Source organism: Solanum stenotomum, chromosome 12 (assembly GCF_019186545.1).
Source record: "Solanum stenotomum isolate F172 chromosome 12, ASM1918654v1, whole genome shotgun sequence".
NCBI classification, from domain to species: Eukaryota; Viridiplantae; Streptophyta; class Magnoliopsida; order Solanales; family Solanaceae; genus Solanum; species Solanum stenotomum.
Window position 1 is genome coordinate 35,488,461 of NC_064293.1, and position 72,089 is coordinate 35,560,549.

At 30.0% G+C, this 72,089-nt stretch overlaps 4 protein-coding genes and 2 pseudogenes across 8 annotated transcripts; all 6 read left to right on the forward strand.

The window, feature by feature from the left end:
- The first annotated feature begins 9,278 nt into the window (after window positions 1–9,278).
- Window positions 9,279–29,743, forward strand: LOC125849257 (trans-resveratrol di-O-methyltransferase-like). Of its 3 annotated transcripts, none has more exons than XM_049529306.1 (3): window positions 9,279–10,039; window positions 26,960–27,055; window positions 29,531–29,743. In XM_049529306.1, the coding sequence occupies exons 1-3, from the start codon at window positions 9,287–9,289 to the stop codon at window positions 29,741–29,743; spliced, it is 1,062 nt and encodes a 353-aa protein (XP_049385263.1). In that variant the 5' UTR covers window positions 9,279–9,286. The 3 variants fall into 3 exon arrangements, with proteins under 3 accessions (XP_049385263.1, XP_049385262.1, XP_049385261.1); XM_049529305.1 differs by lacking the exon at window positions 9,279–10,039 and adding an exon at window positions 25,014–25,863; XM_049529304.1 differs by lacking the exons at window positions 9,279–10,039; window positions 29,531–29,743 and adding an exon at window positions 25,019–25,863 and having other exon boundaries at window positions 26,960–27,445.
- LOC125849258 (trans-resveratrol di-O-methyltransferase-like) lies at window positions 27,940–29,354 on the forward strand. The gene has a single exon (XM_049529307.1). It carries the CDS (start codon window positions 28,106–28,108, stop codon window positions 29,117–29,119), a length of 1,014 nt encoding a protein of 337 aa, XP_049385264.1. The 5' UTR covers window positions 27,940–28,105; the 3' UTR covers window positions 29,120–29,354.
- A 6,016-nt stretch (window positions 29,744–35,759) lies between the features above and the next one.
- On the forward strand, window positions 35,760–37,112 carry LOC125848095 (uncharacterized; annotated as a pseudogene).
- Window positions 37,113–37,392: 280 nt separating this feature from the next.
- Window positions 37,393–38,572, forward strand: LOC125848096 (uncharacterized). Its single transcript, XM_049527898.1, has 2 exons — window positions 37,393–37,600; window positions 37,997–38,572. Exons 1-2 carry the CDS (start codon window positions 37,433–37,435, stop codon window positions 38,528–38,530), a joined length of 702 nt encoding a protein of 233 aa, XP_049383855.1. The 5' UTR covers window positions 37,393–37,432; the 3' UTR covers window positions 38,531–38,572.
- Window positions 38,573–59,980: 21,408 nt separating this feature from the next.
- Window positions 59,981–67,198, forward strand: LOC125847700 (auxin response factor 3). Of its 3 annotated transcripts, none has more exons than XM_049527364.1 (12): window positions 59,981–60,270; window positions 60,395–60,730; window positions 60,901–60,957; window positions 61,375–61,557; window positions 61,678–61,762; window positions 61,850–61,940; window positions 62,014–62,178; window positions 62,963–63,082; window positions 63,200–63,275; window positions 64,988–65,150; window positions 65,301–66,483; window positions 66,865–67,198. In XM_049527364.1, the coding sequence occupies exons 2-11, from the start codon at window positions 60,404–60,406 to the stop codon at window positions 66,278–66,280; spliced, it is 2,247 nt and encodes a 748-aa protein (XP_049383321.1). In that variant the 5' UTR covers window positions 59,981–60,270; window positions 60,395–60,403; the 3' UTR covers window positions 66,281–66,483; window positions 66,865–67,198. The 3 variants fall into 3 exon arrangements, with proteins under 3 accessions (XP_049383321.1, XP_049383323.1, XP_049383322.1); XM_049527366.1 differs by having other exon boundaries at window positions 60,066–60,270; window positions 61,378–61,557; XM_049527365.1 differs by lacking the exon at window positions 66,865–67,198 and having other exon boundaries at window positions 60,066–60,270; window positions 65,301–66,578.
- An 824-nt stretch (window positions 67,199–68,022) lies between these two features.
- Window positions 68,023–72,089, forward strand: part of LOC125847387 (MLO-like protein 12) — a 5,306-nt pseudogene continuing 1,239 nt past the window's right edge.

Consider the following 72,089-nt stretch of genomic DNA (forward strand, 5'->3'; position numbering starts at 1 on the left):
CTATATGTTCTTTTATGTCTTTTTAGTATTGTTTAAGTTGTGTATGGGATTGGTCCCGAATTTTGTACTCTAAAGTATTAGATGGTTTTGAGACATCATGTATAAAGTCTTCCGCTTGCTATTGTTTCTTTTTTTTTTATGAAATGTTTTCTTGGTAAAGAAAGTTTTTAATTATTTATGGTTTTAGTGTCTATGCGATGAAGGAATGCTAAGAGGCTTGTATTAGACCTCTTCGAGGTCGAGTACGCCGGTTACGACTAGGGGGTGCTCTCGGGCGTGACAGAGAAGAGAGAAAACTTTCATTGAAGAAAAACTAAAACAATAAGTGTTACATTGTGATCCTTATATACAATTTCTAATTAATAAAATCTAGAAGCATCTACTCAATTCTAGAATAATGAAAAACAACTAACTAACTAACTTCACTGTCGTAACTAACTATCCAACTCTACTGTGCTAACAGACTTCACTGTACACACTATATTCTCAACACCTATAAGTGTATTACTACTATCCAAAATTAAAATCAGTTGACTTATCGGCTTTACCCTTTGTCTGGCCCTGTATCACTATCTTTGTGTAGCAATTAAAAGTTTATACTATATTTATTTAAGAAAGAAAAAGAGCAAGTAGATTCTGATAAAGAATGGATGTTTCAATGGCTAATGAAAAGTTCCGAGCTCAGGCTCATATCTACAAGCATGCCTTCAGTTTTGCAAATTCCATGGTTCTTGGTTGTGCGATTCAATTAGGCATACCAGATGTTATTCATAGTCATAAGCAGCAGCCAATGACTCTGTCTCAACTTGTTTCTGAGCTGAAACTACCTCCTGCAAAATCAGATGCAATTCATCCAATGATGACCAAATTTTTAAAAAATATTTTTTTTTATTGGTTCAATCAGTTTCTTAACAAAAAATATGATTCTTGTTATTTTTTTGGATAGTATAAGGATGTTTTTTGCTCACTTAGATAATATAAGGATGTACATCAGATTTGAGTCATAGTTGAGGGATGATTTTAGCCAAAAACTCTACTTACTCATATAGTGTTTCACTTCTATTTGATGTAGCTACTAGAAGGTAGAGAACTGAGAAAGAATGGGAAAAGCTATTCTTTGAGGCTGGCTTTATGAGATACAAAAATACATCTCTTTTTGGCCTAAGGTCTCTCATTCAAGTTTTTCCTTAAAATATTACATGCATGTATGATGTAACCATTAAAATAAATCCTGCTGCCATGTTGAGTTGATCAATCAGATGAAATTTTAGAGATAGGTAGATAAAAATAAAAGGAAATGGTCAAATTTATACGTGTACTATCTGAATACTCTCTCCGTCCAACAATAATTGTCAACTATATTATTTTGGTATATCCATTAATACTTGTCCACTTTATAAAATCAATAGATAATTTTATACTTAGTTCCTAATTTATCCTTATTATTTATTATAGTCATTTTTCTATTACATTTTTCAAGACAATATATTTATTATATTAAAAAGGTGATATAGTAAAATTACCCTTTTATTTATAGTTTCTTAAGAAATGTTCAAAGACTACGAAACATGACACTTGTTGGTGTATCCAAGTTAAATCATATGTAGATTTCCAAGAACAATTTGTGTTAGTTTGAAATTGTGTTCTCCATTTACCATACTCTACTCGAGGCACAACCTTCTAAACTAGTACTCCCTCTATCCCTAATTATTTGTCCACTTTTAAATTAATACATCTATTAAGAAAATAATTATTGGTATAATAAGTTTACCATTTTATCTCTATTAATTATCTTAAAAATTTAAGATTTTCAAGAAGTTCTACATTTTTCAAAGCAATTAATTGATGGTATAATAGGTAAAAATATTTTATCCTTTCTTGATTAGTTAAAATGGACAAATAATTAGGGACAACTAAAAAAGAAATAATGAACAAATAATTAGGGACAGAGGGAGTATAAATTATACCTTTTCATTTAGATAAGAGTCAAATGCCTAGTTTAGGATTAGATATAACAATACTAACTTTTATGCTAGTTGAACTTGCAGTTAGGCGCGGATCAAATACATCAGTCACCTAAAGTTAACTTTAAATGGAGGACTTTAATTATTTTTTTTTATAAATCTTATTATAGTCAATTCATTTTATAGATATAACTAGATAATGTTGCCCGTGCTATGCACGGGCCCAATAATATAAATGGTATGTTTTGGGGCTAATAACGGAATTTTTAAAGTGATTGTTTGCGTGAATAAAGGAATAAGTTTTTTTATTTCAAACCTGATACTTTCTTTGATGCTATTTAAGGCATAATAAGACTACCCACATATAACATTTTTGAAATATTTTATGTTGTCAATTATCATGATTTATAGTATTTTTACGATAGATTCACTTCAAGAATCAGTGAAATTTTTTGTATTTTTTTGAAAAAATATTTTATGTTGTCAATTATCATGATTTATAGTATTTTTACGCAATTTTTAAATATAAAAAATAGTAAAAAAAATAAGACAAATAAATTAAAATGGACCCAATATATGTTATTTTTGTTGTCTCAATTTATGTGACACAAATAAAATTTGGAGAGTCATCCAAATTTTCATATTTTTTTAAAAAATGTTTTAAGTTATTAATTATTGTGATTTATAATATTTTTATGTAACTTTCAAATAACCTACATTACTGGTCACTTTGTTCTAATTTATGTGATATGGATAAAATTACAAAATTAACCCTTTTAAAATGTCTTTCAGATATTTTAAGTTGTTAATTATTATTATTTATAATACTTTTTTGGTAATTTTAAAATGATATGTGTTATTTTTTCTGTCCCAATATATGTGAGCCTGATAGAATTCTGAGAGTAAACCTATTTTATTATATAACTTTTAAATATTTTAAATTGGTAATTATTGTAATTTTTAATGCTTTTTAATTCATTTGTAAATGATATATGTTGCTTCCTTTGTCCCATTTTATATAGTATAAATAAAATTCCCGAAAGCAACTCAATTTTTAATATATTTTTTTAAATATTTTAAATTATTAATTATTGCGATTTATAATATTAAAAAAAATTAAATAGAAAATGTACAAAACTTGTATCAGCCTAAAAAATGACCACGATAATTCGAATCCTATAGAAAGCAAGAAGGTTGTACGTAATTTTTAAATACTTAATATATATTACTCCGCTTGTCTCAATGTATGTAGCATAGATAAAATTTGAAGAGTCAATCAAATGTTGTTAATTGTTAAGATTTACAATACATTTTACGTAGTTTTCAATAATTTCACATTAAATAATACATATTACTACTTTTGTCTCATTTTATATGACATTTATAGATTAATTTTAAGAATCAGTCAATTTCTTTTTTTGCGTTTTTTTAATAAATATTTTAAGTTGTCAATTATCACGATTTATTGTATTTTATACATAACTTTTAACGATAGATTAATTTCAAGAATCAATCGAATTTTTTTATATGTATTTATTTTTGGAATATTTTATGTTGTCAATTATCATGATTTATAGTATTTTTACGATAGATTCACTTCAAGAATCAGTGGAATTTTTTGTATATTTTTGAAAACATATTTTATGTTGTCAATTATCATGATTTATAGTATTTTTACGCAATTTTTAAATATAAAAAGCAGTAAAAAAATAAGAAAAATAAATTAAAATGGACCCAATATATGTTATTTTTGTTGTCTCAATTTATGTGACACAAATAAAATTTGGAGAGTCATCCAAATTTTCATATTTTTTAAATAAATATTTTAAGTTATTAATTATTGTGATTTATAATATATATATATATATATATAATATTTGTCACAAATGGAAAAGTCTCAATCTTAAATATTGTATATTATACTTGGGCCTAAACTCTCTTTTATTATATAGTAGAAATAGAAAATATAAATATATGTGTGGGCTCTAGTAATTTCACATGTCAAGTTAATGGGTAGCTTCAACTCCCACTTATATAATAAGAGAAAATATATAATATATATATATATTATATAGTAGAAAAAATCATAAACTCGCTCTATATTATATTATATATTATATAAACTCCCTTATAGTAGAAAAATAAATATATATTATATTATATTATATTATATAGTAGAAAAAATGATTTATTATATTATATTATTATATTATATATTATATATGGAGTTTATGATGGGACACATAAAATGTCCATCAGAACTCCCTCTTATATAATAGTAGAATATAAAAAAATGATTTATTATATTATATATTATATAGGGAGTTTATGATGGGACACATAAAATGTCCATCAGAACTCCCTCTTATATAATAGTAGAATATTCTAGATTTGTCAAATTTTTAATAAATCTTTCCTCTTATATGAAAAGTTTTATACTTTCCTCTGTCCAACAATAGTTGTCCACTATATTATTTTGAAATGTCCAACAATATTTTTTCACTTTATAAAATTAATGGACAATTTTACACTTAGTTACTCCCTTCATTCCATATTAATTGAATTTTTGAGGTGTTTCACACCCTTTAAGAAAAGTAGATTAAGACATAAATTGAACATAGTTTTCCATTTTTAGCCTTATTAATTATTGTCAAATTTATTGAAGTCATCACATTGAAAATTCAAATGAAGGGTAAAATTGGAAGAACACTCTAAAAGTAGTCTTGAAAACTGAACAATTAAGTTAATTTGAAAAATGAAAAATGCCTCAAAAATTCAATTAATATGGAATGGAGGGAGTACTAATTTACTCTTATCATTAATTATAGTCATTTCTCTATTACATTTTTCAAGACATTGTATTTATTATATTCAAAGGGTGATATAGTAAAAATACCCTTTTATTTAGAGTTTCTTAAGAGGTGTGCCAATTCAATAGTGGATAACTATAATTGGACAAATGGAGTATTTTCTTTAAAGGGAAAATGGTCAAAAATACCCCTCAACTTTGGTTTATTAGTTGACTATGCCCTTACCCTTAAAATGAAGTTATCCTTACCCTTGCCTTTACTATACTTGTCACTTGTATCCCTCAATTGGATGGAAAAAGCCCAAATCAACTAAAATTACTCAATTTCGATTAAAATGACCCGATTTTCTCTTTTAATCCGAACCCGACCCACTAAACTAAATGAAGTCATACCAAATTAAAACCCCAAACCCATATAATCTTATTCTTGAAACAATTTTTTGGAAGAAGTTATCTTGTGTTTGGATTCGAACTTTTATTGATATAATGTTTAATTCCTATTTTTTTTTTAAAATAAATTATGCACATTCAGATATTGAAAATAAATGCACATTCAGACATTTTAATCTTATTACACATCTTAATATTCAGATGTGCATTCAGATTCAAACATCTTAATCTTAATGAATACAAATAAAACCTTACTAAGACATTTTAATCTTATTACACATCTTAATATTCAGATGTGCATTCAGATTTAAACATCTTAATCTTAATGAATACAATAAAACCTTACTAAGGTGATCAACTAATATGAGATAACTATTTTTAATAAAATAATCAACTAATATAAAATAGAAAAATATTTTCTGAAAAAATATGCACGTTTCGCAACAATAGTTAATGACTGATTAAAAACATAAAGACGAGATCTGTCCTTGGACATAACATACATTTTAATTATTACTTAAATAACAAGAAAAGACACAAACCTAATTAAATACATAAAGGTACTCATCTCAAGTCTCGAAAGCCCGTTTCACATTGATAAAAAATGTTTATTTTCAAAAGTAATTTTTTAAAATGACTTTTCAAAAATTACTTTTGAAAATAAGCAATTTGTGTTTGATTAATTCTTTTGAAAAATGCTTTTGATAAACAGATTGTGTTTGACTAATTTTTTTAAAAAGATCTTTTGAGATTCAAATTACAAAAAATGACAAGTATCAATGTGTTTTTAATATTAAGATTATTTTGATTATTTATTAATTAAATTTTTAATTAAATTTTTATTTTTATTAAATTAAAATGTACATATTCAAAATTTTAATCAATATTATACATAGATGAATAAAAAAATAAATTTAATATTCATATAATAACATAATGATTTAAATATAATTATAAAAATATCAAGAAAAATAAATTTAAAAATCATTTCACAAATTAAATCACTACATACAAAAAATTCATCACAAAAATAAATAAATATATGAGATATATTGATAAATATGTATATATGAAAGATATATTTTGGTCTTGTGATAAATAATTTTTTGCTTCTATTTTTTTCAAGAAACATAAATTTTTAGCTTCTTTTCTCAATAGCAGAAAAAATATTTTTTTAATAAAATAATCCTCTAATATAAAATGAAAAGAATATTTTCGGAATAACTACGCACGTTTCGCAACAATAGTTAATGACTGATTAAAAATTCACATGAATAAAAATATTCTCAAGATCCAGTAGACATATCACAAAAAAGATAGAAACGCATGTGAGGAAAAAAACAACTGTGGTTCAGTTTAGGCTAAAAGACAAGATCTGTTATTGGAAATGACACCTATTTTAATTTTATTAAATGCCTAATTCATCGGTGGCATGAAGTTTTACTTACACATTTCAACTGGATGATGTTTATTTTGAACTCTTTATGTAGGATCTCGTTATGTTATTTTGACATTTTTCGCTGACATGACATGGTCAATGTAATACACTCAAAGTCAGCGCGTGAAAGGTTTTTTTCAGGCCAAAAAATTATTTTTTGAAGACTATTCATCTTCTTCCCTCTTTCTTTGGGATTATCTCATCCACCACACATCATCAATCCACCACCGCTGATCATCTCCAATAATCTTATTAAAATTGAAGTAATTTTTAATTTTTTAGATCTGAAAATCACCACAACCATCATCTTCTTCTCATTTTGTTTATTCAGACCCAACAATTAAATTTCAATGCCACAAAATAATTACTCTATTTCTTGTTCACATATTTGAATCCTTTGCACTTATGATAAATGCAAAAAAAATAATCTTCCATGGTTAGTTATAACTAATTTTTTTAGAAGTTAAGAAGAGAAAAAATTGTGCTTTTGTAAATTATTTTTTTCAATATAATTAAATTCTTTTTAAAGTGTTTCTTGAAAAGATGATAGAGTGAAAAAGGGGTTGAGGTTGGGGTGGAGGAGTGGTTGGGGTTGAGATGGGTGGGGAGGAGGGAGGAGAAGACGCATGGGTTGGTTGGGTGAAGAACACAAGGGTGAGTTTCTTGAAATTTTTTTAAAAAATATTTATTATTTCAGTTTAAAATGCCACATGTAATTAAGTTAGTGATTATTTTTTTTTCTACTTAAAAGTCATTAGTTTATAATTATTTTTTATAAATATGACATGTGTCTTTGTTTAATTCGTGTGTTTGACACGTCATCAGCGAGTGTATTACACACACTTTGTATTTTTGGGTGATTGTAAAAAATGTGTCAAAATGATATAACGAAACCCTACATAATGTGTCTAAAATGAACAAAACTCAGTTAATGTGTCTAAGTGAAACTTGATGCCAACTTTAATAAGCCACCAATGGATTAGACCTTTATTAAATTAAAAGAACAGACACAAACCTAATTACACAGATGAAGGTAGCTCACCACAAGCCTTTTTCCATACATAAATAAATAATAAAATGTCTGAATAATTTGAATCAACTTCAAGAAAACAATTCAATTAGACAATATTGAATAATTTAACGATATCTCTTTCATATTAATACATAAATATGCTCTTTAACTTAGTTTTAACTTACATATATGACCTCCAATTTTGAATGTGCACAAGTAAATACTTAATAAGCGTTTGACCATGCGATATCATATCACGATATGAAATCGTGAGATGAAATCAACGTTTGGATATGAGATTTCACGTTGATTTCATCTTATGATTTCATACCATGTGATGAAATTTCATATTCTCCAAAAAAATCATGATTTGGAAATTTCAAATCATGATTTCGGATTGTTCAAATATAAAAATTGACCCACAAGTTTATATTTTGTTAAAACAACCCCACATTTATATCTACTAACCATTTATTTCATATGTAAATAAAATTTATAATCATATCATCGTTTTTTAGAAATTATTATCCTCACCAACATAAAATTTATTACTACTTTAAATCAATTCCCACTTAATCATTTATATTCACTAAATTCATTATTTTTTTTATCAAGTTTATTACTACAATTTATGTTCAATTTTTTTTATTGAATTAAAAATTGGCTAATAAATGTTTTATTTACCTAATGGGGTATATCTTTGACTATTCTGTTCAAATATGTCTCTAAATACTTCTAACCATGAGAAGTTGTGTTATCGTTTGTGTAGTTACTAAAACAACAACATACCTTGTGTGATCCTACTAGTAGGATCTGAGAAGGGTGGCTTGTGCGTAGTTTTACCCCGCCTTGTGAGGGTAGAGACTCTACTTTCTAAAACTAGATTATTATTTCAAAGAGTTTGGGAACTGATGTTCGAGTCCAAAATGGAAGATATTGCCTTGATACTCTTACTCGTACTCCACTATTGATTCGGAGACAATGAAAGTAAGTTTTATTCTTATAATTGAACCAAATACATGTTTAAGACATTCACTTCACTTCAGAGAGCAGAAGAAACCAAATTAAGATGACCTTCTCAACGAAATAATCATAGTTAGAGTAGGAAGAATCAAATGAAACAGACTTTTACTACTTTTGACAATGCTACAAAACATTTTTCTTACTTAAGTGGAGAACAAATAGTTTCGTAATAATTTAATATGAGATTTCATTTTTTTTTTTGTTTATTTGGTAAGATTGAATAAATAATTGAGATTATTTTAATAGTTTTACAACTTATGAGATTCTTATATTTATGAGAAAATATACAATACAAAAAGTCTAAATGACATGTCCAAACAAAACTTCAACTTCATCTCATATTTCATATTGTATAGCCAAATAGTCCCTTAAACTTGTATAAAATTGAACAAATAGACATACACGTCTTACGTGACATCATACATGGCTATTTATGTCCTACGTGTATTATACCATGTAGAATTCATGTCAACTTTATATAAGTTTAAGTGCCTATTTTTAAAAGCCCAAAATTAGATGGCATAAATGTGAAATGAGGTGAAGTTAAAAGTGTGCCATTTATGAATTGATTGGCTTACCGATCCATATATATGTAATGAAACTACATCCGAAGTTTATAAGAAGAAAAAGATATCAGTGAAATTCTGCAAATGGCTAGTGAAATGTTTCAAGCTCAGGCTCATATCTACAAGCATGCCTTGAGTTATGCAAATTCCATGGTTCTTAGTTGTGCAATTCAGTTAGGCATACCAGATGTAATTCATAGTCATAAGCAGCCAATGACTCTGTCTCAACTTGTTTCACAGCTCAAACTTCCTGCTGCAAAATCAGATGCAATTTATCGAGTGATGCGCCTATTGGTATACTCTGGCTTCTTTGCTACTAGAGATTTTCTTGATGAAAACTCAGAAAATCAACAAGGGTATGTTCTTACACCTTCTTCTAAGCTGCTTTTGAAGAGTGAGATACCAAACTTGTCACCTTTTGTTAGAGCAATGGTTGAACCTGCTATGGTGAATCCATGGCAATCTTTGGGGGATTGGTTTCTAGGAGATAAAACCACTCCATTTGAGACAGCAAATGGTGCACCCATATGGGAATTCTGTGACCAAAATCCAAGATTCAACAATGTTTTCAATGAAGCAATGGCTAGTGATTCCGAAATGATGTGTTTAGTTGCAAAGGACTGCAAACAAGTATTTCAAGACATGAATTCCTTGGTTGATGTTGGAGGTGGCACTGGAGTTATAGCTAAGGCTATTTTGGCTGCATTTCCTCATCTAAAATGCACTGTGTTGGACCTCCCTCAGGTTGTTGCTAACATGCCAGACACAGATAATCTGAAATATGTAGGAGGTGACATGTTTCACTCAATTCCCTCTGCTGATGCCATTTTGTTTAAGGTAACATGACTACCATTCTAGCTTTTGTTGGTAAAAATTTTCATCTCTTTGTCTGTCATGCCTAATGTCCAACAAAACAGTTAAAAAATATGACATAATTTTTGCAGCATGTTATGCATAACTGGAGTGATGAGGATTGTGTGAAGATACTAAAGAAATGTAGAGAAACTATCAAGGATAATAAAAAAAATGAAGGGAAGGTTGTTATAATTGACATGGTATTGGATAGAGATGAAGATGAAGCAAACATGACTGAAGTGAAGCTCATTTATGATGTAGCAATGATTGTGCTTCTTACTGGGAGGGAGAGAACTGAGAATGAATGGGAAAAGCTATTCCTTGAGGCTGGCTTTATGACCTATAAGATTACACCTCTCTTTGGCCTTAGGTCCCTCATTGAAATTTTCCCTTAAGGAAATTGATGAACTAGTTTAATTTCCCTTCCTTTTATTCTCTTGTACTTTTGAATTAATCATTTTCATCTACTTCTTGTCAGTCTTGGGTCTTGGGTCTTGGGTCAAATCTCATTTTCTTTGGAGGAATGTTCCTTCTTCCGGCATCTGTTGAAATTTGCTTTTGGTTACTGCAATTGTTTTTGGCAAAATAAAATTTGACTTTTGAATTTTAGTTAAGTTGTTGAGATATTTTAAATTATTTTAAATTTCAAATTATGCAAATTATTGAAAGTCATTTTAATTCATTGAAAAACATTTTCAACTGTTATTTGCCGTCCATCTTTTAAAAAAACCAACAGAAACACTGAAATAAGAGAAAATGATCAAATCTGTATGCGTACTATAGGAATATATAAATGTCACGTTTCAATTTATTCCTCGTGCGGATGCCATTTTGCTTGGTATGCACACAAATTTTTATTCTTGACATGCCCAGAAAGATAGTTATAGGTAAATCGTAAACATCAACACAAGTAAAATTAGTAACCTGAAGAATAAAATAGGTTGGATACACTAAATTGTATGCAAAATATAACTTGTTGGGGGTATACAAGTTGAATAATACTCCTTCTGTCCCTATTTACTTGTCCACTTTTGAATTGACACACTTATTAAGAAAATAATTATTGATATATTGAGTTTACCATTTTATCCCTATTAATTATGAAGTAGATGCATTAATAACTTAAGATTTTCAAGAAGTTCCATCTTTTTCAAAGTAATTAATTGAGGGTATAATAGGTAAAAAAAATTGTCCTTTTTTGATTTGTCAAAATTGACAAGTAATTAGGAATAACTAAAAAAATAAAAATGAACAAGTAATTAGGGACAAAGGGAGTACGTAGATTTCCAAGAATAATTTGTGCATTTTCTGTCAGTTTGAAATTGTTTTTCTTCCATTTGCCATACTCTACCCAGGGCACAACCTTCTAAACTAGCATAGATTGTGGCAATTGGGTGGTTGGGTTAAGTTTGGGCGGGTAATAATCATGGGTTGAGACAATAATTGGGCTAAGATCCAACTTAACCAAATTTGCGTAGGTAAAAAAAAAGGAGCAAACTACATAAATTTCACTGGTTTAGATCCTAATTACTAGAATTCACAATAGTTTCAAATATTACTTCATATACCATATTTCGTTATTTGGATACATGTATCAGTACTCGCCATATACATGTATCTTATCGTTAGAATATTCGAGATACATGTTTTATTAATTTTGAATTAAATGTGTGTAACTGATTTCCTTATTAGAGGAGTAATTGATGCTTAATTAACAACTCTAACAAATCTACTGATTTATTAGTGTATTAACTTTAACAAATCTTCCTAAACTAATGAAATCATAAAACCCAACTAATTCTTTAATTGTGAACTTCATCTTCTTGGCATCAATTTTTTTTTGTTTCTTGCGATTGTGAGTTTTTTCAACAATGGTTAATATCATCATATTACTTCCTATATCATATTTTGTCATTTGGATACATGTATCATTACTCGCTAGATACATGTATATATCGGTTTGAATATTCGAGATATATGTTCTATTAATTTTGAATGAAATGTGTGTAACTGATTTTCTTAATTAGAGGAGTAATTGGGGTTTAATATCTTAGATACATGAAAAGGAAGAACTCATACATGATAATAATGTAACAATAGTAACAAACCTCTACACATAATGTTGATTTTCAAGATTCAATTTTGATAGTTAAAGATGAAAACGTAATTTTAGAGGATGAAGGTAGAGAGAAATGGTGGATGTAAGTGGTGAAGGATGTGGGGGGTGGGGCGATGAAAATAACTGTGGGGTAGGTGACTGGCAAGGGATACGTCGGAGAGAAAGAAAAAAAATTCAAATTGTTATTTGACCATTAATTTAAGTATTTAAATGTAAAGATAATTAATCAATTCCATTTTAAAGGAATTTGTATATCTGATTGTATATTTTAAAATATATGGTATAAAATATTTAAAATGGTAATATATGTAATTATTTGAAATTAGAGATAAGATTAGTATATATGATAGTGATGTATTCTAGTTAGGTAGTTTTTCCAAAAAAGAGTTGGGTCAAACGGGTTAAGTTATGGGTTATATAACGTATCACGATCCAACCCAACCCAAATTTGCTTAGGTAAAAAACAGTTGGGTAAAAACGAGTTAAGTAATGAATTACATAACGGGTCACGACCCAATTAAATCAATTTTTTACTAAACTTAATTGTTTTATTAGAGAAGGGTCTAAAATACCCTTAAAGTATTGGAATTGGTACAAAATTACCCTTCGTTTACCTTGTGGCCTCAAAATACCCTTGGGATTAACCTTTAGGGGTCTATAATGTCATTTCACAAATGGACGAATTAGTTCATATAATTAATAATTTCATTTATTACGTGGCGTTATAAATTACTAGAATACACACACTTAGTTAACATATTCTCAATATTTCCCTACTATTTAAAAAAAAATACTAAAATCCCTATTGTTCCCACAAAACTAAACCACCGGATACATTATTCTTGAAGAAGTCTAAACCTTACTTTTCCACCCCTAAATTTACTCCAATAATTTCTCCTCAGATTTTCCCACAACCCACCATTCCCTCTCCAAAATTTTCTCACCCATTATTCTCAACAAATTCATTATTTCAATTTTGAATTTCAAACTAATTCTCTCTCCATTCAACTAATTCAGAGTTTGAAATAGGTAGTCTCTTCATCTTCAACTTTTTTTTTCTTTTTTTTTAATATTTTCTTATACTTTATGGATCATCCGTCTTTTAGTATTGGGATTACCCAAATAGTCACAGCCAACACTAATCGAATATCTGATTATGAAGATCCTAAACAGGTCTAATAGGTTGCATGATCCTATAACAATGGCTAAGCAAAGTTCTAAGAAGTCAAAACCTAAAAAGGAGGCACATGGAAAAACACCTAAGAAAAGGGGTGGAAAGGTTGCCCCGGTCATATCCAGATCTGCATTACCAACGGTATGTATTTTACTATTTTTTTTCCTGTAATTTTATGTATTCACATGTTACTATTGGATCCACAACATTCGTTTGAGGTGGAATTTGTTCAAGATATTATGCAACAAGAAAGCGACAGTCAGTAACTATTTAATCAATTTTTCTTTACTTACATATTTGATTTGTTTTTATAATATATCCTCTTCTTTTTTGTAGTAACTGCGAAATGTTTTTGGTTGTTTTTGTTGAATTTCTGAGCGGTGAAATCAACATCCCATCTAATGATTTTCGAAGTGACTATCTTCGCACAAGATATACAGCACTGTTATGAAAGTATGGTCTCAACAAGGTTAAAACGGAATATGTTAGCAAGAATGATAATCCTACAAGGCCGAAAAGTGACTACGCTCCACCAATAGAAGATGATCTTGTTAATGTAGAATATATTTATATATATCGATTCACCGATAGTTGTTGATGATATTGTTTTTAAGATACATTAATTAGTGTTTTTGAGTATTTCTTCCCTTTTGAAGATACTACTTCTAAATGTGAAGAGTTTTTATGTTGAAAATTGTTTATTTTGCTTTTCATTTTGTTTTCAACATATTTAATACCTTGTTAAATTTTGTCTCTTATAAGTATAGTACACATCACTATAGTTGATACTATATTATTTGTAGATACAAGATTTTCCAAAACTTTATTATGTATATGATACACGATTACTTTCGATATAACAAAATTTGTATGTATCACAACACCTGATACTATATTTTTATACTTAATACAAATCAATTAATTTTCAATATATTTAGTACCTTTTAACATTATCTCTAATAAATTTGGTACAAATGACTACACTTGATACTATATTATAAGCTGATACAAATTTGTCAAAAAATATATTATGTATATGATACACAATTATTATTTATCATGCTTTCAAAATCACAAATTGATGTGTATAAGCTAATACAAATTTGCCGAAAAATATATTATGTATATGATACACAATTATTATTTATCATGCTTTCAAAATCACAAATTGATGTGTCTCACAAACCTGATACTATATATTTACAATTGTTACAATCCTCTAAATTTGTAATATATTTAGTACCTTTTAACATTATGGCTCTTATCCTATACACATCACAACTCTTATCCGGTACATATCACAACACTTGATACTATATTATCCAATACAAATTTTTTCAAAGAATTAAGTATCAAATTCATTATGTTAAACAAATCAATGCAATGTAATAGTATTTTCAATACTTATTACCAGTTACATATACATTAATTACTTAACCAATATAACGTATATTTTAAAAATAACTTTGTATCAAACACAAAACAATACACAATATGTATACCAAATTCACTTTATCAAAAATTAACAATAAAAAAATATAGGCAAAACAGAAAAACGTAACAATTCAATTTATTGAATCAGAAATTAGTAAACTAAAATTACTTTTTAATGTGTTTGTAACGGTGAAAAGAAATGTTATAATTTGAAAATTATTAGATCTGAAAAAACAAAGTACTCCAAAAAAGTATTGATCGAGATTCTATCAGGAAGAAAGTACAAGTTCTTCGATTGTGGTCTTCTTGTCCACATCGCCCACAACAGTTCATGTTTGATGTTAGTTTTTCATCTGGATTTTTCTTCCTTTTTTTCGTGATCTACTGGACATTCTTTTGTATCTTGTTGGCAAGACAACTTCTTCCAAAATACAATCCGAAACTGACCAATCACTTTTGTCCGCCATTGATTCCATTGGAACTGCATCACACTAATACATAGCTACAATTGTACCAAATATAAAATAATAAACGCCCTTGACACCAAAGGTTCAAGAAGCCAAAACAACATTCCAAACCAAAAAAAAAATAAAAAGAAAAAACAGCCATAAAAACGCAACAAAAATAGAAACTTGTAGCTGCTATGTCTGAAGACCATCAATCTTGCAAGGATTTTGCATCTTCCCGCCATAGAGAGGGTGGCTCGCCAGAATGAACCAGCAATTTCTCTCTACTCCAGATTTTTTTTGGATCAAGCTTTTGCAGTTTTTTGGAAGAATAGGGAGACACAATTTGACAACTTGAAATTTTAATTTTCTAGCTATGTTACCTTTTTGTGAACGACTGATTGTTAGAAGAAAGAAACGTACGCTTAATTTGTGGGATTCAATTATATTTCTGATTTTAGTCCCTAATTTAGCGCAGTAAATTGATAAAAGAAATCTCTAAATTAAAGTATCCGCGCTTCCCAATTATGTATCTGAAAGATATTAAAATAAAGGAATTTCTGTAATTAATGAAAGAGTAAGGATAGAATGTAATTTGTATGTTATACTATGTGATTTGCATAATTTTTACTTAAAACTGTTGAGTATTGACCAATCCTTTCTAAATCAATTGCCCATCATTCTAAACCCACTTCTTAAAGAAAACCCTAAACATTTCTCGATATGTTTAGGCTCATGGCAAGAAACAAACACTCTTTATCATTATTTATTCTAGGATCTATTTTCGTAGTTATTATATTACTAGTCTCTGGGCACGTGCGTTGCACGTGTGTCCCATGTGTTTTATTTAAAAATATATAGAAAGGAAAAATGACTGAGTTTTTGAAAAACCGATTAAACTTATAGTTTAAGAGAAATCGGATTTCCAAAAGAACAGAGTCGCCACTTAATTTTTAGTAAAAATCAAGAAAAATCTTGAAGTTTTTCAAAAGATTTAAAACAAATAAAATCAATTGAAAAGGGTTCGAAGTACAATGTACATTCCGAGAAGGTGTTAAGCCCTCGGAATGTCCGCTAACTTGCGGTTGACCGACGATTTGACCAAAATGATTTTGACTAATTTTAAAATTTTAACTTGAGTAAAAGAGTTCATTTATTTTGACTAATTATTTTTAGAATTAACTAAGTAAAAAAAACCCACGACTTTGACTAAATTTTGAAAAGTTTAACAAAAAGTAAAAGAACTCATTTATTTTAACTAATTATTTTTAAAATTTTGAATTAAGTAAAAGGAGTTCATTTATTTTTAACTTATTATTATTATTTTTTTACTATTATTGTTTTTATCATTTTTTTTATTTATCTAAGGGGAAGTGAACTAAAGGGGAAATTTCTAAAGGGAATAGTTCATAAAATATCAACAAGCCTAATATTAAAATAAAAATAAAAATAAACTAAGTAATAAAATATATATATACTTTAATTCGAAAATAACATGAAATGACCATTCTTTGGGGAATTTAATTAAATTGAACCATAAGATAATCAAAGTGTTAGTCAAATACAATAAAATAAATAAGAGAGGGAAAGGAAGCACATTGAATTTGGGCCTTTAGTCTTGGACCTGCTGAAATTTTAAGGCTTTGGGCCTATTTTTCAACTTTAAGCAAACTATACACACTGAGTGTATATCAGTGTATACAGAATGATTTTTAACCCCAATCTCTACACTTTCCGTGTATATATATATCTTTAGACCTGTACGCCCGAAATTTTTGCATATTCCAGCCTGCGACTCCGACTTTTCACCTGTATATCATTGCGTTTTTTGACTGTATATCGCTGTATACGGTGAATATATCAACCCCTTTCCAATTTTTAGAACATGAAAACTTGATTTCCAGCCCATATTTACACTCCGGGACCTGTACTTCATTACGATTGACTCGATAAAAAATGGAATCAGGCCTTTCGGCCCAATAAGTAGATGCAAGGGGTGAAACTTGAATCCAAGTAACTCGAATTGGTGTCACATGTAGCACAAAATGACGAATATTAGCGATCAATAGTAGTGTCTCGAAACCAAAATATTCAATGACAATGATGATCAACCAATTCACAACTCGACAAAAGAAATAGCAAATCACTAATAATAACCATAAGCCAAGCAAAATACACGTGAATGACCAGAGGATTGAAAACAAAACAATCAAACCTTAAAACTTAATTCCAACATTTCCAACTAATTTCCACTTTTTCTTTTAACAATTTTGATAAACAAAATAAATCCATGACTAACCCATGACTAATAAATTCATGACTAATCAACAGAGAAACAAGAAAATTCCGCAAATATTCCACAAAATTAAGATCGCAAAATTCAAAATAACGGATTGGGTTCAACTAAGACAAACAAATCATGAGAAAACTAAGGATGAAAAGGAACCCACAACTCAAGAAAGTATACATGCTCTCAATATGCAAAAACATATTCTATTCAAGAATTAAGCAACAGAGGGGTTACATTACTGGACAATACAACAAAATCAAAGATTATAAAAAAAAAAAAAATATATATATATATACCGAACCGAAAATGACTACTAAAAGGACTACCCTACTGCTTTAGAAATGAAACATAAATAGAGCTATGAACCAAGCTAAAACAAGATTACCACCAACAACGATACTGACGGAAAATTTTAAAGACAAAGACAACATTTTAGTTATGCAGGAATAATGAGTCCGAACAAAATAAGACCCCCAAGACTACGAGTGATCAGCGAAGAAGCAGCGGACTGTGCAACTAACACTCAAAAATTAAACCCAATACAACAGCAAGTCATTTTAAGCAAAACTGAATAAAGATTCAGCTAGTTGTAGCATCGAGATTGAATCAGTGACTTTAAAGATCAGTACATAAGTCGCAAACAACAAATCGAGCGAGAACACAATCATTCAAACGACCCTCTCACGAGCAAAATACACGCCAAACGATTTAAAGTCATAATGAATATACCTTTTTCGGCGCAGCAGACTAGGACGAGACGAGCAAGAGGGGAGCGGGCTTCCACCACACGACCACGAACACCGACAACGAACCAAAGAAAGGCGAGCAAAGACTCTATCAAACCGAAATTTTCACTCTTTGATTTTAGTTTCTGTATGTCCTCTCAAATTCCAACAACTTCCTCTTAATATTTTCTTTACTTTCTTTAATGATTCTCTAACACAAGAATATTTTAAACTCCGAAAAAAAAATCCAAAAAATCCCCCCTCTACAGCGAACAAAAGGAGAATATATATAGGCGGAAATTAGGGTTCGGAGAATGGGGGGAAAGAGGACGAATTCCAAATTCAAAAATTGAATTCTTTCCCCAATTCAACCAAACACCCTTTCCTCTAAGATTTCAACCCATTCCGTAAGAGGAAAGGAGAGAAACGCGTGTTAGTACGGATTGAGAGAGGAGTGAATAAGGAGACAAAAAATCGCAGTGTACGTTGGACTGCTCTTACTGTTTCTCCTTGCTTTTCCGTTCATCTGCGACTTCACGCCGTGAAAAATTATTGGAGCCGTTGGAGAGGACATCGCGTGTGTAGTTGACGTCGAATTCGGCGTTGGAATCGTTACTGTTAACGCCTGAATATTGGAGAAAAAATCTGGGTTATTTCTGTGGAACTGATTTGGGTCACTGGGCATTGTATTGATAGAATGGGTTGGGCCGGGAGATTTCAATTAGTTTGGAAAGGGAAATGGCTGAAGTTTATGGGTTAAGGTGTTGGGCCACTGATTGAGAGAGTGGGAGGCCCAAAATATTCTGAAAATTGAATTAAGAATGGGGTAAACAAATGACTAAGCTTGCAATTAAATGATAGCCCACGAATTTCAATTATAACCAAATTGAATTAGCGAATGTAGCCAAATTGAGTTTGATTAACAAATTCGGCTAAGATTTAAATAAGACGAGCTATCATTAATTAATTAACGAGCTTCTTAATCTTAACGAAATAACATATCTAACTCAATTATAAACTAATTAATTTAACAATATAAGCGACTAAATAACTAAATATTTAGATAAAGCTAAAATCTTTTTGAGACAATTTTTGAACCTTCATAAAATATACTAATTAGCCACATAATTATATAATAATTAACTTAATTATAAACTAACTAATTAACTCAAAATTGCAAACTACTAAATAACTAAACAAACTAACCAAATATTTAATTAAACAAAATATTTTGAGACGATTTTTGAATATTTATAAAGTTCAAAAGTATACACATATTATTTAAAAATTATAAAAAGTGACAAACCATTTAAACTAACTTGAAAAATATTTTAAATTTTATAAAGTCAATTATTTTAAATCGTTTGAAAATTAAGAAACTCAGAAATTAATTATTGTCGGGGAGGGTCAAAATTGGGTGTCAACACCATGTAATTTTATTTTAGATTGTTAGAACAATTACAATTCTATGAAAACATGCATGTAATGAGAAATAAAATACAACAATTACAAATAATTAATCATTAAAAGTGTGACAAGAAACACCAAACAAGGGGTGCATTTTAATGTTTAAAAGCAATTCCTTATAATGTAACCAACGGTAAATCTGAACGTTGGTTAGTAGTAGCAAACTTTCACTAAAGTCAAAAATCACTAATTTGAGCCTGATAAAAATATAGAAAATTAAACTAAAGAAGTCTAATAGGGAGAAAACACACAAAAAATACAATATACACATCCTTCTTAAGATTTTAATAATAACAATGCATATGAAAAAAAGAGAGGATAAAATTACTACATAATTTTCGAAGTTCTTGTCTACACCTTCTCCCATAACCAATTAAAATTCAAGAGTCTTCTTATCGAATCAAACTAAAACATAAATCAAATAGTACAATGATGATATAAACACTCCGCCACTTGAACTATAAAAAAAATGAATAACTTTGGATTAGAGTCTCATAAAATCAGAAAGATGAATTGATATGGATAAAAATGGAAGTATCAAAAGATATCTTAAAGTTTTAAATTAATATTTAGAGGTTATGAATATGAAATGTATGAGAGTTATGGATTTAAGAGTAGCAATTGAATAGTTAATTAAATATTATTTAGGAGGAATGACCTGAAAGACCCTTGTACTTGACTCCGTTTGTCAGTTGAACCTTCATACTCATCACTTTGCCAACTAGACCCTTAAACCCATCAAAATACAACATTTTAAGCCCTTTTCTCCCCCGGTCAGTGTGCGTGTAATGGACGCGACTACACGTGGAATTCCACATCATTTTTTAGTGCCACACGCGAAATTAAGTGCTAAAAAAAATTTAAAAAAATGGATCAATTTTTTAATTTCTTAAACTTTTCAAATAGTCATCTTCTTCATATTTGGTCACAAATTGAGCACCAGATTCATACCCATTAGATCAAATTCTTCTTGATTTAACTTGTAAATTCAACTACAAGTTCACCAACACAAACTCAATGAACCCCAATCAAAAATTTTAATTAATTTTACAAATTCACAAGACCCATTTATTATTTTTTATGCTTTTTCAAACTTATCAATGGAATTTTAAAATTTTCAATAGTGACAATCATCCTTCACATTATCCACATCTCCTCGTTGAAACCATCTAATAAAAGAATGATACTAATATTTTTCAAACCTAATAACGAAAATTTTAGAAGAAGCTAAGGCTACTGATTTGTATATAAAAAAAAGAGGCGGAAAAGAGTGAATGTTGGGCTGGAGAAAGAAGAAAGTTGAGGGTTGTGGTGAGGGGTAGAGGAGAGAGGGCTGGTGGAGAAGAAGAAAGGGTGGATGTGGGTGAAGGACGGTTGAAGATGATGAATCTTATTTTTTAATTTTATTAAATTGATTAAACTGATTTTTTTTAAAGTAAAATATTATTTTAACTTACTTTCAAGCGCGTGTAATCATGCATATTTCCAACTCACCAATATTAATGTCACATAAGCTCGGTCAATGGTCAGAAGGGTTTAAAATATTGTGTTCTGGTGAGTTTAAGGGTTTGGTTGGCAAAGTGATGAATAGGAGGGTCCAACTGACAAACGGAGCCAAGTACAGGGGTCTCCCAGGTCATTCCGCCTATTATTTATGATAGTGAATATTTAAAGCAAATAAAAATAAATAAAAAATAAAGAAGGGTAAAACATCAGTACAAATTATATTTAATTAAATAATGTTATAATGTTACATATTAATAGTGAATAAAAAATAATTGCATCACATACTTCAAATAACTTTTTGATTTTCTCAATGAATTAACATACTAATTACCTCAGTGAATTTGATTTGAAATACATAAAAGTAAACGTTTTCACAAGGTTAAATAGTAGAGTAGTACTACATTAAGTTATTCAAATAATAATTAAGAGAAGTGAAAAATATTTAGTTTAATATTTGTTCAGACATACATTTCATGTGTCAAATAATATAGATACATTTGGTTTAACACCTTCTCACTTTAATATTTAGTATAATAATAATATAATATGATTTATTATTTAATATTTAATTAATTAAATAATTTATAATTTTATGATTTTAGTGTAAGGAAAAAATGATAATCCAAATTTATACTTCGGAGCTTTTCACTTTTAGTAATATATGATTAAAAATAAATTTATATATATAATGATTAACGGGTCATTTGTTACTTACTAATGAATATGATCACTTTATGATTCTTTAGCTTGCAATTAAGTTAGGAGGTGAAAAGGTTGTAAAAATATTGTGATTAATTAATATTTAACTTATGAAAGAACTTATGTAGCACACCTATAAAAAAAAAATACAAGCTTATCATTTCAAATGATACAAATAGAAGGATCTACCTACAAATGCAACATAAAATGTATTCATAGAAATAAGACCACACTAAATAAAGCATAAGTGTAATTTTGTCAATTTGAATTCCATACAATGGAGGGTACAAACCTATTTATAGTGATGTAACACCCCTACGAATTTCCTAATTACGCTCCATTCAACATGAATTTGTTGCTTCCTGGGCACCTACTCAAATAACCAGGGGTGCATGTTTAGATACTTGCAGTATGCACCGAAGATGACTTCATTATAAGTATCTCAAATCCAATGTAATAGTATAATCACTCTTACAATTTAAAATAGTCATTTTACATCTAACAATAAATTATCATATTTGAAATAGAACTATAATTATAAGTATGCAACACATTAAAAGATCATTCACAATGTATACCTATCATTTTAATTTGTTTTCAAGATTTTTGGAGGTTAATTTCTTTCTATATGACGATAACATCACCTATTAGAAAGTTAAAATTGTTAAAAATCAAACAAAATAAAGGAAATAAATTAAATAGATCAAGTCATAGTACTATGCCTAAGAATATACCTCAAAAGATTCTTACCTTTATTTTTCAATTTTTCACGGTCTTATATGATTTAGCCTCCAACTCAACTTATAAATATTTTTTTCCATTTAAAAAAACATAAAATCTTTATTTTTAAAAACAAACTTAATTAATTGGCACATCAAAAATTTAACCACATAACCAATTAGAGAAGAGAAAAAATAGAAGTAGAATAATTTTTTTTGGTAATAGAGCAGAAATACCAACAACAGTAAAAGGGAACAAAAAGAACATAAAACCCTATCAGTAAAGATTTTGGAATGAAGAGACAAAAACTAACTTTAATTCAATAGAGAGAGTAACACATTGTAATAAAGTAATATTAAATGCATTAATTGACATTATTTTTTAAAAAAATAAAATGGGATGAACTTTATATTCATGTTAATATCTATAAAAGTCACATAATTAACTACATACATACTCTTAATTATCATATTCTAGAAGATTACGTAAAGATAAAAGCTATTTCTCTACCTTTTTGCATTATTACAAGAAATAAAAAAAACAAAGAATTAGTAGCTATTCAATAAGGCGATGAACTTCCCAACTTATTTGTCTTTCTGTGATTTAATATAATTTGATTACAAATTTATAATAATTTAATGGTAATATTTTATGAAATGTTTTTTTACAATTTCGTATAACTTGAATATTGAAGAAATAGGTCATGACTAATCAGTAAAAATGTCCAACTTATAACGGACATTTTGGTAATTCATTTTTTCAACTTAAAAGGATTCCACTTTCAAAATAATGATATAATATATGCAAAAATGAAAATTTAGATATTAATATAACATAAAAATAAAAATTATGTTTTGGAGACTTAAGTACAATGAATTATGAAGTATGATATTATATTTTTATCCCAAAGATAATATTTATTATTGAAAATGATATTCATTAGTAAGTATATTTCGAGATTTTGAAATGTTAAAAACAATTGATAAATAAAAAAAATGAGAAAAATAGACTTTTGCAATGTACAAACAATTGATAAATAAAAAATGAGAAAAATAAAAAGCGAACAGGAAAAAATTAGTTTGACAGTCCATAAGAAGTGCTAAAATATTGAATAGAACAATTACCTTGAACGGAAAAGAAAGAAATTATATCTTTTCGCTGCTTCAATCGTATAAAATCTGCATAAAGCAAAATATATGTAATTAATTGGTGTTGCAAAGTTAAATTGGCATTCTATTATCCCAAAAACCTTGTATAAAACAACAATATATAATCACACATATAGATAGATATTCATGAAGAACACTAAAGAAAGAAAGAGATAATGGATCAATCCACGTTTAGAAAGATACAACCGACTTTATGAAATTTGCCATTTTAGAGCTGACCTTCCCTAAATTAAAATTCCGTTTTCATGTTGCCCAGAAGATTAAGCTGATATCTTTCTTCAGCATCGTCTCGTAATTGATTTTGTTGATAAAATATGAATGTTTGTTGCCCTTTAAAAATATAAAAAAAAATATACGTGATAAGAAAAAAGATCTTTCAATCTCAACAATAAGAAAATACAAGAGTTGAATGTGGAAGATAAAGAAATCTCTCAATTCTGAAAAATTTATAGGGGCTTATTCTTAGGAGGAAATAGTTAATATGTCAATGTGGTCATTGAATTCCCAGAAAAGAAACGGTTCTTTATTAAATAAAAGTAATGACTTTTGATCTTTTTTGTCTCCTCTAAAAATAAATTCAAATGAAGAGATTTTTTTAGAGTAGGGCAAAATGGTAATCCAATTTTGAAGTTAGAAGGTCCCCACATATAATAATATATGATTTTATTATATTATAAATTAAAATTTTAAAGATGCATGACGCCTATGCCTCAGGGCTTAGGAGCAATTTTGTGCTCTACAAGACTTTTAGTCTAAATTCGCTTTGCCGTTTGAAAAAAATCTCATTTTTATCCTTGAAATATGAATCATTTCATGTTACAATTTCGTTAACGACAAAGATATAGGATATAGCTGATATTAGAATGACGCAAATTTTAATTTTATTGTCACACACAACTAGGCATACCATATATTATACATAAATAATCAATCACTCTTCCCGATATACTTTCATACCATATTTTAAATTTGACAACTTGATATCAATACATAACCTTTGATAGCTTCAATATAGTTGTAAATTGTAAAACTTGAAACTTGAGAAAAAAAACAAAAGAATACCCAATATCTTGATTCAATATTATTCTTCAGCAATAAATTAGTAAGTTTAAATTTTAGACACTGTATTTTTATTCCGATTAAAAATCCTGGAACTGTCAACTTAAAAGTCTATTACTAGTATTCAAAATCAACGCAGTTGACCTATGAGTTTTACTCTCTAGCCGGCCCTGCAGGCTGCATCATTGTCCATTAAAAGTTTATATTTGTTTAAGAAGAAAAAGAGCAGGAAAATGGATGTTCCAATGTCTAGTGAAATGTTTCAAGGTCAGGCTCATATCTACAAGCATGCCTTCAGTTTTGCAAATTCCATGGTTCTTGGTTGTGCAATTCAATTAGGCATACCAGATGTTATTCATAGTCATAAGCAGCCAATGACTCTGTCTCAACTTGTTTCTGAGCTGAAACTTCTTCCTGAAAAATCAGATGCAATTCATCGATTGATGCGCCTATTGGTATACTCTGGCTTCTTTGCTACTACAGAATTTCTTGATGAAAACTCAGAAAGTCAACAAGGGTATGTTCTTACACCTTCTTCTAAGCTGCTTTTGAAGAGTGAGATCCCAAACTTGTCACCTTTTGCTAGAGCAATGGTTGATCCTGTTATGGTGAATCCATGGCAATCTTTGGGGGATTGGTTTCTAGGAAACGAAACCACCCCATTTGAGACAGCACATGGTGCACCCATGTGGCAATTCTGTGACCAAAATCCAAGATTCAACAATGTTTTCAATGAAGCAATGGCTAGCGATTCCCAAATGATGTGTTTGGTTGTAAAGGACTGCAAACAAGTTTTTCAAGACATGGATTCCTTGGTTGATGTTGGAGGTGGCACTGGAATTATAGCTAACACTATTTTGGTTGCATTTCCTCATCTAAAATGTACTGTGTTGGACCTACCTCATGTTGTTGCTAACATGCCAGACACAGAAAATTTGAAATATGTAGGAGGTGACATGTTTCACTCAATTCCCTCTGCTGATGCCATTTTGTTTAAGGTAACACGATTCTAGCTTTTGTTTACAAACTGCTGGTGGTACATCTCTAATTGGAAATTTGATATGCTGTGATTGATGCACCCTCGAATTTCCTCAATCTGATTAACTTGAGGGATGAAAGGTCTTGTAATTCCCTCCCTCTTGGCCTCAACTAACAAGTAAACACTCCAACTTTGAATATGCACATCTAGACACCTCAACTCGTCTCCATTGTATCAGTTAAACATTTCAATTTACAAAATGATTATCTAGACACCTCCAAATTTTATGTCACGTCAGCGTCAGGTGTGCACCAGACACAGTGAGGCCGAGTTGGAGTGTTCAGTTGCCACTTGAGATCAAGTTGAGGAGTCTAGATTTGCACTCTCAAAGTTGGAGTGCTTATTTATTACCTAAGACCAAATTTGAGTGTTTGTTTATGTATTATGCCTTCAGAAATTCCTTTGCAACTTGCTGAACATTCATATTGAACATATAGCGAAGTAAACAAAACAAAGATCATAGGTTTGAGAGCACTGCACCCTTCATAAAAAATAAATACACAAGGGGCGTGATGAAGATATAATTAAGTAAATAACTTTACCTCACATCTCAAGAGTTCGTATTGACTTATGTAGTATTTCAATTATTCCCTCCATCCCAAAAAGATTGCCTTAGTTACTATTTAGACAATCAAAGATATTTTCCTTGATCTTAATTTTTTTTCCAAATAATTTTTAAATATTTAGAATTGTTAATTTTTATGTAGTTTCTTAATATATAAATTTTATTTTAAAAAATTAAAACATTATACGTCCGAATTTACACCAAACATTAGTTACTTTGATCCTCATATTCCGTATCAAGACACTCTTTTTGGAAGACTATATAGATTATGTATTAAAGGCTATAGGTCATCATTCATCAGTTCGTGATGTTTACAATGTCTTGTTTAATTTCAGTTACGTTTTTATCTTGCTAGAAGGGGGAAAACAGGCTATTCGAATCCCTGTTCTTCTGATCTCCTCTCGTCTGTTTTGTTGCTCATGCCAATGACTAACAAAACAGTTTAAAAACTTTGTCCTATGGTTAAGAAAATGTGAGTTAATTTTTGCAGCATGTGATGCATAATTGGAGTGATGAAAATTGTGTGAAGATCCTAAAGAGATGTAGAGAAGCTATCAAGGATAAAAATGAAGGAAGAAAAGGGAAGGTCCTTATCATTGACATGGTATTGGGTAGAGATGAAGAAGCAACAAACATGACTGAAGTGAAGCTCATTTTTGATGTACTAATGATGGTTTTAGTCACTGGAAGGGAGAGAACTGAGAAAGAATGGGAAAATCTATTCCTTGAGGCTGGCTTCATGAGCTACAAGATTACACCTCTCTTTGGCCTAAGGTCCCTCATTGAAGTTTTTCCTTAAAATATTATGCAAGGATTAAAATAAATTGATGAACTACATGTATTGTCGTACCCTTGTAGTTCTTGCCTTGTGTTGTATATTGTGTTTCCATTATCACACTATTTTGTTGTTGTTATTGTTTCTTTCTTTCTTGTAGACTTTACATTGCTTTTCTTATTAACGACTATGCTTTCTTCATTGTTTCTTGTTATTTTACTTGGGTTTGATGCACTTAAGCCAAAGGTTTTTCAGAAACAACCTCTCTACCTCCTCGAGATAGTGGTAAGATCTGTGTACACTCTACCCTCCCTAAACCCCACTTAGTGTTGTTATTGTTGTGATGAACTACATGTATTGTTAAGGAAACAATCATATGAAATTATGGAGCGTGCGACTAGCTCATCGAACCTTTTTAAATATATGCTTCTTTATACTTCCTCCTGCAAACTATAGCCACAAGTCATGTACACAATAAACTAATTTTAGCAGTTAATACCAATGTGAGGCCTGCTTGGACCTTTTCCCTAAAACTGAATGTCCACAACATCAAAACTTAATCGGACCTTTTCCCTAAAACTAAGCAAAAGAGTGGTTCAGTTTCAATGCTAAAAGACAAGAGAAGTCATAGGATAAAATAAACATGAGAATATGCTCTTGGAAGGATAGAGCTATTATTGGTATGGCACACATTTTTATTTTTGGAATAACAAGAAAAAAGGGAGCTGTTACAATTCTGAGCATGCCATCACAAACCTAATTACATACATGAAGATAGATCATAACAACCTTTGTTCTATCCATAAAATATAGCTCATCACAAGCTAGTTTCAGCAACATGGTTGAAAACTTTCTGAGCTAATGGAAACACATAATAATGTTGAAAGAGCCAGTGAACTCTTCAAAGCACAGACTCATATTTACAAACATGCATTTGCTTATGCAAATTCCATGGCCCTGAATTGTGCCATTCAGTTAGGCATACCAGATATTATTCATAACCACAAAAAATCAATCACTCTTCCTGATCTACTTTCAGCACTCAAACTTCCCTCATCAAAATTAAATGGCATTCATCGACTAATGCGTCTGTTGGTGCACTCTCAATTCTTTGATATAACAAAGCTCGAAGAAAACTCAGAAACAGAAGGATATGTTTTGACAACTTCTTCAAGGCTGCTTCTTAAGAGTGAAATCCCAAATTTGTCACCTTGTGTTCGAGTAATGGTTGATCCTGTCCTTGTCACTCCTTGGCAATTATTGGGAGAATGGTTTCACAAGAATGAAGAAGCGACGCCATTTGAGACAGCACATGGGGTGCCTATGTGGGACTTTTGTGCACAAAATCCAATATTTGACAGAGTTTTTAATGAAGGAATGGCTAGTGATTCCCAAATGACGAGATTAGTTGTTAAGGACTGCAGGGAAGTTTTTGAGGGACTGAACTCATTGGTTGATGTTGGCGGTGGCACTGGCATTGTAGCTAAGACCATCTTGGAGGCAGTAACTCACTTGAAATGCACTGTCCTTGATCTTCCACATGTTGTTGCCAATATGCCACAGAGTGAGAATTTAATCTATGTAGGAGGGAATATGTTTCAGTCTATTCCCCATGCTGATGCAATTTTACTTAAGGTATGCACAAAAGTTTCATCCTTAACATGTTCTAGTTTTATTTTGCTTGATATTGGAGGGGGGCTGGAATTACAGAAAAGAAATTTGGCAGCATTTCCTCACCTAAAATGCACCATGTTAGACCTTCTTCATGTTATTGCTAAAATGCCACAGACAGAAAATTTGAAATATGTGGGAGGTGTCATCTTTCAGTTACTATACGGTTTCTGTATTAAAGGCTATAGGCCATCGGTATCATGAGCTTGCTATTGGGGTTGAGTTAGGCTCAAGTATCATATGTTTACTTTTTTTCTTGCTAGAAGAGAGAAATAGGCAATTTAAATTCCTATTCTTCAGATTTCCTCTTGTCTGCTTTTTTGCTCATGCCAATGTCTAACAAAACAGTTAAGACTGTCCTATGCTTGAGAAAATATGACATTTTGCAGACTGTTATGCATAATTGGAGTGATGAAGATTGTCACGAGTTTGTGATGTTTACAGTGTCTGTTATCCTGTCCATGTCAATGTCCAACAAAACAGTTAAGAAACTGAGAAAACATGACATAATCTTTGCAGCATGTTATGCATAATTGGAGTGATGAGGATTGTGTGAAGATACTAAAGAGATGCAGAAAAGCTATCAAAGATAAATATGAAGGAAGAAAAGGGAAGGTCCTAATCATTGACATGGTATTGGATAGAGATGAAGAAGAAGCAGACATGACTGAAGTGAAGCTCATATTTGATGTACTAGTGATGGTTGTAGCTACTGGAAGGCAGAGAACTGAGAAAGAATTGGAAAAGCTATTCCTTGAGGGTGGTTTCATGAGCTACAAGATTACACCTGTCCTTGGCCTAAGGTCCCTCATTCAAGTTTTGCCTTAAAATTTTCTGCTCTATGTCTCTTAAACTTCATTTGTTTTCATTAAGATTAAAACGTCTGAATCTGAACGATTAAGATACTGTCCCTAGATCTGAATACCAAATGATTAAGATTGTTTGTTTTTCAACATCTAAATGTGCATAATCTATTTATTTGTAAACAAAATAAATTTACAATTCAAATAAAAAATTAATTAAATATTAAAAAAATATTAATTGAATAAAATAAAATCATTATTTGATAAAAGAATGTAATATTTATGTTCACTAATGATAGTAGAGATGGGTTTTAGTGATGGTGATGGTGATGATGGTACTGATTGGCGTTAGTGGATAGTAATGATGGTGTTGATAGTTCTGATGGTGGAGGTGGTTGGCGTTGTAATGGTTGTCAATTACTAAGTCATGAGCCGCTAAAGAATGATCAAATCCTCAAGTACATAGAGCCTTCATAGCATATATTGGAATACTGAAACAATTGAATATGACATCCCCACCAAACAAATAGCAGAAGAATGTTAAATATGGATGCTGAGTCCAGATGGTGGTACCGACTTCAGCATTACTGGTATCTTCATCTAGAAAGGAAGAGTAGGCTCTCATTAACTATCTTAAATGGTGCTGCAGGACTTAGTGAGGTAAATATGAAATGCAGTAAAACATATATGACAATCTGAAACTATAACTGATACTTATATTGAAATTTGTAACTGAAACTGATAACTGGACTGAAACCGAACTGACAGTTATTCTTGAAACCTTATTTTGTCAGGAAATATTCTATTATGATAAGTTAAAAATAATGAACTTGCATGTGTGTGACTGGTGCTACGTATGGGGAGGGCCAACGTAGCTTACGAGCAAGAATGGGGTAGCTAACAACTGCCGCTTTGGCACTCATGCTCGGGGAAGTGGTAACTTCGCCCAGCTGAATGTGATCAGATTAATGTACTGAAACTGGATGCAGGAATTACACAAAATGCATACATTACGACAATCAAGTAATTTTATTCACACAGAAGTACAACATAATGCAATTATTTATCTGAAAACTGAGCTAGGATAGAATACGGAGAGTTAAGCACTCTGCTTGTCCCCTACGAACTTAACCTCAAAACTTCTTTCAAACACTTGGTAGACATGCTTTTGTCAATAATCCATTTAGGAAGGTAGCCTTAACGTACCTCAACTTTCGACTGAAACTTGCGTTTTTAACATCCCAGATATCCGTCAAATCCCGAAATCTACAACCATCAGGCCTGAACACATCAACACAAGATAGTTCAATCAAATTTTGACTAATTCCTAATTTCCTAATTCCATTCAGGGATTCTTTCAATTCCACAAGTAAACTACTACAAAAAAAAATTGAGCTTTATGATTTCATACTATCCCAATAATACCAATTTGTCAGTTCAAGATAGTGAGTTCACTTTTGGAAGCGATTCCTCCAACCATACCCTTTAACTTGAAGGGTTTGTTGAAATCTCAACATTAGAGAAATCAAAGATTGTATTGATGAAAATAATGTTGAGTTATAACCTCCTTTTATAGGAAGAATCATAGACTCCTAGGTTAACTATACTTAGAGTCCTACTACAATACATATTACTACTATAATAATAATACTAATGCAATTATAAATAATCTAATCCTAATCGTAATATAATCCTAGTCGTAATATAATCCTAATCATAATATAATTCCTGTCGTAATATAATCCCAACTTCGTTTGACCTGTTCCTTTGACATGTTTCAATCGTCAGCTTCCTTCTTCATCAACACTTGTTATAGACACGTTAGTCAGCTTCGTTGGACTTGTTCCACAGTTACTCCTAGCTTGATTCGAATATGCAGAAAAAAAACTTTGAATACCCAGCAAAAACTTGTTTTGTCAATGCTTCGGTATGAGTGTGATATCTAGTCGTTGCTTGTGATAGTTCATCTGCAGATTGATACGAGTAGTTCCACCAGTAAAAACACTTAAGAGTAGTATGATTATTCCTACCACATATTTAACATGACTCAATATTATTCCTCTCCTTATTTTCACTTTGAGAACTTTTATTGTTTAGAGAACCTGGTCCATATTGACTGTTCTTAGAACATGTTCCCTGTCCAGCAGGCTTGAAACCTGTTTCACTGAAGTTAATGTTGTTGTTTCCTCTTCCCCTGCCTTTTTGAGCAGATAATATCATGTTGTGGTTTTGTTGTGGCACATCTTCTTCATATTCCCTTATATCAAAACCTGTGAGAGCATAAACAAATTGATTAAGAGTGGAATATGGTGTCTTACCTAATATGACAAAGGTCTTGTATTTGAGACCTAAACCTCTAGCAAAATTAATTATTTTTGTTGCTTGAATATAAGCTTTTTCCAAGCATTCCCACATCTCCTTGGTCAAGGTGCTTGAGATTCAACTCCTTAGTAACACATCTTTCTCCTTCCAATCATCAATGTTGCCACTATCTTTTGCATCCTTCTTAACTTTTACAACTTTCCGAGCAGTCTGTCCAATGGAACAACTACTTTTACTTGGTTCATAGATGAGATACGTTAGTTTCATCACCTGAATCAATTGGGATATTTGTGTCCTCCATATGAGATAGTTTGTTGGCTTAGATTTAATGGAGCAAGCGGCAATGATTTGGTGAAGTGAGGAGGTTGACATGGTTTCGGTAGAAGGGGCCATTGCAACGTGTTTTTTTTTTTATCAATACTCAAAGAGCGGAAGAACTTTTATGCTCTAATACCATGTTGAAATCTCACGTCTAAGATTAGAGAAATCAAGGATTATTTTGATGAAAATAATGTTGAGTTACAACCTCCTTTTATAGGGAGAATTGTAGAGTCTTAAGTTAACTATACTTAGAGTCCTACTACAATACCTATTACTACTATAATAATAATAATAATAATAATAATAATAATAATAATAATAATAATGCAATTATAAATAATCTATTCCTAGTCGTAATATAATCCTAATCATAATATAATTCTAGTCGTAATATAATTCCAGCTTTGTTGGACCTGTTCCTTTGACATGTTCCAATCGTCAGCTTCTTTCTTCATCAACAATTGCTGCAGACACGTCAGTCAGCTTCGTTGGAACTGTTCCTTTGACATGTTCCAATCGTCAGCTTTCTTCTTCTTCAACAGGGTTCTCGTTGAATTCTTGACATTTCGGGTAATGTAACTATTCATAAGTTAAACTAGTGTTAATTGACCCAAATTAACTAAAACTCTGATGGAATTCTTACCTTGGATAATCCAACCTTATTCTCTATTTTAGACTTTAAATAAAGAGTTCTTTATGTTTTCAAATAATTAATTCCAATCCGATTCTCTATTTTACTCTTCAAAAAAGAATATTTTGTCTCTTCTTAATATTATATTATTATTTTCTTATTTCATAATATAAATCCCTTCTCTCTCTTTTTTTTTAAATAATCACTTTATATAATTTTCATGTGATATAAAATTATTTTTCAAATTCTTTTTTAATATAAAATTATATTTTATTCTAAAATTCTAAATAACATAAATTGGAAGCAAATATTAATAATATACAAGTTCATGAACAATTCAAATAAAAGTGAAATCATTAATGAATATAATTACATAAACATTACATAAATACTCAATTTTTAAGATTATTACGTTGCTTTCATAAATGTTCTATTAACACATTACTAAGTTCAAAATAAGTATTTTTGTCCTCAATTTTTTTTTTCATGTATAGCTAAAATTTGTTCAAATCGAAGATTTTCATCTATCAGCATTTTTGTTGTTGCAGTTGCGTCCCGTCTGAAAACAAGTCTGAGCTTTCACCTCATGGAGCGCCGGTTCCTGCCGCCTAGGCCAAACAAACACATATTCTAATACTTTATGGTATGTCAATTCCAAAATTATCATTCCCGTCAAATTTCCATCTCTGAGTCACATATATCTAATCAAAATTAGATTCGAATATATTTGAATACATTAACTCTCTTTCCCCTCTCTATGTATATATATTACAGAATGTAATTGGTATATATATATAGGCTTTAATTTCTTGCTTGCCTCCATCTTATCTCGCTAGTCTCTCTCCTTTCTTATTCGCCTCTCTCTTCTTAGCTCGCCTATCTTTCTATGTATATGTATTTTAGAGTGTATATGATAGCAAAAAAAATATGTATCAGGTGTATTGACTTGAAATATGATACTACTGAGATAATATGTAATTATTTCAAATAAGAAAAATTCATAAATATGGTAGGAATGTTTATGTAATTAGATAGTTTTTCCTTATGTGTTTCTATTGTCCGACCCCTTTATACTAAACGCACGTCCGAATGAGGTTATAACTTATTTTTGTGTTTGTTTAAAACATATATTATATACACATATTTTTATTTATCCAAACATGATAGAAATAAGTCTATTCAAACATATTCTAAAACCTTCAGCAACCATAGCCTAGTTTTTAAAGTCACCGGAATTATAAGATCATATATACGAGCAGAAATCTCTTGCGTGAATTCAGCCTTTTATATCTTTTTTGTATTACTCGCTGGTTTCAATTATTTATGTGAAGTTGTTTTGCTGACAGAAGTAGTCTTAGCGTAATTGATAAAGTTATTATTATATGATTAGAAGTTCATGGATCCTTATAGTAATTAAAAGAAATATATTACATAAATTGAGACAAAGGGAATACTTTTATTAATTTTAGAAATGTTATATTACCTGTGTTTCATCTGATTAACCATCTTTGAAGGGGGAATCTTATACTAAAAATTTAGTTGGTTGACTATTTAAGCTTTCACCTTGTTGATGAGAATTTGATTCACACTTTGTAAATTAAAGTTGTGCAGGGTTCAATTTTGTGGGAAAGTCAAATTCCTTAACTTGCACTGATGATGCAACTATATTTGCCTGTTCATACATTAATACATTATCGTGTGCCAACATTCAACTATGTCATTGCAGTAAATTGAAGTAACAGCTACTTAACTAGTTGATACTTGACAGCCTGTGATACTCATACAACCATACTTGATGATCAAGAGTCTCAGGGACGACTTTAATAAATCGGTGGTCTAAAGCCAAATTCAAATGGAGGCCTTAAATTTGAATATATATATTTTTATGAAGTATATTATAGTCAATTATTTAATCTTTCTTATAGTCATAATTTGTCAAACTTCTACTTCTTTGTTTTTTTATGAAAAGTTTTTATTTTCTACAAATAATACCCGATATTTTTTTTAAAAAAATACTTATAACTTATTATTTTTTTAATAAAAATGGGGCCCCTCAAATTTTGGGGCCTAAGGCAGCTGCTTTTTTTTCAAAGTTGTAGAGCCGCCCCTGAAGAGTCTAAAAGTCTATGTACAAAAAAAAAAAACTTTAACGTTTCATTTTATTTGTCTAACTTTTTCTTTTATTTGTTTAAAAAAGAATGTTTCTTTCCTATTTCGGTAACTCTGTAATTCTAAATATTCAAGTGTTTTTGACAAACAAATTGGAACGGAGGGAATAGTTAAACTTGCACAAGGAAATTATTTTAAATATTCAATTTTCAAACTGCCGAAAGTTGAAAAACAATTATATAGTGTACCACTTGATCTACTATTGGTATTTTCCCGTTTTGAGTGACCTGTATATTCAATTGAATTTAATTTCTATACACGACAGTATAAAGAAAACGGAAAAGGGTCAAAATGTTTTTAAACTATATGAAACTGAACAAAAATATCCTAGTTACTAGTTTGGTCTAAAAATGTCTTTGTCGTCCGGTTCGAAAATGCTTCTATTATTAACTTATTTTAAGTCCATTATATGTTCAGCAGAATGATGGCATTGGTAGGCATAAATTTGAAGAAATAATCACATGGAGACTAGAAGTCAAGAACATAACAACTAGCTATACGTTACTTATCAAAATTCTGTTGAGATTTCCATACAAGTTTTTAATTCTTTGCTACACATGTAAGTAAATTAGGCACAAATAATATATATATAAAAAAGATGCCACTTGGAACTCTTATTCTTGACTACTCTGGTTTCTAGGAGGAAGAGAAAAAAAATGGTTTTCCAAAAAGAGTACCTTGATTTGTTGTTGGTCCCAAGTGGGCTATTCATCATGTTCACTTATCATCTCTATTTGCTCTATAGATACCTTACTATCCCTCATACCACTATCATGGGCTTTGAAAACAATGACAAGAGAGCTTGGGTTGAAAGAATCATGCAGGTAAAGTATGTACTTATAGAAACAGATTTAAGATTTAAACTTGATGATTCTGGCCTTTAAAGCTTTTCGTGGTAAACATTATTTTATTTTTTAAAATTATGAATTCAAAATTTAATATTTGTTGAAATCAATGGCGGAGCCACCTCTTTCCTAAGAGAGTCACTACTTAAAAATCAATAGTTTTCTATTGAAAAATGTTCAATGGCGATTTCCACAAATATTTTATTGTATTGGTGGAAAAAAAACAAAAATAATAATGTTTTCATGTGGAAAAATTAGGAATTGTTTTCCACCATGCATTTTCCCAGTGAACTCGTTCGATGAGAAATGAGTGGAAAAATCATGATCTATAGCACAAAATTTCCACTAATTCGTAGTAGGAAAAACCGTTATTTCCAGTAATGAGTAATTGATCTCCTTTTGTCATAAAATTACACTTCATAGATAGGTCAATCCCCCCTAGTCGAAACTTTAGTAATTTTCCACTTGTTTAATTATGTTTGAATTCAATTGAACTCGTTAAAAATATAGGTTGCATCTAACTTATCATTTTTACTAAATCTTGCAGGCTTCAGATACCAAAATTATAGATACAGCTCTAAATGTTTTAGAATCCAATAACAGTAATGCAACATACTTGGCAACAGTTTCATTATCATTGAGTTCTCTCATTGGAGCCTGGATGGCTAACAACACTATTTTCACTAGTGTACTAATTTATGGTGACACAAGGCCAGAAACAATGTCAATCAAGCTCATAACTCTACTAATCTTCTTCTTGATGGCTTTTGCATGTTTTGTACAATCATCTAGATGCTTCATTCATGCAAATTACTTAATCACCACACCAGATACTGATATACCAATTAGTTATGTTGAATTGGCTGTTATAAGAGGAGGTGAGTTTTGGTCACTTGGGCTTAGATCACTTTATTTTGCAACAACTATACTCCTATGGTTTTTTGGTCCAATTCCCATGTTTATTACTTCAATTGGGATGATTTTCTTCCTCCATTACCTTGACAAAAACACAAAGCAATTGCACGATCATCGTTCTTCTAGAACAAGAAAACAGGTTTACAAGAGAGTTGAAGAAGCTACAAACAGGGCAACTCTGCTTTAGGCCAAATTTCCTAAATAATTGTTTGTTTAATTTGTACAAAAAAAAAAATGCCAAGAGATAATTTTGGTAATTTGTTGTAATATAGTTGGTAAATAAGTTTACTTACAATCACAGCCACCAAGTCAAGTTCAAAATGTATAAGCTACTATCATTAAGTATGAATGTTACTTGTAAGATATATCTATTCAATACCTTAAGCAATAGGTTCCTTTTAAGCAACAACATTTTTTTGCCAATTTCATATATCACAAGCAACATTCAAATTCTACCAATCTCACAAATATTCAAACAAGAACATAAGAAAGGAGAAAAAAATAATAATAAATGGTATTCCACAAAGAACACCTTGATATTTTCTTGGTGCCTAGTGGATTGTTCATCTTGTTTGTTTACCATCTCTTTCTTCTCCAAAGATATATCAAGAATCCTCATACTACTGTCTTTGGATTTGAGAACAATGATAAAATTGCTTGGATTCAAAAATTTATGCAGGTAAGTATTAATAAATCTCCTATTAGTCCATCATGATTTTAACATTTTTGCGTGTCCATGCGTCTAGACATGGTTTGGTTGAAATTTGAAGAAAAAAATACTCCAGTATTTGAAATTGTGTTTGGACATGAAACCACAGTTATGTTTTGTTACTAAAAACTAATAAAAGAAAAAACATGTTTTTCAAACTACAAATGATTTTCCTTACTTGACTTCTAAGTAATTTCATATTACTGGCTCCAACTAAATACTTTGTTACTCAAAGATTTCATTAAAATATTGTGATTTGTTAATATTATCTTTTAACGAATATCTTTCATTCACCAACCAAATACCAGAAAACATTTTCCAATTTTGTTTATTCAGGATAACATTTTGTTTTTTATTTTTTTTCAGACCGAAAACCGGGATGTTATGACAGCCTTATATGTTCTATCAGCAAATAATTCAGGAGCAACATTCTTAGCAACTGTGTGTTTAACTTTGAGCTCTCTAATTGGAGCATGGATGGCAAATACTTCAACTATTTTTAGTAGTGAATTGATATATGGTGACACAAGGGCATCTACTTTGTCAATTAAGTACATAAGTCTTCTTTTATGTTTTTTGGTTGCATTTTCATGTTTTGTTCAATCATCAAGATGTTTCATCCATGCAAATTACCTAATTAGTATACCAAATAGTGAAGTTCCTTCAAGCTATGTGGAGTTGGCTGTGATTAGGGGAGGTGATTTTTGGTCTATTGGGCTTAGAGCTCTTTATTTTGCTATAACTTTGTTGTTATGGTTTTTTGGTCCAATTCCAATGTTTGTTACTTCAATTGGGATGGTTTTTCTTCTTAATTATCTTGATACCAACAAGAGCCCATTGGTGCAACATCATTCTTCTAGCAAGTTTAGAGGAAATCATGTTATTTGTCAAGGGAATTAGTTAAAAATTGAATTTTGTAACTTTGAGATGTAATAAAAGCAAAAAAAGATCTCCTTTACCTATTACTCCCTACATTACAATTTGTTTGTCTTGTTTTGACTTGACATTGAGTTTCAGAAAGTAGAAAAGACTTTTGAATTTGGTGATCTTAAACTAAAGATATATAAAATGTATCAAAATGTCATTTAATTTTGTGGTCTAAACATGTTATGTAGAAAGTTATAATCAAAAAGTTGTCCAAAAAAAACATTCTTTTTTTGAAGGAAAGCTATTTATAATGTTTGACTAAGATAGTCCATTAACTGGTTTCTGCCCATTGTCTATAAGAAAGGGAAAGGAAAAATTAAGAAGATTAGCTTTGGGAGGGAAATTATTGAGCCCAAATTACACCCATTAGTCCTTCAGATCCATTTATATCATGTGTATATCTCTTTATATTCAGTGATACACTAGACCTATAAATAATATACACCCGAAATACAAATACAAATTACTTATTTATAAATTGGGATTCAGAAAATATTATTGTTCTTCTTTCTTTTCGAGTTTTGTTATGAAATTCTAATCAAAACTAATTCTAAAATTCACACCACTCCATCAAAATTTACATATAAGCTCTAATGAATATTACCAATCGTTTGCAATAACACTCAATTCAAACAAATAACAATTTCGCCAAACTTTTTATGATTGTCAATATAGTTTACAATTTTGTAATTGTTTCTTATAGTCATTATTAAATTATGAGTGAATTGTGATTACTTAGTTTGATAAATATCTCTTTGAATTTATTATAGGAGACTACTAGGAGTTCAATTATACTTATCATGATTCAGCGTAACTAGCTCTTTTTGTGTTGTTGAGAAAATGGAAAGAGCCTAATCCCTTACTTTTCTTAATATATGTTACTATAATCAGTAAAGTGTTATTCTCAATCCACAAACATGATGGCTCCTTCGGGGGACTCTGGCTTAGGATCACGTGAGGACAGTGGAGGAAGGGGCTTTCGATTGGACTGATTAATTTGAAAGTTATTCCCTTGCTAATCCCAAACCTATCACAACAAGTCAATGACTGGCACATGTCAAGAAGAATTCAGAGGTGTGCTACTGTGATGCTTGGTAGAGCCTCCCTACTGATGTATACAAGCGCTACAATCTCTGCCCTTCAGATGAGCACGTTGTGCGCATGGGGTAAATCTCTCACCGTGTAATAGCTAGCCTGCAAACCACACAGGGATGTATATTTTGTAATTATTGTAATTTAAGTATAAGTACCTAAGAAGTTGTAACTAAAACTTGACAATAGAATGAGTATTATCCCTATTTACTTATAGTACTCCTAAATTAACTAACCTACATGTAGCCAGTCCATGGGCTCATGGTCTGCCAAACTTGGCCGAATGGTCCACAAAAAGACATGTTTGGACCATAAGTGAGCCCAAGTAAGAGGTTTGGACAAAAACTTGGGATATTTTCCACTTTTGCCTTTATTTTGTGCTAATATTTAATTTTTATCTTTCGAGATAAATACTTATTCTTTTGCGGAGCATAAGTTTATATTTTTACATTATAATATCCTATAAATCATGTCTCGCATCCTTAAAAAAATTATGACCTATTTGGCTAAGTTCGATTGCTAACTGAAAAACTTAAAGGTTAACTCATATAAAGGACACAACTTAGAAAGTCAATTTATTTAAAATGAAACTCGTGCAATTAAATGAAAAAAATTCCCACTAAAAGATATGTAGTTGGCTCCAAATCCAATATCCACGAGGCAACTAGTGACATTTTTGAATGAGTTGCCTCTATTATTTAAAAACACATTACTTGCGCCATATTATACTATATGAAAATATAAATTTATGTAGAGCAAAAATTATTTATAATTACGGTGTCAGAAATATTTTTGATATACTTATTTTTTTACTTAACTAGTATATTGAATGATAAAAATTAAAGAAATTTGAGGGAGAAAATTATAGACCGTGCCAAAATAAAGATATTTATGTGACCCATAGGACTTTTATTCAAAGAGTTTATCTACATATGTAATTTGTAAATATAGGGAGGTCCCTATTACCCTCACTAGTAATATTTTCCATTTTCAGAATATAACAAATGTTCCTTAAAATATATAGATATCCAACAAACTTTACAAATATTAGGAAATTTGTCTTCTTGTGGAGTCCTAGCTAATGAGAAAGGAGTATTAATTTCATTAGCTTCTTACGTTTTTATTTAATAAAGAAATAGTAGTAGTAGTAATATTTGTGAATGCTTACAATAATTGCGTCTTGGCAAACCAAAAATTAAAGATTGATATGTCCCAGAAGAAACAATTAATAGAAGATGGAAAGTAAAATAAAAATGAAACTTTTTTCTAAAGGCTAAAAGAGGGCTATAAGTAGTGTAGGATAGCAGCAGCAAACAACCCAAAATGAATTATGAATATGAGTTTGGTCATAGGTGTTTTTTTTTTTTTCTGGTACCCATATTGGAGCCCGACTAAATTTGAATTCGCGCCGAAAAGTCCCATTGAGGATAAAGCGTTTTCTAACAAAGACGACTTCATAGTCAAGAAGGGATCGAACCCAAGACCTTTTTGGATAAGGATGAAAAAATACTTACTACTCTATCACGAACCCTTGTTAATTGGTCATAGGTGTATTTATTGCAAAGAAGAACATCATCAATTAAAAATGAGACAATTCAAAATGCCACTATTCAATCATAATTCTTATTGTACGAGAACAAATTAATTATTCTGGTTTTTCTTCAAATTTAGGAGTTAAAAATTACTCCATTATTTTCTTATTGAAATATGTTTAGCAGCTATTTCCATAGATATTTAAATTGAATCAGTGAGAAAAAAAATAAATAATAACATTTTCATAGGAAAAAATTAGAAAGTTTTCCATTATTTAAGTAAGAATCTCTTTTTCACTATGCATAAAAATAACTAAAAGAAATCATATTTTATAGCATAATTTTCTCATTGATTTGCAGTTAAAAAAATATTTTATTTTTAAAGTGATGTGATTTGATAAAATTAATTTGGTAATTTCTTCTTCTTTCTTCACGAAATTCCCTTGTTGGACATTTGACTAAGTTAAATTTACATTTTAAAAGGTTCAATGAAAAATGTAAAAAAAAAAAAATTACCAAAAACTTACTAATTCAACTCTCAAACCTTATACCATTTACTTAAGAGGAGGGAAAATCCGGACTATTACGTCGTAATCAAGGAAGTGTTTTAATGATCAATGAAATAAGTTCAAAATCCTGATTAAGTGATTTTGTCACACATGTTCAAATCCTAATTAACAAAGCTACCAATATATACATTGATGAGACAAAGCAAATACTCCATAAAATTAATCAGACTACACACAAGTTTATTCGAACATCACCACCATAAAAAAAAATCTTAATTATCGCACTACACTATAAGAGTGGTAATAATGCAACCTATATCTAACCTATAATTTAGAGCTTCCAAACATTTTCGTCTCATTATTAGCATTATTAATAGCTTTTTTTAATTACCAATCTAATCTAAAAGTATAGACATAGGGAAGATTCATTAATCATATCTAGGTTTCTTGTAGTGGCCCTTGCTTCACAACAAAAATGTAATTTGTACTATAAAACCAAAATTTAATAACACCTCGAAACCTACAATCAAATTTTACAGGCTAGCCCCATTTATTTTTTTCTTTTAAAGCTGGCTAGCCCTAAAGGCTTTAGACTCAGGCTAACTACTTTTGAAATATGAATTTTTTTAGTTTTTACCACTCTTAGTTATTTACTGTAAAATACAGATTTCATTAACACGTTGGATAAATTGAGGCTTCCATTTTGAAGTTATAAATAGAAGACCTAATTAATATTCTTTTTAAAAATTATGTTATTTTTTTCTGTTTATAGCTTTAGCTTTACTGCTGATGGCTGTTCCATCAACTGTTTGATGCTTAGAAAAAGGCTGTATTGAGAAAGAAATAGGTTGAATTTACTGCTTGAAGTTTTAAAATATTCGTAGTAAAGATAATGTTTGTAGTATTATTATTCGATTGTCCCTATAAAGTCGGACGTTTGTTCCAACAGCTCAAAATAATTACTAAAAGATGGTATTTTGAAAAAAAAAGTTTTTATTTTTTAATGTTTTCCTAAAATTAGAAGAGGAATAAAATTGAAGTTAGGTTGGAAACAATTTGTGTTAAACTGGGGGGGAAATTCCAAAAATAAGTTTTATGATTTTTTAGCAAATATTAATATTGATGTCATGCAATTTAAATAATTAATCTCAACTTATTTGACACTGAAACATAATAATAATAATAATATTATTGTTATATTTTTTCTATAATCATGTAAACGATATCGTTAGTTATCACGCTACATTTTTGAGAGTCAACTTAAAAAATGTGTTCCAGTTAAAAACACCATTTATAATCAAACAATGCGAGCATAATTATGAGAACAATTACAAATTTACAACATAGATATCACTCATAAAAAGTAAATAAACTCTTAATTGAGTATCCTACTTTTTTGTACGTACAAGGTTCAATTACATGGATGTAACTCAATACTCATAAAAGTAAAACAAATTTAAATGAGAACCCTACTTTTTGAAACTACCTTAGTACTACTCTACGTAGAAATAAATTATAGTATTTATTACTACCACTTATTCATGAGTGCTGCCTAACTATAGAAATTTAATGTTGCAAATTGTAAGGATTTGTCGTACAATATGTAATGTATACTTACTTGTCTAGGTGCTTTATGTGTACGTTGTTGACTTAAGTTTAAATGTTAATTTAATGTGTTAAACCTAACTCTTATAATGTGGGACCTTTAGTTAGTTTAACTAGCAAGTACACCTAATGGAAATAGAGGCGGAGCTAGGTGGGGTTCATTCGTTCAGATAAATTCACTAGTTTTTTTGTAAACCTTATATTTGTATTAAAAAATTAACTAAATATATGTATATTAACATGTGAACCCTCAAACAAAATTGATTTAGAACTCCCATAATATATCTCAAATAATTATACGAACCCAATAATTATATTAAACTATATTAACAAAGATAGTTACAATGAAGTGAAAATATATTAAACTTAAACTTAACCAGGATAATGAAGAGGCGCGTTATACGCAAACAAATATCATGCGTATAGTTTCACATATTTTGTACAAACACACCAAAATATTCAACTTCCCAATACTTAGTGTTATTTAATAAGAGTATAAATTAATATTCCAGCGGCGAAAAGTCTATATTATACAACATTACAACCATACATAATACGTTTAACCAACAGTTGTTTACAGTATTTTTTACTCCCTCCGTCCCTATTTAGTTGTCCATATTTCCTCTTTTAGTTGTCCCTATTTAGTTGTCCATTTTGACAAATCAAGAAAGGACAATAATTTTTTTCCTATTATACCCTTATTTAAATAAAGTTGTCATAAATAAAGTAAATAAACTTATGGACTTCCCATCATTGAATAGTTAGCTTGAGTGTATTTATTTTGGAATTGTAAATTGTACTATAAGGATAAAATTGTAACTTCACTATGTTAATTATTGTTGTCTTAATCTGTGTGTCATTTCTAAAGTGGACAACTAAATAGGGACGGAGGGAGTATTAAAAATTAGACAATGTAAATGTGAAATAATGCATCAACCTAACAGCATTAAGCTAAGAAAAAAATGATAGAAGAAATTGTATAGAATGATACATTAGTGATTTTTCTAATTGATCTTTCCTCATATACTTAAACGAAAATAATCTTGAAAATACGAAGAAAATGTGTTTATTGAAAATATATATGTTCTTCAACCAACAAGGGTTGCGGTGGATACTGGTGAAGCAGATTTTTCATTAAGAGTGTAAAAATATTAAGAAATAAACACAAAAACTAGCTAAAACAGGTTAGACATCTATTATATATACATAAAAAAATATTTTCATTACATAGTATAATATTCAGCTGAAAGGGGTCAAGACGAACCCCCTGACCACAAAATAGCTTCTCAACTCTAGTTATGGAGCGATAAGTACTCTTTCAATCTTACAAAAAAGTATCATGCTTGAGTCTTCTTATGTAGAGAAAATGACATAAATAGTCACTTAACTATAGTAGTAGGCCTAAAATGGTCCCTTAACTATACACTTAACGGATTTAGGGCTCGTTTGGTGTGAGGTATAATAACAAATAGTCCCGGGATTAAATTATAGTACCGCTTATTTTGTTGTTTGGTTGGCAAGTTCGGGATAACTTATCCCGGGATTAATAATTAGTACCGGGATAAGTTATCCCTCTCCTTGGGTGGTATAGTAATCCCGGGATAACTTATCCCGGGATAAAATAGGTAAATGACAAAAATGTCTCTTTCAACCCTTTTGTTATATCACTTTTTACATTAATGAAAGGCATTTTTGTAAACAAATAAATTGTTCTTAAAATTTATTATTTTGAATACAACAAACCAAACACTCAATAAAAAATAATCCCAACACAACTTATCCCATCATAACTAATCACAACATAACTTATCCCATCATAACTCATTTTCAAACCAAACGACCCCTTAGTCCTTTAACTATTCAAAAACTTATCAGTTTTGGTTCCTTAACTATACACTTAACGGATTTAGTCCTTTAACTATTCAAAAACTTATCAGTTTTGGTCCCTTAACTATACACTTACCGATTTTAGTCTCTTAACTATATACTTACCGATTTTAGTCCTTTAAGTATTCAAAAATTTATCAAGTTTGGCCTTTGTTCATTTTTTTAATACAAATAGCTTAGGTTTATATTGACGGAATCCATGCCTCGAGAAATTAAATCTTTTAGCAATTTTTTCTGTTGTTTCTCTCTCTCTGCTACTTTTTCTTCAAATTAACCTGATGTGAACAACCTTAATCTCAACTATTCAAAATAAAATTCACGAGGAAAGAAAATATAAGTCATAAATTTATTCAATAGGGGATAAAATGAAGCATATTATTGCTACTAACGACTTGAATATGCTAAACTTTATTATAAAAAGAAAAAAAGTTATTACCTATTAAATCCAAAGTTTGTACTCCAACGACTTTATTGAACGAAATATGTTTAATTTTTCAGAAATTGAAATTTATAAAATGGTAGATTTACCATTTTTTTAATTTTTTGTAAATAGATCAATTTTATTATTCTATTCATTTTATTTTACGTAAAGAAATTTGAGTAAGTTAAATAAAATCCGCATTGATTAGCATATTCAAGTGTGGATTGAAGTAATTAACAACAATTATATGCTTAATTTTATTCTCTATTGAATAAAATTGGGACTTATATCTTCTTTCCTCGTTAATTTTATTTGTTCTTTTCATAGGAGTAATTTGAAGAAAAAAAGGCGGGGATAGAGAAACAACTTAAAAATGGGTTAAAGATTTAATTTCATGAAGATTTAAGTTAATATAAACCTAAGCTATTTGTATTTAAAAAATGGACAAAGACCAAACCTGATAAGTTTTTGAATACTTAAAGGATTAAAATCGATAAATTTATAGTTAAGAGATTAAAATCGGTAAGTGTATAGTTAAGGGACTAAAGCTGATAAGTTTTTGAATAGTTAAAGGACTAAATCCGTTAATTATATAGTTAATGGATCATTTTAGACCTACTCTTATAGTTGAGAGATTATTTATGTCATTTTTCTCCCTTATGTACGAGCTAGTCACTTTTATTAGAGAGTATTTTAACACTAATATAATTTTTTTTTCCTATTGTAAATCTATGTTAAATCAAACTCTAATATAAATAACTAACGTCAAATAGAAAATGAAAGGAAAAATGGGATGATTGGAGTGAAATATTTTCACAGCCACAAGTTTACCCAGCATCAGAGCAGCAAAGTAACTGAGTCAGTAGCTCACACCGACTGCCTCAGACAAGGACCGGTCTAGTTCCTTTTGGCAAACCGTACTACCGTCCCATTATTAACCAATCATTTATTGCCACGTTGCTCCTCCCATCTAGGGATAAGAGTTGCAATATTTCACCTTTTTTGTTTTTTTTTTTTCGTCCTAATTTATGTTAGCGTTAACAAAAAAAAAATGAAATTTGTGATTTAAAATTACTCTTTGATTATTTATACGGTTATAAATTATTTAATTAAATTGATAACATTTTTTTGAAGAATAAACAAAAAAAAATGTATCACATAAATTGAGAAACACGGAAATAATTACTCACTAGTAAAACGTCCTTTCTTTGCCATTGTTGCTGCTTCTCTCGTCCTTTTGTTTGAAGGGAAAATAATGTTTGCTGGATTGACCATTCAAATTTCAAAATACCTTATAAATAACTAATTTAGTGTTTTGAGTTATAAATACTGAAATTGTTAATAAGTAATTTAGTAAAAACATGTAGACAATTTTTTATTATTAAATCACTATTATAATTTTTAAAGTATTATTTTTTAAAAATTAAATAGTATATAATATATGTATGTGAAGAATAACTTGAATAACAAAAAACAAAAATATAAAACTAAAAGAGAGTAGAGTTCTATTTTGAAAAAATGAAGTAAAATATTTCTATGAAAGTAAAAGTACTTATTAACTGGAAAGTCATACGAATTTTGAGTATTTAGCAAATGTGTAACTATATTAAAAACTAAATATAACTTCTTCTTTTAAAAAAAAAAAAAAAAGTTTACCCATGGTAAATTTCAAAAAATGGAAAGATATAGACCATAGAATCCAAGATAGTGTATAAATTGATAAAAATCAATCTAATGTGAAAATTAAAAAAAAAAGTAAATTATTCAGGACCTATTTTTGTTTCTCATTTCATACCAATTTTGTCCCAAGAAAGAAACAAAATATTTTGACCCCGTATGTTATGTTTGGGATTTTTTTAAAATCTAACTATTTTGAAAAGTCATATATTTAAGTAAGAAATAGTTGTGTTTGATTAATTTATTTTTTTAGAAAAATCATGTAATAACTATTCTTGGCCAAGTTTTTAAAAAAGTACATTTTAATTCATTTTTTCAAAAGATATTTTTTTTTTAAAAAGGGTACTTTTGATGGAAATAATTTGTGTTTTGACTAATTCATTTTTAAAAATATTTTCAAGCATTAATCTTTTTGGCCAAGTTCATAAAAGTGTTTCTAAGCTCCTTTTTGCTTTAATGTGTTTTTCGAAAAAGTATAGTTATATCTAAGCAATAATTAGTTTTTGGCCAAAATTATTATTTGATGAATATTCATTTTATTACTCTTCAAAATTGTATTTTCTCTCAAATATTTTATTAATAAACACTTTATTTTTTAAAACAATTATTTTTAACCTTCCAAAAACTCAGTCTATTAATCCCCAATACTTCTCTCTTGTACGATCCGTTTCTGTTTATTGACAAATAATTTTGTTTTTGACTTTAAAAAAAAACAATATTGAATCACTCCTCTCTCTTGTGGATAGAAATAAAAGCCAAATTCGAAACTGAAGAGTGTACCTTGTTAAAAATATGTTTTTATTAAATAGGTCCCGCAAATAGTTAACTCTAAGATAATAAATGTAACGTTTAAATTCTTTAGGACCACATCACACTTAAAATTGTACTTTCGAGAATATTACTCTCTTCATCCATATTACTTTCGTCAATTTTTAATTATCATAGTTTCATTTAAAGTCATATTATAAAATTTTAACTATCATTTTACAATGTATTTTTTTCATAATATTGATATGCAAAAAAATTACAATTTATAGTATTTTTATATAGTTTTTGAATATTTAAACAATTTTGTTTAAAATATCGAATTAATGTAATTTAATTTAATTTTAAAAATTAGTCAAATTGACTTTCGAAAAGCACAACATGATTAAAAAAAAGTGGACAGAGAGAGTATTATAGCATGTTTTTAATTTTTACATTTAGTTCAAAACTAAATGGTTTATAATAAATAAAGTATTAATTACTTTAAAAAATTGTTCATATTTACATAAGTATTTATTTTTTTTTGCATAATAAGAAAATCATATTAAATAGGCATTACTTAATTAAGGACGATTTAATGAAATACTTTCTATTTTTTAAGGGTGAGTGAATTTTTTAAAAGGTATACCGAAACAAAAAATATCAGCAACAATATCAACATTAACATGTTCAAGATAAACACACACGTTTGAAATTAAGAGAGTAGAGCATGCATTCTTTATTGTTGTCTTATGAAGATATACAAATTATATCTAAAAGCTCTAAATCCAAATGCATCAAATCAAAATATTTATGAACAAAGTAATATTGACAATGAATGAAACTTGTCAATCAGTACGAAAAATAAGTAAAACATACCAAAAGAAACAATAACACACCATATGTATCAAAAAAATAAGAAACTACATGAACAATGTTGATACTACGACACATATTGTGCTCCACATTACTACCAAGTCTAATCCCCTCAAAATATGCGACAACATTCGATTACTTAGTAACCTTTTCACAATTCACAATCTTTATACTAGCCTCTTTAATTCACGTCCTTAGTAAGTTGTAGTTGCACTATATCATATCTAATTACCTCTATCTAATATTTCTTTGATCTGCCTTTACCTCGAACCCATCATATTCAACATCTCACACCTTCTCATTGGAGTGTCAACACATCTCCCTTTTAAAATGTCTAAGGGCATCTCCAATCTTGTTGTGTATTTTACTATCCAAATATATAATTTTCTATTTTTTTCCAGATAATCAACTCCAAACCAATTCTCTATTTTAATTTCTAAAATTAAATCTTTTCCTCGCTCTTTAATATTATACTATTATTTCAATTTCACAATATAATCTTCTTCTTCCTTTTTTTTACAAATAATCACCCTATAATCTATATAATCTTCATGTAATATAAAATTTTATTTTCAAATTCTTCATTTAGTATAAAAATATATTTTATTCTAAATTTCTATATGACATAAATTGCAACAAATATTATGTATAATATATATTAACGAATAATTCAAATAAAAGTGAAATCATTGATGAAATACAATTCATAATAAATATTGCATCATCATAAAATTTATTTTAAATTTTACATGAATATTCAACTTTCAAGACTATTACGTTGTTTTCATAAATTCTCTACTAATGCATTACGGTGTTCAAAATGAGTAATTTTTTGTCCTTGTTTTTTTTATTTACGTGTAGCTAAAAATTGTTTAAATTAACAATTTCATCTTGTATCCAATTATTTCGCGTTGTAATTTACTTCCTCTATTTCATTTTGAACTATGCAATAAGTATTTTCATACTCATTAAAATATGTAGTTTAATAATTTATCACTATAACATAAAAGTAGGTTGTTTGAATTATCATGTTAATTTTGTGCATTCTTTATAGTGAAAAATAATTATAATTTTAAATTACATAATTAAAGTGACAAAAATAAAAATAAAAATTAAATTAGAAAGATCGTTAATTCAGGATAGAAGTAGTATACTTATCAGTAATATGTTTTTAGATGTTATATTACTAAGAAAATAATTACAAATATTAAAAACTTAACTAATAGTTTTATATAATATAAATAATAATAAATTACATTTTAAAGTGACAATTTTTTTTAAAAATAAAATAAAAAATCATTAATTCGAACGAAAATAGTAACTCGTCGATAATATATTTTAAATGTTATATTACATGAGAAACATATAAATACTTAATTAATAATATAATAGAAATAATATTAAATCAATCTTTTTTCTTTTTCTTTCAGACAAGTCCTTGATTTTATCTTTTCAAAAAACGTAATATGTCGGAATATGTTAACGCCATTAAACCAATAGACATTATTTGAAATTACAAAATTCAAAAATATGAAAATGAATGTGTTGTAAAATTTCTTCTATCTTTACCCCAAAAAAGAGGGGGTGGGGTTGGGGCCAGAGGGGAAGAGGAGGGAACACGTGAAGGGCAATAAGGTAGACAAGACAGATGAGCTGTCAAGCTTTGTGTGGCTCTGGATTAGTAAATAAGAGGGTATAGTACTACTGTATATGTGTATATATATACCAAACGCAAGTACCTGAGCTAGCACGGATTTAATATCTGTTATTTTTTATCTCACTTTATGTAATATAGATAAAATTTAGAGAGTCAATTAAATTTTAATATGATTTTTAAATATTTTAAGTTGTTAATTATTGTAATTTATAATACTTTTTACGTAATTTTTAAATAATATATGTTACTTCCCTTGACCTAATATAGAGTTGTCAAAAAGGACTGGACCAGCCCAAGCCTCGCGGACCAAGGAATTTAAAGGAGTAGGGCGGGATTGCCCTTCATTTAGAAGGGCCTTAAAATGCTCAACTCAATCCAACCTTAGAAGGGCCGAGGACTGGGACGGGCTATAATTTTTTTTTTCTTTTCAAACTTAAAATTTTATTACATAAAAAAATTTAGAAGATTTTCAAATCAAATATGATAAACAATGGTGTTGTTTCAATAACACTACCAAAAAGTCTAGTGTAATTAGAATGTATCTAAGATACTAGATATGCGATATGCATGTATTTGGTGTGATGCATCACAGATACGCGAGTGACAAGTGAGATGAGAGGGAGGTGAGGGCGCGGGATTTGTCTATGTATCCTAGATACATGCGAATCCACTTAGATAAAGTGTATCTAGAACAAATTAACCTAATTTTGAGTCTATGTATTGCAAGATACATGTATTTGGACGTACCAAACTCTGGTTAGACTCATAATATTACAACATAGTGTGCATTTAAGTAATTAGCTCATATCCTAGTGAAATTGTTGTAAGTTATCCTTAAATAAATAGTTTTGGCCCATGGGCCAATTCCAGCCCGGCCACGATCAAGCCTCAAGGGCCAAGGGCTTATATGAGTTAGACTTATAAGCCCTAATTTTAAATGAGCTTGAAAAATCATATCCTAACCCTACCCCAATAACGAGTTGGGTTTGGCCCCATGGGCTAAACCCATTTTGACGACTCTACCAATATGTGTAGCACAAATAGAATTTCAAGAGTTAATATGTTGTTAATAATTGAGATTTACAATACGTTTTACATAGTGTCCAAACTAAATAATACATGTTACTTCTTTGGTCTCATTTTATGTGACACAAATAGATTAATTTTATGAATTAATTGATATTTTTATAAGCAACCGATTTTTATTTTATTTTTTAATTTTTTTTATATTTAAAAATTGCGTAAAAATATTATAAATCATGATTTTAAGTTATTAATTATCATGATTCATAAGAGTGTCCAAACTAAATATTTTTTTATATGTTTTTTAAAAATATTTTAAGTTATTAATTATCATGATTTATAATATTTTTTACGTAATTTTTAAATATATATAAAAGAATTTAAAAATAAAACAAAGAGAAAAAGTAGGCAAACGTATATATAAGTGTGGAACCACACAGGTGAAGCATGTATGTTGACCGTCACCTGTGTAGTTATCCACACTTATATATAAGTAGTAGATAGTAAAACCGATCAAATTGATATCTTAAAATCAATATTTTAATAATAACGCATCTATTATCTTGAAATTTTGAATAGTACGAATACAATAATATGACTAGGTAAAAGGGTGATATAAATGTATTGATGAGGGTTAGCTACTGTTGCGGAGTCAGCGAAAACATGCATACACGAATTAAGACAAGAAGAAGAAGAGAGATACAGAAATGAATGAGTAAAAGCTAAAGCCCCGCGAAAAAGTCGAGGGTTTTGTGTCAGTGAAAAAAGAGGACAGAACCAGAACTAGATGATGCAGAACCAAAGCAATAACCACTCACCTGCCCTGCACTATTAATATTTGCTTTTTTTATGTATCTTTTGCCAGTTATCACCTTTTTTTCTTGACGTTTAAATTCATATACACCGTCCAATTTGAGAGAAGCATTCAAATCATTTCTCATCTTTAGCATAAATTATTGATTTTATTGTTAAATTATTGACGGTTTTAAAAACATTATTTTACTGAACTAAGTAAATTCAGATATATAGTGATATGTTACATGACATAGCAAGTGATCAGAAATATGAAACTTTTAATAAAAATCGAGAGAAATGTTGAAATAATCTTCACTCATGTTGCAAGATTGTAGATGTATTTAAGTCCAGTTAGTCAAGTAAATGAGTGTTTTAAAAACTATCAATAGTTGAAGATGAAACTAATAATTTACGTCAAGTTCAGATGTGTTTTCAATACTTCTTTATTGATAGACTAAAAAGTATGAGGAGTTCAATTTTTAATTTTTAAGTTTTATTTAAATTATTTTAAGTTAATTTTAACTTTGTCACACATTTTTAAAAGTTGAAAATAAATTTGACTAACTTTTAAATCAAGTTAAACAAGCTCTGTAACCCACAGAAATGACTTAATACTATAAAATAATCTTGACATTGATAACATATTCTCTCTTTGTTTAAAGAAGAATGGTCTATTTTAGTTTGACATTGAGTTTAAAAAATAAATAAAACTTCTCAATATTGTGATTCTAAATTAAAGTTAAGTCAATTATATCAAAATATTATATCAAGCAAAAAATAAAAATTATAATAATAGACTAAAAAAAAAGTGTGTCGAATCACTGCGATTGTTTGTCTTGACCCTTTTTTGCGGAGCATCTTCTCAAAACATATGCTGCTGCGCTGTCAGTCTCTCTTTTGTTTTTTTCTTCCTCCCTAAATTATCATCTTTCTTACTTTCTTCTTTTGGCTTTTACTCATCTCATCATTATCTTCTTCCTCCCTTTTGAAAGGTTATGTAGTTACCAAGTAATCTTATATATTACTAGTACTTGTACTAGATTCTTTTTGTTTTATTAGTTATTAGTTAATTCAATATCAATATGGTTGCTTGCTACAATTGACAAATGACAACAATTGATTGTATTTTATAATGTAATTAACTAAATAAGTCAATCAATTCTAGGCACGTGTTATCTTCGAATTCAAGAATCATTAATCATATTTACTCTTAAAAAATATTATATAGAGCGAGTCGCTTTCAGTCTATTTTTATAGTTGTAGTCTTTTAATTTATGTAGTTATCAATATTTCTATACGCATACATCAAGCAGAATACTTTTTTAGTTTGGGATGAAACCAAGCCAATACATACAATAGGTAAAGATAAGACTCTCATTTCATAGCGCCTTGAGAACGACCTATTGATTCTTGTCAATCATTACAAGAATTGGTTAGCCTTCATTTGCTTCATTAATGACGAAGTTATGAGTTGTGGTGAATCCATATTGCTATTATAATTGTCATCCAATTTTGAATACATATTTAATTTGCATTGTTTAGTTTCATATTGCCACTTTTATTATCCTACATAACGCCCGCGTGAAAATTAATCAATGCATACTTGCATTGGCGATTGATCTCGTAATTTTTTTCCTTTATCCATTAGTAATATTCAATATTCATTTCTTGTTACAAAGTGAAAAAAGATGACATGACTTGGGGTCATTTTAGAATTTTCGATTAATTAATTGAGAAAAGTTTAAAGAACAAACAACAATATAATGAAGTAACAAAATAATTATACAAAGTGGACTTTGCTGAGTGAAAGGAAAAGAAAAGTAAGATTTCAATAGCTTTCTTAATTAGTGCTGTACAACCAAAGCGTTGTTAATTAGTCACAGTTTCTATGATAAGTAAATAGGTAAATGTCATCAATTAAGTTTGCTTCTTTGTATTGGTGAGTTGAAATTAGTTACAACTTACAACTTTTGCCACCAAAATTGTCGAGTGATAATAATTGTATTACCATCACGCTTTTTAAATCTATTCTTTTGATTAATTTATTTTTAAAAAAAAATATTTTATTGATTTCAAATATTAGTGGTTTACTTGTTTTGAATTAAAATCATTTATATATAGATTCGTCTCAAAATATTTGACATTTTAGAAAATAATTTTTTTTTTTTAAAGTCCACCCTCAATATTATTTTTATTAGTGAAGTGTCAATTGATTGAAATGTTTACTATTTAGGATATTAAATATTTCTTAAAACGCGAAAAAAACTTATATGACAAATAATGTATGAACATAATACTCAAAAAAAAATTCTTTGTAGAAGGAATATGAAGACAATCCAAACATTCAAGATTTCAATTATCATGCCTAAAGAGATTAGTGCATTATAATAATGATTACGATTATTATATTAATCCTATATTTTTTAGGATAAGGTTTTGTGAATGGCTATTTTCCATAGAGCAAATCTTCACGGACAAAATATAATCATTAAAGTCAAAACTCCGGTCTTTATACCCTTTAAAGCAAGTTAAGGAAATTTGCTAGCTTGATTGACTCAAAAAAATATAGTATTGAACTTTATCCTTCATCTTTAATAATATTTCATTTGATCTCTCAAAATTCCTTATAAAGCTAATATTAAAAAAAAAAAAAAAAGAGGTATCAACGGATATAATCTTAATATTTGCACACGGATGAAAACCATTTATATTTTTTAATTTTACTTTAAAAATCAAAGGCCCCTTTACTGTAGTTTACTTTTATAAATACTTATTTATTCTTCCATTATTAATCTTTTTATAACTTCTTTAAAATTATGAAATTTTTTTCCATATTTATAATCAATGTAAGTAATTTTCACCCCCTCACCAAGTTCACACCCCATGGTATAGTTTTCAAAGGATAAAATAGTAATTTGACATGGGAGAATGTCATAAAAAATCATAATTAAGAATTTCAGTCAGTTTCCTCTTAATTATAAGAAGTAAATGAATTTCTTAATCCATATATCCAAGCATAAAATATTACTGTACTATATTTGGATTATTTAACAAGCAATTTGAATGGGTGCATAAGTAATGATTTTCACTTTCTTAGTAAAAAAAAGTCATCACCTCCTATAATTATTGTTAGAGAAAAATTCTTAAATAGACCATTAACATAAGCGACAAAGTTAAACAACATTATCAAAAATTGGTCAAGGGCAACATAATGATAAGATTAAGATAAGATTTACGCTAAAATATGATAATTAAGTGTAACAAAATGATGACACCACCAATTGCCATTTTTCATTTGGTTGATTTCCAAAATGGCACGCACACGTGAGCCCTACCCTTACATTATTTATCTATTGGTAAAAGGAGATCAACTTTTTGCATTCCATAATGCTTTCTTTCTATTGTTTATCTTTTGTTTCTTGAGTAAATAGGAGTATGGTTTATATTCTAATTTCAATGTTAATTCATTGTTAGATCTTTCACTTTGGATTTTCGATGATGGCGTAGTCTAAAAGATAAATTTATAAAGTTTCTTGGATCAAGATGGCTAATGTGTTATGTACTTGAATTGTAATAAGTATGATAATAAAGTCAGACTCTTCTTTAATACGATGATAAAATGAATCTAACAAGGACGACTGAATATATACCTAAAGGATGTGTTATGACGCTCAAAACAAATCTGAACAATTGATAGCGGATTAAAAAAAGGACTAACAGGCTTCTATAAATTGACAAGTTTTTGAAAAGGATGTATACAATATCTTTGTTGAATTTCACATCAGAATATAAAGCCGTCAAAATGAACTTGAATCGTGAAATCAGTCAGGTAGAAGAGATTATATTGAAAAATTCCAACCCATTTTAATTTTGAGGCTAATTACGTAATCTATTTTCACGCTCCAACTTTATGAGGCTTTGTTGACCTAGACCCTGAGGCAATAAGTAAATAAAATAATTATTAATTGATTTTAACTTTAAAAGTATATAAATAAAGAAGATTAAGGGAAACATATTTTTTTAAAATCATAAGTGCACGTAATAAGGTTAACACTTTAAGGGATCGTTTGGTTGGGAACTAGTTATCCCATGATTAATTATTCTGAGATTAGTTTTCATGAAATAATTTATCCCATTGCTATAAATGGTGGAATAAGTTATCCCAAATATGTCAACCAAACAAGACATCAAAATTTTATTTCAGGACTATTTTCTTATCGCAGACTATTTATTCTTATCTCTCACCCCAAACGAGCCCTAACCGTTAGTTATAGTAACCTAGTTGGCCAAACATTTGAAAACTAGAAACGTTTATTAATTTTTAAAAATTAAAGGGTTTGACTAATCTCTGGGAAAAAATAAGTGATTTTGAGCAATAGTAAAATAAAAGGATAAGTGTCTGAAAAATATCTTAACTTTGATCGGATTTGCTGTTGCGATACTAAATTTTCATAAGGACCTTTTACCTCCCTAGACTATTTAATACTGTATACAAATAGTTAGAGTAAACATATACAATTCTAGATTCATACAATCAGTAACCGAACTATACAAATTCTAGATTTATACAATTAAAAAATTAAAATAACAAATTTCCCATAATTATAGCACGAATTAAAAATAATCAAAACTATAACTATATTACATAATATACTCTAGACGTTTGTCATTTCGCATAATTCTCCTAATTTTAGACACGAATGTGAAGTCTAACGCGTGGGCGTGGTGTAGAAACTTTATCCAAACAAAGGATAAAAGCGGAAATAAATTTTCTACGATCAAGTTAACCCGTATTTGTCCGGGTTAGTATTTGGTGTACTAAAGTAAAGTCCAAACAGTGATTTGCTGGCTGTATCCCCCACCTACCTTTCTTTTTGGATTGCATATTCGATGTATAGAGTCGAATAAATTTAGATTCGAATCAAAAAATTTTAGAAGGAAAAATGCTTCTTAATAATGATGATTTTGTATTTAGGATATTTTAAATACAAATCTTCGGATTAAAAATAAAAAACCCTTTTTGGTGGCCCCTACTACTCTAAATAATGGAGTAATATGTGTCGAGTTCTTAGCAATTCAATTCTATGACCAGTGATGAAAGAAAAGTCATTGCCTTTTCTTTATTACTGTAAGACAACTATGTCCAGACTAGGGACAAGTTGACACAGCTACCCTTTTGGTATAAGTAATTATCAAAATTAGTACTTACAAATAAGTTACTATTATGATTCTGCTTTTCCCTTATTCTTTTGCCAAATTTTAAATTCATGTGGACCACCTTAATTTTATGCTAAGGTTAAGGTCCTTTCTATACACATATCAAACCATTAATGCAATGATAAATTCATAAATGAATTTTGAAAAAAGTAATATGCGTGTAATTTTATATCTATCTTGTTAGTTTTGAAGATAAAAAGATTGTTTTCGATAGATACTTGACTCACATAGAGTTGACAAATGAGCAGATTAGTTCAAATTTTGACAAATTAAAAATGAATTGGATTATTATCCATCTTCATGATAAATTTATATTTCAGTGCATGCACTTCCTCCAAGTAATTAATTTCCCTTTTTTGTTCTATTACAGCTTGTAAAATTCTCCAATACAAATGAAAATGAATTGCACAATTTAAAAAGGAACTAATAAATTATTATGCATGAAATGCAGGGAGTAATTCTAGTACTAAAAGTTGTGCTGGCATTGTGTTTGGTATAAGACAAAATAATTTCTTTGTAAATTAATTTCAGAGTTATTTGAAATGGGAGAAAATTAAATGATACTATAGTTATTTATAATCGCAAGTACCCATTCTCCTTCAGAAAGTATCTCAAGTTTTATATAATTTATATCACTTGCAATTTAATGTAAATATGTTGTCATACTTTAATATTAAAAATTATTTACATACCCTATATATGCCTATTGTGCACTTTCTACACTATCATATGCCATAGATAACTTTTTACCTTTTATACTCTATTAAACAATATCTAACATTTTTTTTTTCAAGGGAAAATAAATACTATATCTGCATAATAAATATCTTATATTAGGATGCAAATTAACTGAAAGAAATGTAAATAATCAAAAACTTAGTGAAGATTAATCTCTTAAATTTGCTCTTTCACAATACTTTTAATGTTTAACATATACACTCACATGGAATTAACAACCGACATAGTTTTATAGCTAAACATTAAAAACCTCGTGCTAATCTCATTTAACTACAGATTAGCGATAAACCAGTTATCTAACAAAGTTTTAGCGACGGATTATCTAGGGATTGCTGACAAATTCAATAATTCCATGTTTTCTTTGCAATGATATTGTCTAATAAAAGTTAGAAAAAAACTAACTATAAATGCTACTCTCCTAGGTAAAATGGAGTGTTTAGACACACATTTCATTCACACCTACCATAGAGGCCAACCCCAATCTGTGTTTGAGACCATACTATACACTCATTATTAATTTTAATTTATAGTAACCAAACTAGGGTCGACAAGTTGTCATTGAAATTAATAGACTTAAAATATCAATTAATCCTTTCGCCAAAATTTGCAATTTTCGACAAGGACAAATTGACAACTGATAAATGGTTCTTCTAATCTGCAATTTTATACCACATAAATCTAATACATGTATTTTTTTCTTTTTCAAGTTGTATAAAGTGGCGTACGAAGATAATTTCATTATCCAATATATTTATTTTGATTATTATCTTAACTTTATATCAATGTCTTGTAATTGTTTTCAATGAAGCGGTGTCCCGTGACGAACAAGGTATCCAACAATGTACTATCGCCCTATTTTGTTATAAGATATTTTGCAAGCCAATACTGACATAACTATAATATTTATTTCTATTTTTTTTTTACTAAGCCAACATTTTTATAAGTACAAAATTTTGGAGTGATTGATGTTACATACAACTTGCATATACATTCAATTCATGATATATAGACAAGAGACAATGTTAATTAGTAGTAGGTGAACTAATAATGTACATGTATTTATTTAAAATATCAAATCTGCTCATATGAACCAACATATATTTAAATACATAAGTTAAGAAACAAAATTGACTTATTTAATACGAGATGGACATCGAAAAATGTACATTCTGCGTGGGAAATTGCTAATTGTTGAAGAAATAAGTCATTCTATTTGTCTCAATGAATAACTTAATACTTAAAGTACCTTAAAATCAACAAAAAAATGACCCAATTATTTTTGCTTGATTTGGTTAAAACCAAAAGAGAAATGAATAAAATATTATTGTGTCTGGAAATATAGAGTCAAATTTGAACCAAAAAATTAAATAATGTTAAACGGGACATGGTAGAGATTTGTTGATTAACAAGGGGACACAATAGACATCCCCCGAAAATACAGGGAGTTTTTTTATACATTCTCCTTTACCCCCTCCCCGCACCCCACCCCCACTCAGAATGACCAGTCATTATCTGTATGATTATTATACATACAGTATCTTATATGTATATGTTACAAATCATACTGTATCTATAGGCTCTACATACATATGCATACAGCTAATTATAGACAGTCATACTATTCGTCAGTTTCCCCCCACCCCACTGCCCCCACCCTATACCCAGCAGTTGCAGCACTGCTCCAGCAGCTGCTGCAATTTGCAGGTTCATCTATACGTACAACTTTTTCTGTATCTATTTAGTATGTGTTTATTTGTATCTATATATCTCTCTATATATATGTGTATGTATATGTTGTGAGCTGAAGGACACTTACATAAAGTGTGATTTGATATGTAGAGAAAAAGCAATTCACTTTTTAGAGAGAGAAAGCAAAGAGAGAGAAAGAGAGGTCATCTTCTTTATGCAATGCGGTGAGTGCGCAGTTGAACTAGCAAAAGGTACTATCTGTGTTAATTACTCACTTTATTATTATGTCTCTGTATTTATACAGATACATCTATTTATGTGTGTGTATATATATATGTTTAGGAGTTCTGAGAATTTCTCTCTGTTTAATCTTAGGGTTTAAAGATGATGTGTGGACTTATTGATCTGAATACTGTGGATAACGATGATGCCGGAGAGGAAACGGCGGCGCCGGTGTCATTGGATTCACCGGCGTCGTCCTCGGCGGCGTCAGGAAGTTCGGATTTGACGTCGTCAACTACGCCGGCGGTGGCATCGGTGTGTATGGAGCTCTGGCATGCGTGTGCTGGACCGTTGATTTCGCTGCCGAAGAAAGGAAGTGCGGTTGTGTACCTACCTCAAGGTCACTTGGAACATTTATCTGAGTACCCGCCCATAGCTTGTAATCTCCCTCCTCATGTGTTCTGTCGCGTTGTAGATGTGAAGCTACAAGTGAGTGTAATTTTCCTCTGTTTAGTGTCAATTTTGTTGAATATTTGGGATCATTGGTTGAACTATTTGCTTGTGTAGTTTCCTCTTGTTAGTGTTAGTGTTGATTGTAGAGAATCATGAATATTTGTTTAGTTACCTGGCATTTGGTTGTCATATGTGTTCAATTACAGGCAGATGCGGCTACTGATGAGGTCTATGCACAAGTCTCACTAGTTCCTGACAATCAGGTATTATGTGCTTCCATTGTTTTCTGATTTTGATTTGCTTTTCTAGCTGCTTAAATTTAGTTCCTTTAGGTATAATTTGGTAAGTAGAAGCATTGTGAGGGTGATTTTATTTTAGTCCGATTTAACCATTGCTATTTGATAACCAAAATTGGAGCTTTATTCAAGCAGAAAAAAAGAGAGAAGAGAATCAGGCAAATATGAATTACTATGTGGTTTTGCTAGGAAGGTGCTTTTGTCATTAACTTTGATATGTTCCTCTTTTTTAAAGTTTAGGCGGATGCAAGTTCTTGTTGATAAAGTAAGGACTTGCAGAAATGCTTGTACATTATAATTTTAATCATGAACAAAATTTACTGAAACTGTTGTTTTATTGATTTCTTTTCATTGAGGTCATTGTAGTATTTTTTAAATCATTAGCAGATTGAGCAGAAATGGAAGGATGGAGACATTGATGCAGATACTGAAGAGGAGGAAATAGAAGGTGCAGGAAAATCAATAACACCACACATGTTCTGCAAAACTCTTACTGCATCGGATACCAGCACTCATGGTGGTTTCTCTGTCCCTCGTCGGGCGGCAGAAGATTGCTTTGCTCCCTTGGTAACACTTTCTTTAAGTATACTTGAATTGTAAATAGTAGATGAGAGTGTTTAGATGAAGTTGTATGAGTTTATACCATTTTAATGTCTGACTTACAGTAGCACATTGTTGTTACTGCAGGATTACAGACAACAGAGGCCCTCACAGGAGCTGGTAGCCAAAGATCTGCATGGTATAGAGTGGAAATTTCGGCATATCTATCGAGGTATGGTAAATTGCTATGCTTTTATACATATTAATTGAGAAAATGCTTGGGCTGGGTGGATGATGAATGAACTTTTTCACACTGCAGGTCAGCCACGACGGCATCTGCTCACTACAGGATGGAGTGCATTCGTAAACAAGAAGAAGCTTGTTTCTGGTGACGCTGTTCTTTTCTTGAGGTGTGAAAAGCTAAATCTGGAAAGAAGTTCACATTATGTTATTTTATTTCTCATGTTCCCAATATTTCTGTAGGACTGGTGATGGAGAGCTTAGGTTAGGAGTGAGACGAGCTGCCCAAGCAAAAACATGTTCTAGTTATCTGGCTCGTTATAGCAAACCGTTGAATGTTAGTGGCATTGAAGATGCCGTTAACGTCATATCTAGCAGAAATGTCTTCAACATTTGTTACAACCCGAGGTATTCAATGCCTGAAAGAGATCCTAGCTTATGCTATTCCAATACTATTTTATTTCAGAAGTTCTTTTAATTTCTTTTTGCATGTGATGGTGTCCTTTTCTAATACTTTCACCCGATTGTATTTTAAGTATTTACTGCAATTCAAAGCTTGATTTTCAAATGTTGAACAACTGACTAGATGTGAGTTGAAGTGCTACATGTGGATTGGATAATGAGGGGAAAATTACTAATTTTTTTTGGGAGGTTTTCCTTAAATCATTATCTTACCTTTTACTTTTCCTTTTGTACCTTGAAAATTTCTTGTTTACTAAGCTAGAGTGCAGTCTGAAAACAATTGATCTTAGGGGGGAATGATAGCGTTTTGCTTAAATAGACATGATATTGTTTTATGATGAAAGTGGAGGAATGCTGTCACTTAGACATGGGAGTTTGGGAACTACTGCATTTGAATGCGCTGGGTTCTGCTCGTTTACAAATTCCATATCATGAATGTTTCTCTAAAATTTAAATCAATGGCTTTGTCGGACAATGTACAAAGGATTTATGTCAACACAATATTTGAAATGGAGTTCTTTATACTTGTCTTATGAGATTGAGCTATTTATTGGCTTAGTTTGAGGTCCTATGAAGTCTCTGTAGCACCAATATAATTAGTAGATCGTTTTGATTTCTGAATTAAGTATATTTACTTTGGTCTATTTTGTAAGCGATTACTTTCTATCCTAGAAACTACTTGTCCATCTCAGTCCATTTTCTCTTAGTCCTGTGGATCTTTTTATTTCAGGGGTAGCTCATCGGATTTCATTGTACCTTACCACAAATTCTCTAAGACTCTTGCACATCCCTTTTCAGCTGGAATGAGGTTTAAAATGCGTGTCGAAACAGAAGATGCAGCTGAGCAAAGGTTAGTCTATACTTTACTTTTTTTTTTTGTGCGCTTTAGGCTTGGTTCAAGAAGTGGTTGTTTACACTTTCGGTGATTCAAAACATTGTACATCAATATCTGACGGGTATGTATCAGGTTCACTGGACTTGTTGTGGGATTCAGTGATGTAGATCCAGTTCGATGGCCAGGTTCGAAATGGAGGTGCCTTTTGGTATGTTTCCTGTCCTGCACTCCTTGTATTCGGATGGCATAAAGCTTAGATACTCCACTTAAGTCTTAACATCTGGTTAAGTAATCGTAAATAGAGGAGGAAGTTCTTTTCTCACTCAGGTTAAATGGTTGGAGGTATGGGGGCTGATAATCTATTTGGCACAGCGTGCCTTGGTTGTGATAAATAGAACCCTTGCTCATGTTTGTTACCTAGTTTCTGCTTTCTCATATATTGATAAAATGGAAACAAGAATAGTCTGCATATGTAGATTTAGTTTTCTAGGTAAGGGTTGTTTGCAGTTCGATTAATAATTTGTTTTTCAGATGTTGGAACCAATCCAAACCAATTAAGTTGTTTTTTCATTGCTTAGGTTACTGTTGGATTTTTCGCTCTAAAAAATGATCTTTTTCAGCTTTTTTACTTTATTTCTAAAATACTCCCTCCGTTCACTTTGACTTGTCATTTATTCCTAAAATAGATTTTCAATTTTACTCGTCACTTTTGACATATCAAGAAAAGACTAATAATTTTTTCCCATGTTTTACCCTCAACATTAAATACTTATTTCCAAATCATTTTCTAAGACATCATTTAATAAGAGATAGTTTGGTAAAATATCTATATCATTAATTATTAACTTGATGGGTGTGCCAAGTCAAACTGTGACAAGTAAAAGTGAACGAAGGATGTATAAGATAATATACTTCTAAAGACATTAGGTTGACCATATTCCAACATAACACAACCAAATCAATTAAATTGCTAGAAAAGAAGCTAGTATGTATGTATATATATATATAAAGTTATGTGTGTAGCTTTGCATTGTCAAGAATTTAGTTATTTCTAAGGAATATAATCAAATTTCTTACAATGAATTCATTATGATTACTTCATTAATACAGCAGGCAGTGTCAATACTATGTAAACACTATGTAAACAGATCTGAATGACTCAACAGTAGTCATTTATTATGTTAGGAGTTTAGTACATGAATTTCCTCTTTACAGCGAAGAATAAATGAAACGGTTGACACCATCTTGGTATATGATCAATGAATACTTTCATTTCTCCAAGTAACTTGTAATAATAAATGAAGAAAAGATCTTTCTATAACTCTAGTATTTGTTATCACATTGTGAATGTCTGAAGACTAGGTCTAGATATGCTAATATAGCTGCAAAAATTGTATAATGTTTTCACTAGTGTTTTGCAACTTTTTTCAACTTAGATATTTCCTTTATAAAGTGTGGGTGGAATGATTACAAATAGATGAGAAACCTTTTTTAAAACTGCCAAGTTTATTTTATACTTGCAAACGGTAAGCCACAAGATTTGTTGTTTCAGAGTTTTGCTATTCATTTGGTAATATAATTACAACTACGGAAAATTCATGCAGAAGTATCTCAACATTGAAATTACTTCTGATACTTTTTAGGACTGTTTTTGATCACTTCTAGGTAAGTTCACTTTAATTTATTGAGGTCACTTACATGTGTATATTTCTCCCCTTGGAATGTAATATAATGGTTAGTTCTAGCTTTCTTCATCCTTCTTTTGTTAGCTAATGAAATCTCCTTCTGCTTTTCGACCAAACAAAGTGTTGAATTAGTTGGACATCTTAAATAGTGGTTCCAATGTGCACAGTTGTTTTTCTCATGTCTGTAGAAACTTTTTTTTGGCTCTCTTAATGTGTTACTGAATGGATATTTCAGGTCAGATGGGATGATCTTGATGTGTCTAGACATAATCGGGTTTCACCATGGGAGATTGAGCCATCTGGTTCAGCTCCTGTGCCCAGCAGCTTGGTGATGCCTTCTGCAAAGAGGACCAGGGTTGGCTTTCCTATTTCAAAGGCAGATTTTCCAATTCCTAGAGGTTTCCCTTCATCCCTCTCTCTCTCTCGAGCGCACACACAGCACAACACGTGCTTATAGAGACACACACTCACATCTCATTCCTGCTTGAATTCAGTAGTATGATTCTTCTGCAATGGTAATAACTAGTCTGTGCCTTTATTTCTTACAGAAGGAATTGCAGTATCAGACTTTGGGGAATCTTCTAGGTTCCAGAAGGTCTTGCAAGGTCAAGAAATTTTGAGGATGCATGCTCCTTATGGTGGACTTGATGCTCGGAGTCCTCGTCCAGCGGGCATAAGATGCTTTCCTGGTTTTCCTAGTTCTGGGATATCTAGAATGGGAAACAGCATCAGACCCCTGCTTGGTGACACTGACAAGTCCCATGAAAGCATTGGCTTTAGTGAATCTCTTCGATTCAATAAGGTCTTGCAAGGTCAAGAAATTTTTACAAGCCCTCCTTATGGGAGAGCTCAAGCCGGTATCCAAATGCAGGAGAAAGGTAGGACTGGTATTTTTGTCGATATTCAGGTTCCAAACCATGGAAATAGGTGGCCTGCTCCAAATCAGGATAATAATACTCGTTGCAAGCCAATTAATCCTGTCTCAGCATCATCACCACCTTCTGCACTCACTTTTCAGCATCCAAGCCCTCCAGCTTCAAAGTTCCAGCCTATGTTCAATCATAAACATGGGAAACATGATCTTGGCAACCAGGCTTCTTTAGATATGTCTGAGAACTGTTGTAGGTATCTCGCATCTGGTTCACATACTGAGGACATCAGTAGGAAGGAAGGTACTCAAGGAATCAGTTCTTTTGGTTTCTTAAAGGAGCAAAAGCAAACAGGAATTTCATATCTTTCTCTTGGGACACAGTCGTCATTCAAAGGCAATCAAAACTTAGTTTCCACATGTAAAACCAGTTGCAGGATCTTTGGATTCCCCTTGACTGAGAGTAAAATAAGTGCAACTAGAGCGGAAATTCCCTCTGAAGCCGTATACTCACATGGTCTAGAAACTACATTTCTCCCTTCCAGTGATGGAAAGTTGCAGCCAGGGCCACCATTGGTGACTAATGTTGTGGGAACAAATTTTACCAAAGTAAATGACCTCTATGCAGCAAGAGATGTGCTTCTTGATATTGCTCTGTAGCAGGAGTTTGTTGTGAGGTTGTGCTAGAATATGTAGACTGAAGGATGTGTGTGCAACATTATTGATTATTAGATTTTAGTAGGCTCTGTAATCTTCTGGCTGTTAAGTGCGCAAGCATTTGGTATGCCAGTAGAATGCCTATCCAGAGATGAAAATTGAGAGTTTTTAATGAAGATTGATACCGTTGAGGAGCGTATGTGCTTGTAAGTACCTGCACTACATATTTCACTGATCTACTTTCATATATTATCAATGCATAATTTCATGAAAGTTTCAATAAATAATTACTTTTTGTCTATTGGGGGGAGCATAGCTGTAGATGGTCTGAAGTTTAAATTTTGGTTGAATAATTAAAGTTCACTCTATAAGAAGGAATTCCAACTGTGGGTGTTTTCAATGAGAGATTCTGTTTGGATATTCTCTCAGTTACTGGTTCAATGTACCAAGACCTAGTTGGTTTTCCCGGCGATGTGGCCTTGTTATTTTCCAGTACTCTTTAGCAGTCACTTGGTTTCAGTTCCTAAATTTTGCTTTCGATAATATGGGCATGAGCATGACTTTATATGAGTTATTTCACATTGCAGGAAAATTTGGTGTGTGTTCCTGTGACGCTGTTGTACTATGATGTAACAATTGGAAGTTGTGTTGCTGCATCAAAGATTGTCTGTATGATAATTGTAATCTGCTTGAAATTTCTAGTGGTTTTTCTTTTAGGATTGAGATGACTTTTGTATTTGTATATTAATTTACCTTGTCTAGATTTGCTGTGAACTAACTCAAGCTCCTATAAAACGGTAAGTTTGTTGTAGAAGCTCTCATCTCAGGAACACAATACTGTACTTAATTGTTAAGGAATTGTCATGTATAGTCCTGCAATTAAACAGGCTGAATATAGTTTCCTGTTTTGTTATTTGATAATCCTGCATTCCTTGATTTTCATTACTGTATTATTATTAGTCTCTAATTGTGGAAATTACAAATTATTAGTGTCATGCCGAAGCAATTTTTTGAAGTTTTTGTTGGGAGATTAGTACATACATAATCTTGCATTTGTGCTTTGATACGTAAAATTCGTGTGGCACAAAAAAATTCACCTCGGACAACCTTATTTCAGTGAGCTCTTCCTTCATGACTGATAATAAATTTAGATTTTGATATTATGGTAACAGCTAAGCTTATCAGCATTTTCTTTTATGATTTCTCCTTTCCATTTTTGTTTTTTGGTTATGAATTTCGTTCATATTGTGTTATTCAATATCAGTGGGCTAAACATCTCCCTTGAAACCTACCAATCAACATGCATGGTCAATCATATATTGGATCACAATTCACCAGATTAATTGTTTAAGAACATGTTTTAAATTCAAGATCTGTTTGATACCTTTTTCTAGCTCTAAGGCTAAAGACATTATAGGTGAAGAACTTTAATTCCCCTGTCTCGAAATAAGTGTTACCCTACCGAATATCACGTACATTAATAAAAGGTCACACTTATTTTGGGTGAAGAAATAATATATTAGGCCCCAAAAAGTTGAGGAGTTGGTGTCTGATACTCTTTAATATTCTTTACTATACTTGCTACAGTGGGAGTGAATTTGGTCTTTGTGATGTCCATTTCCATGTCACAGAAAACGAGACCAAGAATATTATAGAACTTCTCAACGACGTCATGGCCTTCGCATATTATTTGGTTTACATCTTTTGACCAAAACCTAACCTTTTTTCAACTCAATGGCTATAATACTGACATCTTCTCTCTTTCATTAAATTCCTAAACAAAGAGATTTTTAGCCTGAGAAAATCAGACAGATCATATATATGGCAGGTTCAAACAACAGTAGTGCCATAACTTTGGAGACAACACCAACATGGGCTATTGCGGTTGTGTGTTTCATTTTAATTACTATTTCCATTCTTATAGAACATGTCCTTCATCTCTTAGCTAAGGTATGTCTCGCTCTCTATCTATCAAAATAATGGAGTAATAGTTTAAAGTTTGGTTTTCTCTTTAGAATAAGCAATAGATAGGACAACTCAGTGCAGTAAGCTTTCGTTATGTATATGGGATCGAGAAATTAATTAAAAAAGTACCAGAGTACGCTGATCTATCGATCTATATATTATACGTGTCTTACCTTTTATTTTCGCATGAGACTATTTTCACGTCTTGAATTTGGATTTGTAACCTACTAATCACACGACAACAACACTTACTATTGTTGGTTAAGAACCAACTTCAAATATTGATTGGTTTTGAATTCATTAACCTTGTAGTACTTCAACAAGAAGAGGAGGAAATCTTTGATTCAAGCTCTAAACAATATCAAATCAGGTACTACTAATTAATACTAACAAAATTTAAATGAATATATTACTATTTGTTTTAGCTAGCTAGCTAGAATATTGGTTGCTTAACTTTTGTATATAAAATTGTTTTTTTTTTTAAATTTGAAGAGTTGATGCTTTTGGGATTTGTCTCTTTATTGCTGACTGTTCTCCAAAAGCCTATTGCCAAAATTTGTATCCCAAAGGATGCTGCTCAGACTTTTCTTCCTTGCCAAAGCTTGACAAGTGATGATGTTGAGGAGGAATCAAAATGTGAACAACAGGTATTTTTTTTAAATTGTAAATTTAATTAAAGCTACAAGATGTTTAGTCCAAATGAATTCTCACTGCTAGAAATAGAGACCTTTTTTCCTCGCGAATCAATAGGAAATTTATGTTATGAAACATGATTTTCCTATGTCATTCCCACCGAACTAGCTCACTGAAAAAACTCATGTTGGAAAATTAATTCCTATTGAAATACCGGGAAGAGCAAACTGGACATTTTTTCTTTTCTCACCGATTCAATTAAAATATCCGTGGAAATAAACATTTTTCAAAGGGAAAATAGTGTTTTTTTTAGTAATATTTATGTGTTCAAATTTTAATTTCAGGGAAAGAAATCTTTGTTATCAAGAGCAGGTGTCCAACAGCTTCAGCTTTTAATATTTGCTCATGCTTTCTTTCATATTCTTTCTTGCATCCTCACCTTCAGTCTTGGAACACTTAAGGTAATTTATTAAACTTGTTTAATTGTGTAGTAAAATCACCTTTATTTTTATTTTTGTGACAGAAATATTGTTTTAAGTGATTTTGTGTGTGAGAGATATCAATATATAATAAAGTGATTTTTCATTACAAAAAATAAAAAAAATACTCTACTACATATTATCACTAATATGATAATTATGTAGTGAGCAATCAATTCTAAACATCATTAAAACCAACAAAACAAATAAGTAGGGAAATCGAAATCGAAGTCTTATATTTGAACATTATTATTTGTGCAACTGATTGTCAGTCTTGTAGACAATTTGGCAACTATTGAAGATATTGTAGCTTGAGTTGGACATTTGCACATATGTTTTGTGATCATATGTATGTTACTTTTACTTACTAACTGTTTTTTGGTAAATGGTCAGATGAGAAGATGGAAATTTTGGGAGGCAGAAACAACAACCTTAGATTATCAATTTTCACATGGTAAGCTCCTGTCCTAAAATATTAATTATTCTGAATTAAGAGAAGATTAGAAATGTGGCAAGGGCAATTTAGAAAGAAAGAATTAAACATCTTTTTAACGTAAAATATTAATTATTCTGAATTATTCCTTCCGTTCCTATTTACGTGTCTTTCTTATTAAAAATAAATGTTTCTTAATATTCATCATTTCACAAAATCAATACATAAATGACACTAATCTTTCTATTTTACCTATTAGCCTTGAAAGTAAGTAATCCATATTCATTGGTCAAATTAGTTAATCAAAGTAAATTAGTTCATGTTCATTTATTGAAAACTTGACTATAAGAGAAAGCTAAATAAGGGTATAATAATAATAAACTTAGCTGGTTACTTAAGAGGCGTGAAACCTAAAATGGTAACAACTAAATAAGAACGGAGGGAGACTTGTTTAGGGGTTAAAACATCAATTATTCATGTCGCGTCTCCATGCTGTAGGGACATTTATTTCTGGTCTCAATTAAACACATTATTGTATGAGCAATTACTATGTCCCACCATATAGGCTTAATAAGGAAAATGTTTCACGAAAAAAATATGCAAGTTAGGTATACCGTAAACGAATATTCTTTTATATGTCCATTTTTAATTGTCATAGTTTCTTTTTTTAGAGTCAAACGATAATAATTTTGATTAATATTTTACGATGTACTTTTTCATCATATTGATATGCAAAAAAATGAAATTTATAGTACTTTTCGTATAGTTTTTGAATATCTTAATTTTTTGTTTAAAATATCAAATTAATGTAATTTAATTTAATTTTGAAAATTAATCAAATTGACTTTCGAAAAGCGCAACATGACAATTAAAAGTGGACAACATCGGAAGTAATACTAAATACATTTTAATCTGTTATTGTATGTTTATTTATAAATTTTTTGATTTTTTTCAATAGTAAATATAGACAGTAGACTTATTGATAAAGTAATTTGTAATTGTATTTCAATGATATCATTATCTAAATATGTACATAGAAATTTCAAACTCTGAACTTTCAACATATATAATAATGACAATTTCAAACAAAGACGTGAGGGTTCAACTCAATGCTCTTTCCCCGAAAGAAAAAAACGTGCAGGGTGTTTTTTTTGTTGTTGTCATGTTTGGTTTAGTTCGTTTAAACATGTTTCTTTCCATTTTGATAAAAAAAATTAATTTTGATTTTTTATATATGTTTAGGATTTTGGCATATTTGAATATATCTTTAATTTATGATCATAAATTCAAAAGTCTTTTTTTTTTTTATAAACTCTATATCTAATCAAAATAGAACAGACAAATTGAAACGGAACAAATACACAACATTCTGATTTTCTATATTGACAATAAAAGAATCTTCCCTTTTTTTTGGTGTCTAATTAATTAATGTTTTATAGATCCAAGGAGGTTTCAACTAATTCATCAAACATCATTCGGAAAGAGGCATCTCAATTTTTGGAGTGAACACCGCTTTCTGCGTTTCCCAGTAAATAGACTTACTTTAATTTTGTTTGCTCGCTCTGATATCATGTTAAAATGTGTGGTCATTTCATTTAAAAGTTTAAACTGCTAGAAATAACATTTTGATTAATTAATTATATTCTCAACGGTATTCTACTTTTTGTGCTAGCTAGGTTTGTTTGTTGAGGCAATTTTATGGATCAGTATATAAAGTAGACTACTTAACTCTCCGGCATGGATTCATAATGGTATTTACAAAACTCATTTTGCTTTTATGTATGATGAATTAATTACAATATTTGAGATTAGGGCATATACTTACTTCTCTTTAATTTTTATTAATTAGGCACATTTTGCTGAAGGAACAGAGTTTGATTTCCACAAGTATATAAGAAGAGCTTTAGATAAAGATTTTAAAGTTGTCGTGGGAATTAGGTAACTTTATTATTATATGTGGAAAAATGCATTTTTCATAATTTAATTACGTAGCTATTACATTTTTGGTTTTGTTTGTTGATGCAGCCCATGAATTTGGACCTTTTCTATGCTCTTCATATTCTTCAATGCAAATGGTAAATATTGTAGTACTATATAATAACTGTGACAAAATTGTCAGCAAAATTTATTAGTATATTATTGATTTTCATTTGTTTATTTTTGTAGTGTTCCATAGCACCTATTGGCTTCCTTTCATTCCTCTAGCGGTAAGGAAATTTCGTTTACTATCTGAATTTCACCTTATTGGTGAATATTTGACTCTCCAGTCTCCACCTCGTAATTTCTCCCCTACTAATTCCCC

What these genes read in the sequence shown, in the direction of transcription:
- LOC125849257 (XM_049529305.1), top strand. Translation starts at nt 25,099, where the DNA reads ATGGATGTTCCAATGTCTAGTGAAATGTTTCAAGGTCAGGCTCATATC. An exon ending in CTGATGCCATTTTGTTTAAG is followed by an intron (nt 25,864 to 26,959) that starts GTAACACGATTC and finishes TAATTTTTGCAG; the next exon opens with CATGTGATGCATAATTGGAG. An exon ending in ATGAAGGAAGAAAAGGGAAG is followed by an intron (nt 27,056 to 29,530) that starts GTCCTTATCATT and finishes AGAAAAGGGAAG; the next exon opens with GTCCTAATCATTGACATGGT.
- LOC125849258 (XM_049529307.1), top strand. Translation starts at nt 28,106, where the DNA reads ATGGAAACACATAATAATGTTGAAAGAGCCAGTGAACTCTTCAAAGCA.
- LOC125848096 (XM_049527898.1), top strand. Translation starts at nt 37,433, where the DNA reads ATGGTATTCCACAAAGAACACCTTGATATTTTCTTGGTGCCTAGTGGA. An exon ending in GGATTCAAAAATTTATGCAG is followed by an intron (nt 37,601 to 37,996) that starts GTAAGTATTAAT and finishes ATTTTTTTTCAG; the next exon opens with ACCGAAAACCGGGATGTTAT.
- LOC125847700 (XM_049527364.1), top strand. Translation starts at nt 60,404, where the DNA reads ATGATGTGTGGACTTATTGATCTGAATACTGTGGATAACGATGATGCC. An exon ending in AAGATTGCTTTGCTCCCTTG is followed by an intron (nt 61,558 to 61,677) that starts GTAACACTTTCT and finishes TTGTTACTGCAG; the next exon opens with GATTACAGACAACAGAGGCC. An exon ending in AACATTTGTTACAACCCGAG is followed by an intron (nt 62,179 to 62,962) that starts GTATTCAATGCC and finishes TTTTTATTTCAG; the next exon opens with GGGTAGCTCATCGGATTTCA.